At 43.5% G+C, this 71,749-nt stretch overlaps 2 protein-coding genes across 3 annotated transcripts; both read right to left on the bottom strand.

Moving 5' to 3' along the window:
* Window positions 1–18,102: 18,102 nt before the first annotated feature.
* Window positions 18,103–23,949, bottom strand: LEPROT (leptin receptor overlapping transcript). Of its 2 annotated transcripts, XM_059821759.1 has the most exons (5): window positions 23,903–23,949; window positions 23,605–23,680; window positions 22,630–22,816; window positions 21,294–21,428; window positions 18,103–20,558 (listed from the first exon to the last, which is right to left on the bottom strand). In XM_059821759.1, the coding sequence occupies exons 1-4, from the start codon at window positions 23,916–23,918 to the stop codon at window positions 21,312–21,314; spliced, it is 396 nt and encodes a 131-aa protein (XP_059677742.1). In that variant the 5' UTR covers window positions 23,919–23,949; the 3' UTR covers window positions 18,103–20,558; window positions 21,294–21,311. The 2 variants fall into 2 exon arrangements, with proteins under 2 accessions (XP_059677742.1, XP_059677741.1); XM_059821758.1 differs by having other exon boundaries at window positions 18,103–21,428.
* A 3,664-nt stretch (window positions 23,950–27,613) lies between these two features.
* On the bottom strand, window positions 27,614–67,091 carry DNAJC6 (DnaJ heat shock protein family (Hsp40) member C6). The gene is made up of 19 exons (XM_059821868.1): window positions 66,887–67,091; window positions 52,391–52,541; window positions 51,422–51,471; window positions 51,167–51,315; window positions 47,020–47,142; window positions 44,268–44,401; window positions 43,330–43,524; window positions 42,777–42,894; window positions 41,068–41,147; window positions 40,693–40,886; window positions 40,510–40,590; window positions 39,180–39,626; window positions 36,687–36,821; window positions 35,255–35,323; window positions 34,394–34,519; window positions 32,621–32,881; window positions 32,101–32,246; window positions 28,784–28,960; window positions 27,614–27,892 (listed from the first exon to the last, which is right to left on the bottom strand). The coding sequence occupies exons 1-19, from the start codon at window positions 67,089–67,091 to the stop codon at window positions 27,791–27,793; spliced, it is 2,943 nt and encodes a 980-aa protein (XP_059677851.1). The 3' UTR covers window positions 27,614–27,790.
* Between the last annotated feature and the right edge of the window lie 4,658 nt (window positions 67,092–71,749).

Here is a 71,749-nt window from a genome sequence, read left to right as displayed (position 1 = left end):
AAACTCCACCAAGTTATTTTCCTCTTGTAGCGAACCATCTGACAGTGACAGGTTAGTGACAACATAACAAGTCTAAACAGAAGTACTTTTCTGAAGTTTTCAGTTCTGAACAACGATGCAGAAATCTGAAGCATACTAACCTTAGCTACTTGGTGCGAACTGAGCGATTATGCATCTGAAAGCTGGAAAAAGTGTTAGAAATTCAGCTTCAGTTCTACCAGGTTCAATTTGTCATTTGTCAGTTGCACAGCTGAGCTCCTTCTGGGTTTTTAGCATGGGTTTCAACATTTTTCTTGGGGTTTTTTTCCCCTTCTAACCCATCCAATTTGATTCATGCCAGGTTAACCAATTTATATTTAAACAGGTGAAAAAGACTTAACTATGGGACTGCTACAGAAAAATCAAATACTGTTATTCTATATAAAAACAAATCACATGTGTGTATGTATCAAAAGTTTTTCTAAATCCTTTAATGACCACCAGAAGTGAAAAATCTGTGAAGTTAATGCAAAGATGGGCTCTGCCTCTAGAAGGGGATATTTTCAGAAAGCAATTCTTTTTTGCTGCTGCAAGAATAAGAATGTTTTGCATTTAATCTCTCTGCACCTTTTTACGAGCATTCACGCCTAACCAGCCAACCAAAAGCTTGCTACTGCATTAAGACCACCAACAAAATTAAACTTTACTTTTTGTGCACCCACAGAAATGTTCTCTGCAATCCGCATCGCAAATTAAAAATAGCAGGAGGAGTGACTAAACATGTCCTGTGCAAAAAATATATTCTTTCCCCTGAAAGATTCATGTTTCCCATGGCTGTATACATATTACAGCCCTGTACTTTGACTGATGCAACAAATTGGCATCAAATACACTAACAAACTAAGCTTTTAGTTGCAGAATCAAAAAAATAGAGTCATCTTATAACCAGAAGAAAGAACGATTCAGTAGACATTAAAACTTACTAGACATACCACTATCAAATACAACCAGGTAATTAAATGTGTGTTCCTTCTTTGCTGGAAACCCCTAGCAGCTGCCTGCTCAAATTTCGTCTCCAGACCGATGCAGGTGTAACTATATTAATTTAATAAATATAATCCAAGATACACACCTTTCTAATTTAGAGCAGGATAATTCCTCCCTATTTTTCAGAAGTCCCCCGTTGATTCATTTGGTTATAGGAGAAAAAGTTAAAGTGTTGCTTTGGACTGGAGAAACAATTGCAGCTCTGGGAGCACACACGTTTACCTTCCAGGACAGAATCATTCATCGTTAGGTGTCTAAACCTCATTGACAGTGATTCACCTTGGAGGCATACACAAATGAATCACATCTGTTAACAGCAGAGATGCTAGCAGCAAAATAGGTATCTTAAAACATTGACTCACTCTCAGACATTTATGCCATCATGAAGAGAAACTTCTGAACAACAGTATAGTATGACTAGATCTTCTCTTTTGTAAAGATCTGTAAAACTTGTACCTTTGTCTCACATGATGGCAGGATAAGACCAGTCTGTCTGTGGATAGCAAACAGCTGAACCGTCCTGTCTGCAAAGCAGTTGTCACAGAGTGCCCTGGTAACATGCTATTAAGATGCCCACTGGGAAAAAGAGAAGTGGGATTCCAAATCTGTGTCTTTATATGGAAGAATAAAATTCCTCCCTCTCTCTGACACACTAGACAAGCACCTAAAAGGGAGTAGATCCTTCTCCTGTGAGAAAAAAATCCAGGTGAAATTACTGACAAAGAGTTAACAAGTTCTGTCTTTGGGGTTAAATTTAATGTTAATGAAAAACCTGCCTCACTGCAGAATTGTATTAACCTTAAGCCTTTTCTCCAAGGAACCTCATGCTTTAGATATTCTACCAATGCTCCCTGTCCCAAAAAGCACGCAGGAAACAACAGAAGGATACCAAGAGACAGATGAAAACTTTAAGAAATGATAAGCTAATACTCAACAAAGCTTTGATTTAGAACTGTTTGGCTGTTAACTATAGTTCCCCTAGCACGAGTAGTCCTGCCGTGGCTGAAGGAGGTTATCAGTGTCCCAAGATGGATGTGGCAGTCCATACTGAATCTAGTAGTGCGTTGCTAAACACCTGATGGAAACACACAGAAGCGAAGAAATCACTGCCAAGCTAATGTAAGAAGTGTTGTCCTCAGGATATTTATGCTCAGCTGCATATTCTAGATGCTCAGCAATGTGTACATTCAAATATTCCATTCCTAATGTATAGAGTAAAAATTTGAGAGACTCAAATATATGTAGATTGTGATATATACGACTATTGCCATCTTAAATGGAAGTCTTTGAGGCAAGAAAATAGTTGCAGAGGATGAAGTAATTCAGTGAGTCATATAGATAGAAATGACACAAAGCTGATAAGTCTCTGAGGATAATAGAGACTTTGAAAATTATTCATGAGAGAAATGTAAAAAGTTTGATTCATATGCGACAAATTGCCCACTTTTGCATCATACTTTTTTCCCCACACATTAATAATTCAAGTCAATAGACACATCAGGTTCCTATATTTTTATGTTTCCTTGTGCTTTTAAGCATCTGTGTTAATTCCACGAACCATCTCAGAGTTTACCAGAAAAGTCTGTCTGAAGCATCTGTACAAACAATACTAAAAATACTTATGAAGAGCAGGCATTTTTGCAGGAAAAACATCTCATCTTCTGGACGCATCAGTGCCAAACCTGTTCACAAATTGGCAAGTAGTGCACAAATTCCTATGGGGAGGTTATCAAGAAAACAGAACCAGGCTTTTCAACGTGGTGCGTGGTCAGAAGACAAGAGGCAACAGGCATAAATTAAAATGAGAGGGTTCAGAAATGATAGAAATAAGAACTTTTTCCCCACGAGGACAGTCAAGCAGTGGAACAGGAAGAGCAGACTCCATCCTTGGAGGTCTTCAAGACCAGAATGGATAAAGGCCTGAGCCACCTGGCCTCATCTCACAGCTGGCTCTGCCTGACCAGAAGGTTGTTTCAGAGAGTTCCTGAGGTCCCTTCTATCCTTAAATACCCAGTGATCCCCTCATCTTGTGGGAGTGGTATCTCATCATGAAGAGAGATTAATGACAACTTAGTCAATATATGCTTTTTAAAAAAAAAAAGGGAAAGCAATTAAAAACAAAAAACTAAATATTTTTCTCCCTTATGAATGCATTCCTCTATCTGTACACATGCAGAGATGCATTCGATGTTCTACGTTATCCTGAAGAAAGGGTTTTCCTAAGGCAGCCAAGCTTACAATGTCTAAGTTGAGTTTGTAGCTGTGATTGCTGCCTGGGACAACAGCCTGAGCACAGCCCAAAAGGCTGGCTCTGGCCACGCGAGCTGGTCTTGTAAGCGCCAGAGAGCAAGTCACTGCGGCTCTGCAAGCTGAGCCTACTGCCTCAAGTGCAGCCCCAGAAGAACAAGTCTGTGGCGGTCCTGGACCTATGCTCTAAGTTTGCACGGCGTCCTGCTGGCCGTATGGACTTGTTAGCCAAGGCCTCCACTACTTGCACCATATTTGTATAGATTCGATTAGTTTAATCATAAGCGAGTTACTGGAACTGGTCTCAGCCCATCGGATATTCATTGGTAATACTGGCAATTCTTCTCATCTTGTTTGTTGATCTCCTCTGGGCAAGTAATTTCCCTTGGAAACATTCATTGCCCATCACAGTGAGTCCTGATCTCTGCTTATCAGCAATATCAAAACAGAGTTTTAACTAACAGCTTGAGAAAGATGACCACTGACAGCAAGCAAAACTTAATCTGCATCTCCATCATAACCCCAGCGGCACTGTTGCACAGTAACATTGATTTTTCTGTGGGCTAGGCTGGATTATGGATACTAACCATACAATTTTTCTCCTTGCCATAGCCAGGAATCTAACCAGACAGCACAGTGCACTGTACCTTGCTCTGTTGCTATGTGGAGGAGCACCTCAGCTTTCTTCCATCCCATCACAAGCTGCGGAAGAGCCTCTCCCTCTCTGTCCTCGCCAGGTGAGTCGCATCTAGATTCTCCAGTTTTCTGTTCGCTACTGCCCTCTCTCCCTGGGTGACAGTCTTACAATGTATTTGAGCCCCCTTCCCTGGCTTCAAGCTAGTTCCTTCCATTTATAAACAGGCTTCGCACCCACTTGCTCCTCCCTCTTGGCTCTCAATCTTTCCGGTCCTTTGTTAGGGCTTTTCCTTCAGCCTCCCTGGGGGGCTCAGATCCTGTTGGCGACCAGTCTAAAAGCTTACCTAGAAGGCTTGTTCCCTTTGCATCTCCTTCCCCAAATCCCATCCTTCCGAGCAGACAGGAACCCTGAAGGACACACCCCACATGTTTAAAGCCTGAAGGGCACCAAAAACCTCTCCGAGAACTTAGAGCTGGCAGATGCAAAGGTTGTATCCCAGCCTCTTTGCAAGAACCTGCTATGCTTGTGATGTTCCCAAATGCTTCTGAGCATGATCTTTTAGGAAACGAGCTCTGTCAAATACAGCACAAGATGGGTTTCCTCCTGGCAATCAACCTTAAACGCATCAATGGTCTAGTGACAAAAGCCTCACTGTCCAACACAAAATACGTAATACCAACAGGTTAAACAGCAAGGACCCACTCTTACTCGTCTTTTAGGCAAACAACTAACATGAGCCTATGCTAGCAAGCACAGGGAAGTTCTCAAAATGGAAAAGATGAGCACAAAAAGCATATAGCCTTGATATTCATAAGACATGATTCTTTATTTATGCAAATTACTTTATAAGCAAAGTGATTTGAGAGCGCAGGGCACACTCAGCTCTGATGGCAGCCCTGGCTGCGGCCAGCACAGGGTCAGGAGGGGCACAGAGTCACACCAGCGGCTAAGACAGAGCAGAAGGAAGGGAGAGAGGAAAACAGAGCGGTACTAAACACACTTGGCTTCTCAAGGGACACCTCTCTCCCGTTCAGCTGAACCACTGGAATAGGAGGGAAGAATATATAGCATTTCATATCATACTCTTAATTCTTTTTATAGTTAGGTAGTTCTAGCTGTTAGAAATAAGATTTCGGGGGAGGCAGAAGGGAATGCTCTACAGAAAATTCAGGGAATACTCTACAGAAAATTCACTAGAAGGAACCTTCATTCCTTTTTAAGCCTTCACACGGCTGCATGAGAGGTCCCAGGGAATTAGTGCTATCACCATTAGTGAAGCCTATTTCCTGAGTGCCAAAATGCAATTTGTCAAGAAGAAAATACCAAGTGCATTCGGGGGCGAAAGTGCAGCAAAAATATAAGTTTGGCAAAAAAAGCGTTCCTTCAACTAGCAGGCTCTGCAGTTTAACTTACATTTTGACAAGTTATATGGGTTTGATATGTCTATTGACTGGGCTTTTAAATAAAAACACTAGTTACTATAGTCACATTTACATCATAGGTTGTACTTATGCTGCCTCTGAGATACAGAAAACCAATCTGCTATGTTAACCTTTGTACTTCACTTCTGCAACATTTTAAATGACAAACCTGTTTTCTAATAAATTGTCTTTTTCTCTCCTTATTTTACTTCTCAGATTATAAATTAAAATACGTTTGATCTAATTTACTTTTAAATGACTAAGCCCTGTGTGGGGGAACACGAAACCTGGTTCCAGGGAGAACAAGGAGAATGTATGTGGAAAGGAAACTGCAGTATGGGGAAATAGGACAAATCTTGCTTTTCTAGCCCTTCTGTAATTTAGTTTCCTCCTGTAGGAGTCATGGTAAAATGACACATGTTCTTACGTGTTGATTTCCCTCCCTGAACTCTTCATCTTACAGCATTTACCCAGAGGTCAGTTTATGGACAGTGTGCAATTTAATACATTTCCAACTTACGGTAGCAGAATGAGATCCTCCATGATTTCTCTGCAAAGATGTGCTTAAACACTTGCTAGGGAAATGTGTTGGGCGGAGGGGAGCGCATCAAAAAAAGAGAATTAAAGAAAAGGCAGCTCGACAGAGTAAAAGATCACTGGTGCTTTAGCCAGGGTTCTCGATACCAGTAAAAACACTTCTCAATCATGCACTCGCCTACCAGGAATTAGCAGCTAGAAAATAAGAGAGCAGAGGATAATGGGAAGAGTGAAGGTAACTTACATAGAGCTATCAGACACCTCTCCAATGGGCTCACTTGCTTTTTCCTTCCATTTTTCTTCCTGATGTATACACGCTTAATTCAGACTGTAGCGAGAATATGCATGAATGCAACTGTAGCTCAGCCAAAACACTGCTGGTCATGTAAAGTTACTCTTTGCTGATGCTATAACCATGGAAAAAAACCACAATTTGCTTTTGGTTCCAAAGAGAAGCATTGTTTAGTCTATTATCCCTGTAATCCCTGCCAGGATGAGAGCACTACTCAACTACATTTCAGTGAAAAGGAAGTAAACACCACTGCTTCTTCCTTAAGGGGGTGGTGGTGGAGATCTATCTCCAGAAGTGCTTTATAAAACCTGGCACCAATCTGAGTTTCTCAAGTGTGTCATCTAGCAGAGAAGATATGAATTCACAGAATATAACTGGCAAGAGAGATAAACGGTGGAGAAAATGAGAAGGTATTTTGAAAAACTTCATGAAAAAAAATCTAGGCTTTTTAACAACTTAGACATTTCTAAACCTGGCAGAAGTTTAGCACATTGCCCAGTGTGTCATTCATGCACTCAATACTACAGAGAAAAAAATACCAAACGAAACGGTCATCTAATCCAAATGGAGGCCACTTGTGGTTTTGGCTATGGAACCAGGATTTTACTTCAAATGTTTACGTATCAGTGATGAGTTTCATCCAACACAAAACACAAACCCCATCTACTTCATGCCCACAATAAATGAAAATGCCACCATTTTTTCATGAAAGCAGGGGAAGTTAGAGAACAGGTACAAGGATCCTCACCCACCTTGTCCCACCATCCCCAAAGGGAAAAAAAATTCCTGAATAAGAGAGAACGTCACATGTGTCTTTCGTAGCTCTTTTCAGATGCAGTCTTCTTCTCTAAAAAAGGAAAGGATCATATGTCCCTTTAGTATAGCTTAAGAGGTGTTTTTACAGAAAGACAAAAAAGGCAGTTCAGAAAAGAAGCAAACCCAACGTTCTTTGACAAATGTAATTGGCGCAGAGATTCTGGACATGCCACTATTTAAGAATACCAGATCTTCAGAGACTGAAACCACCTTCACATCAATGCATGTGAAGACTGAAAGGATCTGCCCATCATTTCATTTTTACATTCTCTCTGTAGTTAGAATCCCTTTGTTAATATTTCCTATACTTTAAGAGTAGCCAGAGCTTTCATAAACTGCTTATCTGACTTTATTCTGCAAAACAGAAGCCACACAACTACACTGGCAATTCCTAACCAGACCAATTCCTAATCCATCAAGACATATTTCATGTCATTAGTCTCATATGACTCCAGCCAGTCCTATCACTCATCTCCTGTCCTTTAAGTGCCTACAAGGCCACAGAGCTCTGCCCACAAGGTCAGCTTTAATTCTGCCTCTTCTCCCACTCCCCACGTTACCTTCTCCCAAGCTGCGCTGTGTATACATCTTCTCTAGCCCGCTAACTGTGACCCCAACTGCTTCAAACTCTGTTTTCTCCAAAATCAATTTCTACTTCTCACATAACACCAGAGTATGAAGGAAGAACACCTCTGTCTAAATTGATATTTAGACAGAACTATATTAAAACAAACAGGGAGGAAGAGATTAACTACAATTTTCAGTGTTCAGATGGACTGTCGCACTGTGGAGTCTTTGAAACTCTAAATTCCTTTAGGTGGAATCCATCTGGTTTATGTGATTTGTACGATATTAAGTCAACACCATGTAAATGCAGTGATTAAACTGTAAACTGCCTGGGGACTCTGAATATACCTACATGACTAGAATACACTATACATGGAAAAGATTTCATCGCCATGCACTTGCAATGGGTGCATTGCTTCTGAGTGTCAGGGTCAAAAGTAAATGGAGATCGTCACACTATTTGTACCGCTGGTACATATGCTGCATGCATTCATGACATCTCAGTAATACCTAGTTCTGATCATAATCACCTCTAGAATATGGTTAAAATCCTAGGAATAGCTGCAGAGCATTTCCAAATGCCAAGATGAATACACTGTATTTTCAGGGCAGGCAGAACTCACCTTCAATGCACCAGCCAGCACAATGTGCTCTGTAGCCCAACATACCGTGTTCCTGTTGTTACATACTACTCTGTTTGCACAGGAATTCGACTTGCTGAAGATACCAGGTATCTTAAAAGCACCATCCCACGTTTGCCGCTCCAGTTTAGCAACAACTGCTCTTTTAAGTGGTTTGTCAAGCAACTATTAATTAACTTCATGGGGCTTTTTGGCAGCAGCCCTTTGCTGAGCTATCTCAGCTTTAGAATCTTCTTCAGTGTGTCATGATTGGATCTGTTTCATAATCAAGCGTCTACTGAGCACATGATTTTTTCTCCTAACTTCTGGAAAATTGTGTAATTTGCCCCAAAGTAACAATGAAACATGCAACAATGAAAAATGTAAAAATCAGATTATTTTACCTAAATATCGAGCGAAGTGCTAGCATACTGTGTCCAGTTTTCAGCTACTAGTTTTTCAATGTTGCTCCAAACCACATCTTTAGACACTAATTTTAGGGGAAGTAAGCATCTACCTTTGAGGATCTGGGTCTCAGTCTCCAAAATCTGGCAGTATCTTAGCCATATTAAGATGCACTGTGATCAAGACCTATTAGAAAGCACATCTTACATGCATCTCAAGAACAGATGTACTGGGTTGCTGAGACATTACGTGCAGCAGTGAAGACATTTTTGTCTCAGTAACTTTTCAGAGCCAGATCTGACAATTTCAGAACATCAGGGAATATTCCAACATAAGTGGCCAATAGAAAAAAGGAGGGGGGAAAAAAAAAAAGTGGGGAATGGGTGGACCCTCTTCTACGCTGAGATGTTGACATTCTGCATGACTTATTTTCTAGACAAATAACGGGTGAGGAGGAAGGCACAGCATGGGAAAACTGCATGAGAAAAAAAATACAAGGGTCTAGAAAGAGTGTGTGGTGGGAAGACAAGGAAAAATGGGCTAGGAAGGGCCAGATACGGGAAGAAGCAAGAACCACAAGCAGATGGACTCTGCTGGGGCGGAAATGGTGTGTACAGATAGCCCTGGCGCAGAGGAGGTGTGACGGAAGGGAAGATCATGGGATTCTGATATGAGGGAAAGGGTCAACAGGGAGACAGAGCCCCAACAAAAGGAGAGGGGGGTGTGAAGTCCCTGTGAAGGGGCTCATGCTACCAGCAGGAACCATCTACCCACTGCCAGCAGGAAGGGTGCTACACCCTCGTACTTAGGGGCTGGTGAAAACTCCTCTGACTGTGACACTGGATTTTGACAATTTTGCCCTCTTGGCAGCAAAAATGGGAGCAGTAAGGCGTGGGCACCAAGCCAACAAGCACTGACATGGACAGCTGTTTCCCATTGTAGCAACCCTGGGTTTCAGTGCCACGTGGACTAGGCTCAGAGCACGCTGACGCATGGAGGGAGGCTTGTGGGGAGGGAGGCGGTCTGTATGGCATGTTTCATTCCCACATGAACTCCACATGGGAAATGTTCCCTCAGACAGTATTACCTCCCTCTGCCAAGTGCTCTTGCTTCTGCACCAGGAGGTAAAGGCTAAACCACTGCTAATGCTGGAAGAGACGACGAAGAATGGGCAGGGAAGAAGTCAGCCCTATCATCCTGGTTTCTCTTGGGAAGGACCCACGCAAACACCAGCGAACCTAGAAATCAGGATCACAAGGAGCAGACATGAATCTCAGTCCTTCCACACACAGACAAAAATGCTGTGCTGTATGCAGGCCAGAGCTGTCCATGCAAGACTTGATTAGAGCAGAAGAGAAGATTCAGCTACAGAACCTACTCTAGTCTTTCACTTGCATCCCATGCCTTGCATCCTGTTTAAAATGTCAGTCCTTTGTTTTGCACATTTAGAGGTACTCTGCATCTCCAAACATCAAGATTCTCCCTTATTGATTAGGTATTTTAGCCAAAAGGTCTCCACTTGAAGTGTGTCAAACACAAATCTAATTTGATTATTCAGTTCAAACAGGTTTTCCCTTCAGAAAGGTCATGTTTAATGCAGTATTATGCCATCACGCATCTGACTGCAGGACATCTGAATGGCTGCTCATACCATGGCACCCACGGATCACCCCAGCTACGCATCGGCTGCCTTTCCCTCCACCTGCCATTTTTCATTCCCACCACTCCGGTTTCTTTGTACGTAGGTTAAAGAGCGATAAAATTGACTATCGAACATGATTAATAAAACTAACTTCAAAAGGATTCATTTTGGGTAGGAAGTTTTGATGTTTCAATGGGAACAAGAGAGCCTACATCCTGTTCCCACACTCAGTCTCCAAATAAAACCACAGTAATAACGAATGGCCTATTACCGCAATTTAAAAGTTTTCAGAAGGCCAGGGAAATGCTATCAAGTTAACATGATTACTAAAAGCGCTACAGGAAAACACGTATTGACTGATCCTCATAACGAGTTTACCTACAGACTTCCTCATTACCTGCACATTACAGAAGAGATTTAGTGAAGAGAATACAATTAGCTTCAGTAACTTATAATACCTTACGCCATAACTGAGAAGAGTTGTGTACAATAAAAATGGGCACTTAAATGTCAGACAAACAGATGGAAGAATGATGGTTTTACCCTTTGATTTACTTAGAAAAAGCTTTTTACAAAGAATCAGAAAGTTCAGGTTCTGTTTGTAAATTGTCCACAAAAATCGACTTTATGTTTATTTCTGTCTATCGGTGTAATTATTCTTGTCACCAAAAACAAGGAGCATGCATAGATAGCAGTGCTGTCATTAACTATGACTTCCATCACTTGTCAGAAGCATTCACTGTACAGACAGAAGATGAAGGTAAAATTAAGTTAATTGGGCCTTTTTTCATACCAAATCAAAAAGGTATAGATTTTAAAAATACCTCACAGCCCGCAAAGTTTGAGAAACCATTTTTGAACAAACTTCACACAGTGAAACACGGTAAATCATAAACACTGCCAGAGCATATACTTTCAAGCGTTATAAAGTACACATTAGGGTTTTTAATAAAAATTCTTCCATTCTGTACACAGCTTAGGGCATGAGTAAGAGTTTGTTTAAAACAGAACATTAAAAAACATCCAAATATGCTAAATTGAGCTAGTGAACAAGTTTCTCTTTTATAACTTTTTTAAAAATTAACAAAGCCTTTAAGATTTAGCACAAGGAATTTACTGTATATCTAACCACTAAAAAGGCGGGTAAGACTTACAGCCCAATTACAATCCTCTGTGACTTTAAAAAAAAAAAAATCAGAAATATCACCACTGCATCTTAAAAAAAACCTGTAAACTTTAAGCTGCCTGTAGTTATCAGTGTAGCATCACAGCTACTGACGGTCTCACATGGAGTTGTACCATGAGGAACCGCTACCTTTTCATTTGCACTGCACTCCGTCACATTTTGCCTCCTCAAAAACCACCAGACACAACATTAATCTACTTCAGCTGCACTCTTTCTCTTAAGTTTAATCAAAAGACTTCCACTGAAATTGGATTGGACTATGGAGGTACCAAAGTACGTACCACTCACTGAGGGAACGGAAATATTCAGGCTTAACCTGAAACCCAGTAATTTCAACAGGAGCTGAATCAAGCTCTGAGAAGAGCAGGATTCGCTTCTTTATTCATGCTGAAATCCTCTCACTAGTTAATGATCAATCTACCACCACTGTTTAGTCCAATTCAAGCCCCAGATAACTCACTGACTTGCAAGAGAAAAGTTCTTCCATAAGATTTTTTTGTCTCTCAGGTGACTTGCTGCAGGAAAACAGATTTTTCTTTTTAATGTACACGCTATGATTTTATTTTCAGTCAGACACTTTGTTCCCTGTTCAAATCTGAGTTCTGACATAGTGAAAGAGTGGACTCTTTCCTCATCCTGGAGTCATTATGCATAATAGTCTATGTTTTAGAAATAAATTATACGTATGAAAGTCTACATGGGAGTATATGAATATATATGTATGTACTTATACATTTAACAGGAATTGTACCATGATATGTCCCAGCTGTGTCTGTGCAAATATACCTTTACGTGCTGCTAGAAAAGCACGAGTCCTGACCTACTGTAGGACTTTGGTTATCAGACATTCTGTGGCAAACTCAGTACTCGAATCCCAGAGGTGGAAGTGTTGTTGGAAATATGTAAAACTGTTCCTGCCAGGATCTCATACAGAATTCACTGAAACCACCAGGAGGCTTTCCGCTGATTTTTAGGGGATTTGGGGTTAAGCTTTTAAGTGAAGATAAATGGTGAGCTTTTAACAAATACAATTTTTCTCTACACGGGGGCAAATCAGGGATATAATCTAGACACTTCTGCTGTGCCGGATGTACTGGAGTAAGGTTAATGAAATGCATCCTGGTACAGTGATTACTGGCCTTATCTAGTAATGCTGGATTTATATCATGTATTAATGCATGATGCTCAAAAAGCACATTCTTTAAGAGCATGTGGTAATTTCTCTGAAAACAAGGACTCGATCTCAAGGCCACCCATACATCTGGTCTGCTCATAGAATCATTTAGGTTGGAAAGGACCTTTAAGGTCATCAAGTCCAACCATGAACCTAACCCTGCTAAGTCCACCACTAAACCATGTCCCCAAGTGCCTCATCCGCATGTCTTTTAAATACCTCCAGGGATGGGGACTCAGCCACCTCCCTGGGCAGCCTCTTCCAGTGTCTGACACATCTTAGTCTTACCACATCTAAAAAGAGGCTCTGGATAATCCTCATTACATCCCAAGGGACCTTCTGGGAAATGAACTTTGTCCTTCTACCCAAGCCCTCTGGTTCATTAATGTATTTGACAGAAAAGTGGCTACAACAACAAGAGTTAGCATTCAGCATCTCAACACAAACTGTTGTGCAGCTCTCAAATTCAAGGCCAAGCATCCACCTTGGATAAACAAGATGTTTTAAAAGTTAGCCATTGTTGTGGTTACGAAATGCAAACTCAAGTTTTTTCTTAAACAAGGTTGTGTTAAAAAAAAAAAGATAATTGCTTTTTTTATATGTGTGTTGCTATAGCAAGTTATACAACAAATGCTGGCTTTAATAGCAAAGATACCAGAAGACAAATGAGGGAAAACAGGGCAAGGACACGCAAGACAATTGCACTCAAGAGGAAGAACTATAATTGCCCAAGCTGTTTCTCTCTGGTTAAAGAAACTGTCATCTCAGAATGGTTTCTTGGTGTATCTGAGAAAGTCAGTCCTTACAGAAGAGCACCGAGTATTTTTAGCCTCTTTCTGTTAAACACAATTTTTAAGTAATTAGGAACTGGAAGTCAGAGCCATCAATTCACATCCAGAACCAATTAGTATTTTATGACTTAGTTCTTTCTAAATTGCCATTTGCCTGCCCCTATAGTTAATATAATCCACAAATCAGTGTTTGTTAAGTTGTTTTGAATGTGTGACTTGCTTTCTGCTCAGCTTCTTGTGGCACCCGGAGTTGACAACAGCTCAGTCCCATCAGGGCAGGGAAGCGAGGACTGGTTGACATTACTGACTGTGGGAGTTTAAAATTCACTCTCTTATTCTGGAGAACCAGGAACTGCCAGGAATTGGGGGAGGGTTGCTTTGGGTTGGTTTTGCTTGGCTGGTTTTTAATGGAACTGTAGCTAAAGGCACACGTGGAGCAGGGAGGGGATCCCCTAGGCCCTGCTGTAGGCGAGGCTTAGGTAAGGGAGCGGAGGGTCTTCTGAGCAACCCCAAGAGTTAGGCTGAGGGCTGGAGTCAGGATAGGGCTGCAGCTCAACACCTATTTGGAGCTGGGACCTTCTGGGCTTTCCTTGCAGGGCTGGGCCCTGGGGGAAAAGGACTAAAGGAAGATGAGAACAGACTAACGATGGGGTACAACCACTGTAAAAGAGAAGGGGAACAAAAAGACACCTGCATCAGTCTTTAGGTGTCTAAAGGGATTTGAATAATCTGAATCCTGAGGATATTTGCTGAATCCTAATTAACTTTGCACATTGCTCACCTATAAGACTACCAGAAAAATACCGTGCATCTTCGAAGTGTTTCTAATGGGTATCTGTCTGGCTATTAAAAGATCCTTGTAAACTAATATATTTTCTGCTGTAGATTTTAATTAAACAGCAAAATATTTGTTGAGAATGCAATCTTCTTTGAAGGAATGAATAGAAGAGATAGCATGCTCTGGACTGCCTAAGGTATATTATTTTGTATTACCTGATTCAAAAGGTAAAGTTTACTTTATGTATGCATGAGAAATAGTCTGCAGTTCTTAATATTTTAAAATGAAACTAAAAGCAGAGTTCTCTTTCAAGACTTACTATATGGGAAATTGTTTTATCATAATGGAGTTGTTTAAAACATCCTAATGTCTCACTGCAATCATTAGCATTTATTTAGTTAGTAAAAAAACCAATACCAAAGAAAGATTGGCCATGCAGGGTGACACTGAGCCATGTCATTAGAAACAAGGACAAGCTGTTAAATCCTCACCCGGAGCAAAGTGCCCTCTGTTGAAATACAGGCATATGGATTTTTGTAGCCAACATCATCCCCATATCCTGTGTAGCGCAGCCAGAAGAAACAGACTCTCAGAGACGATGGAGAGCCTATTCCACAGAAGTGACTCATGAGCATGCTCACAGATTGCCCTCAGCCATGAAGGGTTTCAGCATCTAACGGGATTAGGGCTCTTTCATCTCTCTTTCCCCACCCCATTGACCCCCAACAGCAAATTCCCACCAGCTTCAAACCAGGAGAACTTGATCAGTAGCCAGTAAGTTACAACTACTGCGGCTTTTGTTTCTATGTTGCATAAAGGCACTTTTTTTTTTTTTGCCCCCCCCCTTTTTTTTTTTTTTTTTTTTTTTAAGATGGAAGACTGGTAACAAAGGCTCCTATTGTATTGTGAAATACCACTCTTAGGCGGGAATTAAATGAATAACAAAATCACAAGCCCAGATCACACAGTCACAACAAAGGGTAAGCAAAACATACAAATGTCACGATCAATCCTCTTATTCCAAGCATATGCTTTGTAAAGCACGATAAATACCATTTAACTTCTCCCCAAATCCTCAAGCAAACAAAAACATCCAAGCAGCATCTGTCATTTATTCCTATTGACCAAGAAAATGCAAGAACCTTAGCCAGTATACTGGAAAATGAAGCTCAAAGCAGGTGATAAAACCAAAATTCCCAGACATGGATAGCCTCAGCTGACGTCCTGGACCTACCAGGAGACATCAACATCCCCTTTTGCCCTGAGCTCTGTTTGAGCCTCAGCACTCTATTCTCCATTTAAGGGTTTCAGATGAACTATATACAAATTGAATATGATTTTGGGGTGAGTTTTTGTGTGTGCATGTTTTGTTTTTTTCTTTTTAAACTCCACAAAAGTGAGCAGTTAATTTATAAGCATTCCCCGGGAAAACACTCAATTAAAAATACAATATAGCACAGGCAACTTCCACCACTGAATGCCAGTTCAGCTGCTAGGAAGCAAACAGCTAACAAAGAAAATATCAGGGTTTCAGATCACAACACCTGGGAGGACTGCTGTAACCACATACTTGAAATTCTTCATCTTAATAGGCAGCAATGTTACAAGCATGTTTCACAGGAAGAAGTCTTCCCTATATGCAAAGACTCCGAAGAAAGGCTGTATTAGGTGCAATTTTGCACAATTATGCTCATTATACATAAATTACTTTAATAAACAAAGCCATAGGTTTAGTCTCACTTTGAAAACAATCTTCCTCCTATCATCTAAGGATTTTCTGGGGGGAAATAGTATGTTTTTTTAATCCCTGTGCTCTCCCCAGCAGTATTTGTCTCAGACAGCCATAAGGACCTCCAAGTGTTGACAGGCAGCAGAAAGAAAGCCACCTGCACAGGCAGACAAGGGATGATCACCCTCACGGGACAGGAAGCAGGGAACAATCAGCCAGTCCATTAGAGAGAAGCAGTATCCACAATATTTATTAAAATCTAGAACTAGTCCATGGGAAGTAGTAATTCCAAAAAAGTACGTGAAGTACCTCCAGCTGAAGTGCTCGTCATGAGGCATAAACAACAGGAAGCAATTTTTGAAAATAACCCAGAGACACAGCTGAAATAAGCCTCAACATAAAGAGTAAAAGCAAACCAATAAAACAAGAGATAAATATAGGAACAGGCCATTGGAGAAAATGTTTCTTTAAGAGTGTCCAGCTGATCTTTAAAATTTAATCACAATTCAGCAGTCAATGCTTCTTTACATGTTTTATCAAGAGACACTTCCCTGTAAAGCCCTCTAAGTACATACTGGTCATGTATTTGCAGGGGCCACTTAAACAAATCAATTAGTCATTAGTACCTGGTGTGCATCCAGCTTAACTAAATAGTCTTTTCATCCATTACTATAGATCAGAAACAATCCCTGCAGAGTAAATGATGCAGTATCTTAAAAGTCATGCTGTGTTAACAATTGAGATCAGGGTTATAGAGATCATTTTAGAGCTTTACATAATTTTCAGTTTAACAATAAAAATCTACATTGTGGCTTACTAGGACAAGTTTGTTTGGTTAACTCCCGGGTATTCATGAGCTTACATTCATTTGTGGGATTAAAGTCTGTTTGAAGTTTTTAGAAAGTTACCCAAGGTCACAACTAGTTAAGAAGGTTACCAGCTTTCTTAAAGCAGTGAACAGACTACAAAACCAGTGCAAGACTGTGACCAGCACCCCCTGCTCCTGACCCCTTATGCATATTTTATGTTTTTCCTCCAGTTAAGTATAAGTTGACAGGGAACGGCTCTGTTAACTACAAAAACAAGCAGCTACAAGAACAAGGGTGGGAGGGATAGGAAATAAATGTTATACCATACAGATAATACTAGCAAATCCAGAACCAGGTTAAATAAGGGAGGTCAGGAACCAAGCCTAGAGCCTGAAGTTACTCTATACGCAAAGCATGAGTTGGGCTAGACAGTACAGAACAGCAATCCCAAACATTCATTGTGCAAAACAGGGCAAAGCCAGCAGCTAACTGATTCAAAGCACAAACATACTCACCTTCTCCAAAGCTTAGTTGCTCAAGTCATTGCTGTCAACAGAAAGCATCAGGTGTTCAGAACACAGATGCTAATGCCTTCTCCCGATAGTGTGTGCTTTCACAAATTGATTAGAATAACTGAGCAGGCTTCATTTTCACAAGCACTAATGGGATCAAAATCACCCACTTAATATATTCACCAACTTAGCTACAGGAGTACTGACCTAGAAAAGAGAGTGAGCTTTGATGCCTTCTGCATCCCTGGTTCCATCAGTGCTGACAGAGCAGATGTGTCTTTCTCTAGACTCTTTTGAAGCAAGGAAAATGGAAGAGGTCAAGTATTATCTTACATACCGTCTCTTTTTGAATGCCTTTAAAAAGCTCATGGATTTACCATGTACATAAGAGGTAAGTGATGATAGTTTACCGGCATATTTGAATACAACCTCTACAATAATGCATTGACATAACAGTAATTCCACCTACTGGAATTAGATCACGGCTTCTGAAATTTGTTCCCCTGTGTTTTGATCTCATCAGCCCTGCTGAGCTTCCTGATGATCAAGAAGCCGAGTACCAGAAGCCTCTGCAGAGCCAAGAACCACAAGCACTTACTATACATCTCCAGAAAAAGATGTGAAGGAGCTCTGGGACAAAGAACACCTGGCAAAATAGTCCCCAAGGCTCCCAATACTGAGAATCCACTTGAAGACCCCATTTTACTACAAAGCAATTAAGAAATATCAACACCAGTGCAAGAGACACTTGAATTGCTCATTAACCTCCTACTGTGGCCATGCGTGACAGCTACAATACCATTATGAAGGCACCACTGGGTATGTTGTTTCTCTTATCTTTCCTCTCACACAAGTGTCTTAAATTTCAAGAGGTAACAACAGACTGACAAAAACTTAAGCATCAGATATATTTATTAGACAATTCAAAAATTCAGTTTTATTAGACAGTTCAAAAAGAAAAGTAGAATATGTTTTAATTTCCATGTTTTAATACTTCATCCTCTCAAGAACCTGGCAATCACAGAAAATAAAAATAGTGTTTACAAAAGTTACCAAAGCTGCACTGCATTCCGAATTACAGAAAACATGATTAGTTGACAAGGAAGCCTTACAAAATGCAGTAACAGATTTTTCACCTGATTATGAAACAGTGATATTGCCATGTATATGCATTCACAAAAATCAGCATAGTATCGAAATTAAGGCACTTTGGATACATAGTATTGACTTCCATATAGGAAAACAATTTCAGAGAAACCACAGTAAATTGCTACTGGTAGATAGTGACAGTTTGCCCAATACTGGCCATCAAAGCACCAGGTTTGTGTGAATGAGTGAAGCTCTTGATTAAAAAAGCATTGAGTTTATTCTTTTTTTTTTTTTTACTCTATTTGATACCAAAGACTCGTTCAAGCAAATTTACTTTTAAAGAGGTCAAGGAAGATTTCCATGATTTAAACATTGTTAAACACAATTTTTAAAGTTAAATGTTTTAAAAGTCCATGGTAAAAATTGCATGAAGTTCACATTAAGGATTAGTGCATGTAGCTGCTCCAAAAGAACAAAAAAGCGCATTGACTTTCTCCTTTCAACATTTACCTGTCGTTTCATGAGGTCCCACCAACCACAGTAATATCAAAGGAAATACAGTACAACAGAATAATTTGTCAAAGAAGCAACCTCTCTTCAAGTCTGTACTTTCTACTCCTCCTTTTTGTTTTAGATTGTCAAATGTTTACTGCCTGTATCCCAATCTGCCACAAGCACACGATTTACTGATAGATCTAGAACAGATTCCACAAATAATGATTCTCTAATTTAAAGAAAAATTTATCTCAGCTGGTTTTCACACCACTGTCTTGAAAGCAAAAATTCATCAGTAATGGAGTAGTTTTATAGACTGCTATTGCAGCCTTCGGTACCTAAATTCTAAGGAGTAAAAATACTCAAGAACCTAACCCTGCAAGCACATGAGTACTTTAACAGGAGTTAAACAGAATTGTTAGCAATGACTTCAGGCATTTACAGGATCAGGCACTTAAATCGTGTATTATTGTTGCTGGTTTACTTCATCAATTTGAATGAAAAATGCCATGGTATAGGAAGAAAAAGCAACTTCTTCAAAAATCAAAGCAGGACTTATACATGAAAACTATGATTACTCTGAACAACCTGGCTCATAATTAGAGCAAGTAATTTCCCCAGTAGTACTTTACAAATCAGTAGGGTCCAATAGATTTCACCTAAAGTCAGGAAGAAGACACTGTAAGAGAACTTGTTTCTGCACAGCTTCTTTACAAGTGTGTTCCTGCTATGTCTTTGATTAAGCATTAAGATCCAGAAAAAACTGTCATTTAATGTTAATTCTTCTCTTACAAGAATGACAGCCTAGACACACTGCAGTATAAAATACAGCTACTCAGCATTCTTCAGCACTGAACTGTTCACCTCACACATATCTTAAGTTTAAAATTTAAAAACTTGTAATTAACCTTCCTGAATCATGATATTCCATTCGTACTTCAGTGATACTGCATCACTTGGACCACAGAATGATTTCTGTACCCTGCTTCTAGGGGACTGAGCATGAACAAAAGAGCCAGTATCGGAGCAATCATGTAACATTCGTTAAGTTTTGAACCTTTGCTCTGCACAGCAATCCACAGGACACCATTCTGCAGTACATGAGTATTGATAGAGTTTGGAGAGCAGCATAAGTAGCTCCAAACAACTTATGGGGCAAAAAGCACTGTGTTGGTGAAACTGACGCATCTTGTAGGGTAGATTCTATTACTGAGAACAGTCAGCTATGAACTAACTCACACAACTATAAAATAATCATTTGCAATCTGCTAGTCTGAAGAACTTGCAATAGTAAAACATGGCCTGTGCAGCAATTCAGCTTCTTACTTCACAGAGCAGAAACATCTTTATGTCCATGTTTCTATGAAAGAATAAACTAAGGCGTCTCTTCCTTTACCCCTTTGCAGATTTCTGAAATGTCTTCTAGAGTTAGGGTTGTATCAGAATGCGTTTTTACAAAACTACATGCCTCCACAATTTGTAGGATTCAGCAAGTCAAAACAGTAATAAAGTTTACTTTTGTAAGTGTGATTATGTGAACGCTTACTAGGATAATGCCATTTAAAAATATAGTGTTTTAATATAACAATCTCTTCTTACAGACAAAAAAAACCAGTAGTTGAATAAGTATGTTTTAAAAGCAATGAGAACTGAGGAGATAACAAGTCCTACCCAGCAGAACACTCACTTCTTGGCAATTCAGGCATTTCACACATAAGAATACCGAGTTGTATATACTACATTGTGATTCTAAGTGTCCTCAGCGTAGTTTCTTCTTTTGTGAACCTTCACAAGAGAAGTAACGTCAGCTCTAAGCATTAAAGAGGCATTAAAGTATATTACTCCCAAAAATATATCCACAGTTGTTAAACTGAATAGGGACAAAGCCTGAGTATCTTGGTGGGGGGAATTATTTTTTAAATGAACGCCATAAGTGGAAGGAAGGTTTTTTAACCAGGGTTATTTTCTTTTTCTTTCATTAGGTAGTAAAAGACTTAGCATAACCTATGTTTGTTTTTATGTTATCAAGAAAAAAAACTAAAATTACAAATTCTCGAATGAAAAGCAAGTACTCAATTCATCCCTAATGAAAGCAGAAAGAACAATACCAAATAGGATAATCTTTATATTGGCCTATTTTAATTACATGGTTAAAAAAAAACCAACAGGCATGCTGACCAATATAACATGTATCAACGATACTACTGTGATTAAAACAAAAGTTAATGCAAATGCAGTGGAAAAAAAATGAGTAGAACAGCTTATGTTTTGTAAACTTATTTGGGGACAAATTTGCAACAGTGATTCCAGCTTTTACTGAATACATTAAGACAACGGTCACAAGGGCCTTTTCCCTTTGGCTGAAATGCATTTTAAAAAAGCATGTTATGATCAGATAACGTAAAACTACATGCATATGCACATACATACATCTCAGCGTGCACACACACATATGTTATAATATATACACATATACACATACAGAGTATACATATGGTGATATATGCCGTAAAGTATTACCAGCATCAGAGCGATGTCCTACCACTGTTCCCAGCTAAAGTCATCTCCTCTACCAAACACAAGAAAAAAGCCTAAAATAGTAAGGAAAATGACTGCATTGCCAGCCAGCACCAGACCACAGGCTCCCCATTTGATCTGAAATGCAAGGAAATGAAACAATCAAAGCAGTTCTTATAAGATAGGTTCAGGCCAATTATTTATATGCATTAGATAAACTAAATTAAATACTACAGAACGGTGCTAAAAGCATAAAGAAAAAAGACAAAATAAATATTTCAATTTATGTGACTAATTATTCAATTAGGAACCACTCATATTACTAATACAACACTTCAACAGACAGGCTAATCACGCTATGTTTTAGAACAAAATAATTACCTTGCCATACAAGTCATAGAAAAATCTGGTGAAACCAGTGCTTCCCTTTAATTGCTATGCAACAAAATAAAAGATTGCCTTTCAAATAAATGCCAGTAACAAGGAGGGAAAACAGTACGTGGTCTTATAGCTTTCTTTAACGATCTGCCCAACAAAGTTTACTCAAATAAGCGACATTTAAGAAATATCGCTATGAATTAGAGTTCCCCCTCGTGGTCACTTCTGGTTCTGCCTACTGTCAGGTCCACAACTTAAAACCAAAAATGCAGCGTCAGCGAAATTGTGCATTACAAATAAATTAAAACTAAGCACACAAGTTTTAAGCAAAACCAAAAGGCTGAAGGGGAAAACCAACGCAACACATAAAAACGTCATTGGGTGATTTGGGAGACAGGACGAAAGAGTTCTTCGCCTCGCAAAACAAACGTGACAAAATCTCACCACTGAAGAGCAGTTCAGAAAGCAAAGAGAAAAGAAGCTAGCAGAATTTCCTCAGACTTTGAGGGGACAAAGCATGAGCTTGGGAAACGCTTTGAAAACCAGAAGGGCAGCTCTGGAAGTTTGGCCTTTTATCTTTTAACTGATAATGCACTCCAGTCACCAAGTTTTCAGCATCCTAAATGGAGAAAGCAGACATTCTCAGATAAAAATAAGGACGGTGGCGCAAGAAGCGGTGGAAAAGTTGATGAGACAGAGAGGCAGGAGATGTAGAAGGAGACAATATCTTGTACTGGACCAAAACAAACCAAAGCTAAAAACTTTTCAGTCATGCAAGTCCTTTGTTCAGGTCAAAAAGCAGCACTGACAGACAAGATTTCAGCAGAGTGATTATTTTCATCAGAATTTAGCAACAGCACAATAATGAAATTAAAGACAGGATTTACAAGCGGCAACAGTGCACTTAAGATTATACTCAGTAACTGGTGTCTTACAATAAAAATTAGGAAGCAGAACTTACCGCTTCAACCCGCGCAAGGATTATAGGAAATCCAAAGGCAGAAACAACAATTCCAGTTGTGAAGAAATATGCCAATTCCCTGCAGGCACTGCTGGCTGCGTCACTGTCATCACTTACTCTTTTTGCAATGAAGTGGGGAATGGGGCAGATGAAGTAAAATATTAAGACAAACAGAGGCCAGTATACACTGCGGAGGAAGGAAAAAGAAAATACACAATCAGTTTAGATAGATGCTTCAATAAAAAGTATCTTCTCTTTAGAAAAAGTAATTGCAAGAGCTGTAATCCTGCTTTATGGTTTGAAAACTGGATTATGTGATTTAACTACAAGTTTTCACCCAAACCCACCTTGTTGTCCCTACATACTGGCACAAGCGCTCATACAGCAGGATCCACTCTCTCACACACCCAAGCCTTGATTTATTTAAATTCGCCTCACCGCGCTGATTCAACCCACACCACCACCCCACAAAAGTGACAGCCACCACACAGGGAACAGGAAAGGCAAGCAAGCGGAACGGGAACCAAGAGCTTTCCCAAATTAGAAAGATCCTGGAGTATAAACAAGCTGCCTGTGAAGGCACACCCTTGCACGCTTTGTGAGCACTCTCCTTAGCTTCACCTGGATTTTTAAGTGTCATAGATATTCCGGTTGGAGTCTTGCAGTAGGACGGTTATTTAAAGAAAGAGGGAAGTAAGGGAAAGAATCGTGCGAGCTTAAAAATGACTGGTTAGCAAGATGGCACCGCTTCTCCTGAGAAAGCATAAAGCTGTTTTCAGTCATTTTTTAACAGAAATGCAACTACTGGCTAAGGGGATGGTATTTAACCACAACAAACTGCCATGTGCCAAGAGCCAGAACGCAGGTGACTGTTAGAAGATAACCAGAGCCAAACAGCTCAATTAAATGAGATTAACACCTCAATTAACAGATATAAAGAGGGGAAAGTTTTGGAAACGAAGCCGGCCCGCTCACCCGTAGTACTCCAGGGCGCAGCCCAGCATGAGGAACGTCAGCCCGATGGCTCCGCTGAAGGAAAGCGCCACGAGAGCTGCAACGGCACAAGGCAGGCGGTGAGGCGGGAGCTGCCTCACCCGTTACCGGCTACCCCGCCCGCCCCCGCGCTGAGGCGACGCCTGGGAAGCGGAAGCGCAACCCGGTCGCTCTGCTCCCTCAGAGGGACAGACCCCGGCCCGCGGGCGGGCAGCGGCTCGGAGCTGCCGTCCGGCAGCTCCGAGCCGCTGCCCGCCCGCGGGCCGGGAGCACCCGGTACCTTTGATGCCCGCCATGTTGGGGGCTCTGAACGACGCCGAGCTGAGGTGGCGGCGGGCGACTTCCGCCTACCGGCCGCTTTACCCCGCCCCTTTTGCACCACGTGAGCGGCCGCCTTAAAGGGCCGGCGTCAAGCTGTGAGGCGATTGGCGAGCTGCCCCGCCCTTCAGGCTGGCCCGCGAGCCACCCGTCGCCATGGTTACGGGGCGGTGTTTCGCTGCCTCCAGTCAGGCCTTGGGGCGGGTGTTTAACATATACACACACAAACATGCATAGTTTTTTAATATACGGTGTATATGTGTGTAAATAGATGTGCATGGGCACGATTTAAATACATAAATACAGTTTTAAAGAGCCCCCACCCATCAGTCACCGCCATTTTGCAGGCTACTGCTGAAAACCTCAGTTTTCACCCCAAAAACTGGGCCCAGGCGCCTGCTCGTCTCATACGGTGCCCTCTCAGGACCCGCATCGCATCCACCCTTCTGCTAACACGCACCGAGAAGGGCACATTTTCCTTACAGCAGTATTTTTCAAGCCTTAGATTTTTGGGACCCCATTTTGGGCCCAAGAACAGACTTTCTGAGGGGGATTTTGCACCTCCCCAGGGAGGTTTTCTTTAGCGATCTCCCCTCTCTGCCTCTCAGCTCGTCTTCTTGTTTCATCACTTTTCTGATACAGATTTTTTTTCCCCAATTGTATATTAATTTTAAATACTTTAGAGCCAAGAAGACTGCCTCATTAAAACAGCAGGCTGAAGTAGCTAAATGCTTCAAGGGAAATTTTTGTTAAGTGCTACGTTGGCTGACGTGCTTGGCCGTGGGTCTCTGACGCGCAGCAGCGTAAGAATAGGAAGTGACAAATTGTTTCCAAAATGTCTTAATTGAGGAAAACCACCTGGATTGCCAACCTGTGAATTACCGCACGGCATTAGCGATCACTTCAGGAGGCAATATTGATACCGGCCGAGGCACACCACCGGTACGGTGTGAGCTGGTGTACGATGTTAACCTTGTGCTCTGGTCACAATTTGTGAGCAGCAGCCGAGCTCAGCTTTTCTGGGCTTATTTCGAGGCATGCGAATAGAAGATGATACGGAGACCCTTTCACCGTACCATCCCATACTGTAAATCCTTCAGCTGTCATCAACAAGCAAAAAAACCCTCGGAGTTTTAATACAGGCTTACATCTTGGTACCGCTGCTGCTAATGTCAACAGCTTTGTCTTACAATAAGTATATATATACACACATACACGTGACTTAACTTGTCTAAGCAATCAAAAAGTAGAAGCAAGTTAAGTTACCACCTTCTGTTTCAGCTGGGTTGAAGGGTTTTTCTCTTAAGCATGAAAGGTTGCATCTTTTCCCATTGCAAATGTTGTCTAAATTAAGCCCTTACTGTTCTTATAATCTGCTCGCAGTAATTGGAACTGGCTTCTTCATGTAGCTTGTTTGCTCTTGAGGAAATGAAAGCTCTAGGGAAAAAAAATTATTTGTCTCTAGAGCAAGTAATTTTTGGTTACCACACAGGTCCCACCCAACCCTGTGCTAGAGCAGCAGAGGTATTAGTCATACATGTAAGACAAATGGAAACGTCTTTTGCCTACACTAACAGACATGGATCCGTTGTTGTTCATGCAGCATTTGCAGAGAAATTGCTCTGAACTGTGTTTAAAGGAAGAAGGTAGAGGTTTTTCCCCCCACAAGCACAAAAGATACCTGAATATGTTAATTTGAGCTTTTTAATGTATATACAAATGTTTTAGACCAGTCACAATTTCATTGAGTATATACTGTATTTACAAAAATTACAATAATTTAGTCAAACAGTAAACCTGAACATGGATAACCTCTGTCACTACCAGATATGACAAGAAAGAAATTTTTTTTTTTTTAGTTAACTATTTTGATATACATACATCCTAATACTTTCATGCATCCATAAAAACATCAGGGATGGAAGTAATCAAAGCTTAAGTGGGGTAGGGTTTCTTTTGGTAGATAAAGTTTAATGATGGATTTGTATTTTGTGAACATATGAGTGTCCAGAGTTATGTGCCATGACAAACTCGATACAAAGCTAATGCAGTTTTCATTATTAAAAAAGTACATTATAGTAATGAGATCCTTTTTATTATATAGGCATAGGTCACAATATCTACAAATGTGGATGAGAAACAATAAACCAACAAATCACAGGAACATGATTCACATTCCAGTTATCTCTTTAAATAAGACAAGCACATACTGGATCAAAACATTAATAAATAACATCCAGTTTGTTACTATTATCTTAAGGTCTTTTATATAAAAGCAGACCTATGTGTTGGTTTCACATTTTCAATTAACGGTAGTAAATAATGGACCAATACAACAAAAGGATGACTTTTATACAGAAAGCAATGTACTTTGACACACTGTCTTTGCAGTAAAGTTTTGCCACTTGAAAATGTAAGTGCAACAACAAGTGGATTGTCTTTAAAAACCACCAGCTTTAAAGACTCGCATTGGATGGCAACCTGTTCCTTAAGCAGTAAATACAAATTATTTCCTGCCCATCTTATGAATGTACCGGCCCATTCAAAGCTCAAATACAGATACAACATGTTGGTAAATAAACTGCTAGCTTTAGTTATTCTCTAAAAGGAGAACACCAGAATTTGGGGTGAAGAGCGTAACTTGTTTAATCAGGAAAGATGCTTCGGCTTTAGCATCAGAGATATTTCCTTGTGATATTATTGCTTTGGTCCAATATAAACTTTTAAAATAACCAATTTGCACTGTATTTACCTCAAAAATCAGACCTGGTCCACAGATGTCTACATGACGGCTTGTACACCATGGTCTGAAAAGTGAAGTTGCAACAGGTTGCATTCTGCCAAGAGCCTTTGCCAAGTGCTCTGGAACTGATAAAGGCATAGAGGTGATAGAAGTGGGCTGGAAAAAGTCTTCTGAAGCCTCAGGAGGGGAAATGTTACCTATAGACTGGGAAGTTTCTAAAACTTTGCAGCAGAGTTTTAGTTGGTTGATATTTCTTTTGTTTGATGGCTTCAAGCTATTGATGAGAACTTCATGGGAAATGCAGTACATGCTCATTCCTCACTTTTACAAATGTGGATTCACCCTTCCCCCCAATTCCCTATTCCCCCAGAACTGCTGTTTAACAAACCAACAAGGTGCTGTTTAACATTAATTACTTGTTGTTTGCTTTAAAAGACACTTGCCTCATAATGCTGAGGAATTTTTTCTGTGCATTTCACTGCTGGACTGTGAGATGAAGTACAGTATTAATGCGTAAAGCAGCAGTCAGCTGCCACGCTGATCTAACCCAGGATTCAGCTTTGTCTCTATTCAGGCATACTATACTACATGAGCAATTAAGCAGCAAATGGTGACTGTTAGAAGTGTGCCTAAACCACATCTGAGCACTTAAATTTGATAACATTTGACCCAAACCTAGAAAGAGAGCACATCGAAGTTAGGGCTTCGCCACCAGTTATCGAACTCAACTGAAGTGTTGCCATATCACATATCACAAAAGAAGTAGGAAATTCACCAGCTACACTGTGGCAGAGACAGAACAATTCCACCTTTTCCCAGAACGTGTTCTCTCTCGCCTGACTTGAATCCAAAGAAAAATAGAAAAGTTACAAGAAACTGTAACCCCGTGGCTCTCATATGGCAAGCCAGGTGGCTAGAGTTCCTCTGACCTCAGGATTCTTGATACAACTATAAGGAAACCTTTCTCTTGTTCTTCATGATAAGTATTAGGCTCCTAGTTTTCTGAAACTTCTGAATTTCCAGCCAGAGTTTGGTTGATCTGTGACATTTGTGACAGGAGACTATATAAGCACTAGCACAGGTCTGTAGTGGAGACTGAGAAAGTACCTAATACAAGGGTTTTTGTCCTTGGTTTTCAAATTCTGACCAGGCATCATTTAGCTCCATAAATATCATCTTTGCATATTGTTCATATGGCTGCCCAGTAGCCTGGAATAAAAACAGAAAGAGGGATATCACATCTACCAAATCAGACTACAAAACTTTGACATTTGACAGCTAGATTCTCAAGCAGTTGTTGCTCACTTTCCACTAATGATCTTCCCTTATTCTTTGACAAGAATAAGCTATTGCTGAGGGCTGCTTGCCTTGTTTACAGCTTAACAATTTCTTGACTCTTCTGCTCCTCAGGGCTGATAACCCCCCAAGTGTGATAAAGCATTGCAGTCCCAAGGGCAAAAAAATTTAACCTAGGCTCTGCAAGAGGCATTTTAGCTGCACTGAAGGGAAAGAGCTGCCACCTGACACGGTTCCTTGATAAAAGCAGTATTCCTGCAAGCCTCTGGGCAGCCCACATCTTCTCAAGCCTTGCCCGCTGCCCTGAAACTCTCAGGGCCTCCATTTCCTTAAAAGCAGAAGCCTCATCCTCACCATAGGGTTTCCCAGTTGATGTCACTGCACTCTGGTTGGCAAGTGTAAGCAGCAAGACCACAAGCCACAAGTTGGATAATCAGATAACCCGATTCTTCCATTTTAAAAGTTTGGTTTTAAGACCCCTGTCCTTTCATATGTCTTTATCACACCCTCGTCTCCTTTAGCAGGCACAATATTCTGTTCACTGCCAGTATGGCTTAGAGTCAAAGTGAGGGTGACGGAAGCTGAAGATCTGAATCTCTGTTGCTCGGAGCAGCACGTACCAAGCACAGTCTTGGGGCTGGGAGTGGTTAGAGTTCTCACCTTTCAGGAACTGGCAAAAATCTTGAACTACTACTTCTTTCTACAAAGCCGTTTGCACCAATAAATTAAGCAATCACATTCGACACTTTATAATTAAGAGAACAATGACAAATTCTGAACAATGTGAAATTAGGAAAACCTTACCTTGTCAGGATGAACAACAAGCACTGCCCGCCGGTAGACCTTCTTCACTTGCTCTGGCGTGACAAGATCTGCCATACTAACAGGTTTCCACTTGGTCTCCCCTGCCCATAAGACTGTATGCATTGTGGACAGCAAGGCTCTTATATTTCTTTCCTTTCCTTCAATCCATTCCAGGACCTGGAGAGAAGAATGTGAGTCTCAATTTATGCCTTACGTTAGATATTCCAGTAGGAAAAAGTTTCTTCATTTGAGTAGCAATGACTCCAAGGAGTATCTTACATTTCTTTCCAAGCTTTAGAAAACCTTTGGAAGATATTTGTCAGTCTCTATCATTAAGTTTCACATCACTGCTTGAAAGTTAAGACACACCTTCAGCAACATCCCTGCTAAAAATACTGAGTTGGTAGCACTTATGAACAGTCATTAGATGGAATAGTCAAAAGATAAATTAAATGTTTAACTGTGTGGCTCTTTAGCAAGCTTAATTGCACACTTAAAGTAAGCTTGACTAGAACTCTGCTGTGGATGTGTATCTTTAGAAGATGTAACTCTAGACATGTACAAAAGACTCGTGTTGAAGGTTGACTTCAATACAAATCTTTTTAAGCTCTAAGTCAGAAGCCTCAATTCTCTCCATGTGCCTATTTGCTACCTGCAATCTAGCAGTCCAATAAAGCATTAGGTAGTCCGCCTTCCTAGATGATGTAGTCCCCCTTAGTGGTTGCCACCTTAGCCTACGGCTGGGGAAGGGGAGGAGGAAAGGGAAGCAAACATGAAAACCAAAGTGTAAATAGATTTAACAGTTCCAGGCTGAACTGACTCAATGAAATAAAATGCATCCGAGCAAAGGGAATTGTATCGGGCAGAATCAGCTGGGTGCGTCAGTGATTCAGCAGCTTGCTGGGGGGGCAAATGTTGCACACATTAGATAGTACCACATGAATCGCTGAAGTTGTATAGCTTATAAATTGGGAAAACTACTGGCCACTTGACGGCCTGACAGCTCTCCGGCTTGGTTACAAGTGGTGGACGTTCGTGTTCAGCATGGTTGCTGGCACGCGCTTTCCAAAGGTTAAAACCTTTCCACAAGGTTAAAAAAAATAATAATTTGTTAAAAAATTTGTTCATTCTGGTTTCTGGGAGTTTGCTTAGCTTTTGCTTGGGCTTTTCCGCTCAGTTCTGTATCCTTCTGTAATTATCATTTGTGGCTTCATATTTTGAATGTAGAGCGGGACAGACTGAATTTCCTTCCCTTCATAATAGATCTGTAGTTTGGCAATTTATTGAAGAGAGATGAGAGAATTCCAAAGCAGGCGAGATTAATGAGACAGAGGATTAGTTCAATTAGCTGTGCCTGCTAAGCAGGGCTGGAGTGATGTGGAAGACTAGCAGCCCTGACAGTAGCACTGAGCAAGCCACTGTTTGCCACTGTCTGTTTTAGAACAGAAATGTTACCTTGGAGTAACTATTCCAAAGGATGTTTACATCTCCAGGGAAGGCACAAGAATTTATTATAGGAACAAACAGCAGGAAGTTCTCACTTTCTGCCCCAAGGCAATCTCGTCATGGGGAGAACATCCCTCATTTCACCAAAACCTGGGTTTGGCAGAAGAGCTGGCAGAGATGGTCAACTGCTCTTTTATCTGGTTTATTTGTAAGAAGCTATTTCAGAACCGAGTTCTTACAAACTTACCAATTTTTCTAACTGGTATCTCTCATTCTGATGAGATAGTGGAGATTCTTCCAGATATTCCCCCACAGCTGCAGTTTATGACTTTTTGTCTTCCTGGACACACTAGCTCATTGCTGTCTGGCATGCGAATGGGAAGCTGTACTGGGTTTGTGTGGCCAGGTTTTGGTGGGGGGGGGCTACAGAGGTGGCTTCTGTGAGAAGCTGCTAGAAGCTTCCCCTGTGTCTGATAGAGCCAATGCCAGCCGACTTCAAGACGGATCCGCCACTGGCCAAGGCCGAGCCCATCAGCAACGGTGGGAGCGCCTCTGGGATAACATATTTAAGAAGTGGGAAAAACCACTGTGCAACAGCAGCCAGAAGAGAGGAGTGAGAATATGTGAGAGAAGCAACTCTGCAGACACCAAGGTCGGTGAAGAAAGAGGGGGAGGAGGTGCTCCAGGCGCCAGAGCAGAGATTCCCCTGCAGCCCCTGGTGAAGACCATGGTGAGGCAGGCTGTGCCCCTGCAGCCCGTGGAGGTCCACGGTGGAGCAGATATCCATCTGCAGCCCGTGGAGGACCCCATGCCGGAGCAGATATCCACCTGCAGCCCATGGAGGACCCCATGCTGGTGCAGGTGGATGCCCAAAGGAAGCTGTGACTCCAAGGGAAGCTCGTGCTGGAGCAGGTTCCTGGCAGGACCTGTGGACCCGTGGAGAGAGGAGCCCACGCTGGACAGTTTTGCTGGCAGGACTTGTGACCCTGTGGGGGATCCGCACTGGAGCGTTCTGTTCCTGAAGGACTGCACCCCATGGAAGGGACCCACGCCAGAGCAGTTCGTGAAGAACTGCAGCCTGTGGGAAGGACTCACGTTGGAGAAGTTTGTGGAGGACTGTCTCCCATGGGAGGGACCCCACGCTGGAGCAGGGCAAGAATATGAGGAGTCCTCCCCCTGAGGAGGAAGGAGCCGCAGAAACAACGTGTGATGAACTGACCGCAACCCCCATTCCCCGTCCCCCTGTGCCACTGAGGGGGGAGGAGGTAGAGAATTCGGGAGTAAAAAAGAGGAAGAAGGGAGGGGTCGGGCAAAGGTGTTTTAAGATTTAGGTTTTATTTTCTCATTATCCTACTCTGATTTTGGTTGGTAATAAATTAAACTAATTTCCCCAAGCCAAGTCTGTTTTGCCTTTGACGGTAATTGCTGAGTGATCTCCCTGTCATGACCTCGACCCACGAGCCTTTCATCATATTTTCTCTCCCCTGTCCAGCTGAGGAGGGAGAGTGATAGAGCGGCTTTGGTGGGCATCTGGCATCCAGCCAGGGTCAACCCACCACAGGAGCACAGCAGTTCATGATGCTATCAAGTTTACATGCCTACTTTATGGAAAGCAAGCATAAGAGATAGCACGTGGTCCTTGGGATCCAGCAATGCTGTGGAGGCCGTGCACTAAAGTACGTGCTAAAACAGGAGGGTAGCTATGGCACCAAACAGTTTGAAAGATTTGCTCAGCTGCCTCACGCGCAGGATGGCTGGTGGCTTATTGCCCCCTCCACCTTTCAGGGGCAGTATTTCAAGCAGCCTCCAGCACGATGAGGATGAAAGACACGTTGAATGATTGTAAGAGCATAAACAAGAATATTGCTTACTTTTAGTTTTTCAGGGTCCATCTCCTTAGCCATTTCTTCTTTTCTCATCTCAGCTATTGTTTTGGGGCCCTTCTTGTCCTTGTGAGCATTAAAACCTTGACCAGATAATAGATCTTCGAAATCTGCAGACACTTTTGGTTTTGAATCTTGAAAAACAAAAAGATTTGAAGTTGTTATCACAATACAGGTTTATTTAAACACTGCTTTTCTACCCAAGCCACCCCACACACTTACCACTATAACAATCTCCCAGTGCTAACGAGTGTGCAAGTTCTCACAAAAGAGGTATAGGCTAATGTTACTTTTGAATTATTATTGTTGAAGCCCATTGGGAATACAGGATTTCCTAAATATTAGCAGGCTTTAGAGTCTAGGACAGGACAACTAACCTTGAACTTTATATATCATCCAATGATCAGCATGACTGACTTGCTTAGACCCTAACCTGTTACGGTGTTTGAGCATTAAAGCAATATTAGAAGGAGCCAACCTTTCGGATGCTGAACTCTGAAAAGCTTACCAACATTAGCTGGTCCTTTTCCACGTTCGTTTTGTGCGCCCGGCATTGCTGAGAAACTCACGTTGTAATTGGGCTTGTTCTGGGGAGAGGCATGAGGCATGCTTGGCTGGGCTTTGGGTTGCGCCTGCTGCCAGCCATAGCCGGCTCCTTGCTGCCAACCGCTGCCGCCCATGGGCTGGGGAGAGGGTTTCTGCGGCGAGGGGGGGAATCCTCCGCCCATGCCTGTCGGCGTGGTCGGTTTACTGGCAAACGAAGGGCCACCTGCGGAGTACAGGGAAAGGAGCCACGGTGGGCATTAGCAAACAGGATACTGACTTGCCTTCCGAAAAGGGAACCTGAACAAAATCCCCCAGGCAGCTGGCTTCTATTTTCAGCTCTGCCACAAACTTATTTTTGCAACATCAACCAAAGCCTTTCAACTTTCCTGTCACAGCTCTGTAAGCTGCTTAAAAGACAGCACCTGCCTTTGAAGACTGAGTAGGAGTAGTGTCTTGTTGGGGAAACACGGGGAAAGTTAGGTGCAGCTAACTGGGAACCACAGCTGCTGTGTGTTATGGTGGCAACATCAAGTTGATGTAAGTTGAAATAATGCTGATATAATACTACCCCCCAGAGTTGTGTGTTTCAGCACCTTATTACTTTAGGGGATGCTCCTCTGGCATTGTTTCTGGTGGGAGGAACACAGTGTTAATGTTTTATTATTTGAGACTAACATCCACACTCTACTTTGAGCTCTGAAACGTGTCATGGAAACTGGATGAAGTGCTTTTGGCTTAATAATGAACAACAAAAACGTGGTTAAATATCCTGTGGGTGACAAGACATTTGTTTTTAAACTCCATAACTTTGCTACAGAATACATGTTTTAAAAGCACCTCAATGGCTCTGACATGGGTCTTGGCATACTTTTTGTTTTGCTCCTGCAGAGCAGCAAGTGATCCAGCAGAGGGAACTGGGAAAGCTGATTCCAGAACCATGCTGGTACTGACGCAAAGGAGGAAACAAACATCAGATAAAACCACAATGGCTTGCAAAGAGCTGAGGGCAGTGACAAAGGGAAGAAAAATCTATTTACCAGAGTCAGAGAAGCTGACATGCTGGGTTTTAAGGAAAACTTAAATAATTTGTCACAACTGCCTTTTTAACACTGGGGTCAAGGGTTTGCTGATTGTTTTCTGTGATAAAACACGGAGAAAATCCTTGTCTAAGCAGTCAAGCAAACAGTCCTTTGTGGCCAGGTGCAAATGAAAATGGGTTCAGACTCCACCTTTAGACAGTACTGTAAATTAGAGGCAGATTAGCGAGGTTCCACAGGTTTCCTCACAAAGGACAAAAATGACTCAAGTCTAGAAGGAAACAATTCCTCAAGGATCCCGGAAGCTTTGAAGAGCCAAAGGCTGCTCGCAGGCATTGCTCCAAGGTCTGTAGAAACAGTTCTCCAGTCGGAGTTAAACACAGCATCCTTAGCCAGGGACTGTTTAGACTTACGAGATAGGGGTCACACTTTGCAATCTACATAGCCTGCCGAGGTCCCAACAAGTTGTTAGCAGTGTTTTTTGATGGAGGATCAGTAAAAGCACAGATTTGTGAGAACTTACAGAGAATCAGGCCGAAGGGAAAGCTTGAAAGTAGCACTGGCATGCAGGTAAGCTGAGAGAACCCATAGAGCTCTTTGTCACATACCAGGCTGTTCATCCTATTTGTCTAAAACAGAGCTGGTATTTTTTTTTTAATCTTTTTTTTTTTAAAATAAGGGATGCAAACCTGCTAAACTTGCTCCAAGAGTCCCCAGATCAGCAAATGGATCCAGTGTTTGGGGTTTAGGCTGATGAGTGGGAGTGCTATGGAGGGATCCTGTAGGACTGGTGGCAGCTGACTTACTTCCCACACCTAGGCCACCTTAAAGGGGGGGAAGGAAAAAAAAAGAGAAGAGAAAAAGTAACTCAGTTTTTATCTCTATTTCACATGAGTGCAGCTCTTACCCAGTGCTCAGTCACATGATGTTAGAAGACTGCTGTTAAAATTAAGTGTACTATTGTCAGGTTCCTAAGCAGTCTCAACTCAGTGTGGGCCCAGACTAGTTGCCAACCCACTCACAGTTAGGCTCAGCAACAAAAATGTTCCCTAGACTGTCTGCGGTGACAGAGTAATTATGACAAATTGATATATTTTAAGAACTAGAAGCCATCAGGAAGCAACTTTTGGTAGGACATACATACTCTCTCAAGATTAGAAAGAATCATGCTATTGTTTAGCGGCATCCCAGGAACACATAGCACGCCCCAGGTCCTTCTCTCAGCTCCACACTGGAATGGAACACAACTATATACATCCTCACTGAGCATCTGTCTCACTGCAGGCCCTGGTTTCTTGAGGAAGGAAACCCAGATTTTTGAACAAAAAGAGTTTGCTAGTCTCTAGCCAGATCCTCAGTTGGATGACTGGGAGACCAGGACAACAGGCAGCGTACCTGCTGCCACTGAGATGAGGCTGACTAAAATCCTGATTGAAGTTTTGTTGGGAAACAGGGAACCTGTTCTCTGCAATCACTGGTAGCATCTTCCATCTGCATCTCCTCTCTCAGGGCTCCTTAAGGGTTTTTTGTTAAGTGTCCTCAATTTTTATGATACATACCTGGTTTGTTGGGCCAGTCCCAACCACCGGAAACATCTGGTTGTATGGAAACTGTTGGTGTGCTAGAAGCTAAGCAGAATGATTACATATAAATATCTCAAACTAATAGAGCAAAACCAAGATAATCCAGAGTCTAGGAAGAGTAGGGGGCAAGCAGCAGGAGAGACAGTATTGTGTCCACCTGCCATTTGCTAAATTGAAATGAACTTCTCCCCCACGATGGGTATTACAAATGTAACGTTCATTTCTGATCTCATACTTACACAGAGGTAAGTGGGGAAGGACACAGATTTACAGTGTTCATTTTGTGGTGGCTTTGGTCAGAGGCTTTATATATTTATTTATAAAAGCCTTACCAGCAGAATAACACATGGGGTTTAGTGTTTCTGAATACCTCTCAACCCAAGGAAATATTCTACATGCAAAGGGCAAGGATGGAGAAAACAAATACAGCGAAACAGCCCACACTGATGTAAACCAGAAAGAACACACACAGTCCTTCCTTTAACCCTGTATCAGACAAAGCCTGCACATCTATGCAGCTCACCTTGCCAGCAGTTCATTATCTGTAGACACTAGCGCTGTAATTTAATACCTCATCATGCTGGGATACAATTTAAATTCCTCTCATTAGTGCAGCCAGCTCCAAGTGTGACCCAACCATTTTATTTGCAGAGTTAATATCCAATACCCAAGTTTGGCAAAGGAAGGATGCAAGCAGTGCCAGCAGCACACTAGTTCCCTCCTTTGTCATTTTGGCTTTCCAGCGAGACTGTTGCACCCAAGGGACGTGTGTTAGATGATTGGACACAAACGAATTTGTAGCTGAATGTGTTTCAGAGAAGGTTACAACATTAGATTTTGGCACAGGGGGAGAAGGGGACAACTAAGGGACATTTCAAACAACGTAAGAGAAGAAAAAGAGTCCAATAAAGAAAAAAAATACCTTCTCTTCAACTAAGAGTCAAATTCAACTGTGAATTTGGCCAGGGTTACTATCAGATCTAAAGAAAGCAGACGCCTGTAACTAAAATCACCAAAGGACGTGTGCTTTTTCTAGCAGGCTTAATATGCCATGCTCTATTTAGCTCAATTAATGGTAGTTTGGTTCAAACGAGACCTCATAACCACAGGAATATGCAGGCAGACATTCTTCATGGTCTTTTTTTTCATATATACAGATAGCTTATTAATTAAGTATAAGACTTGAGCCAAACAGGTCTCATCCTACCACACTTCAAACTCTGAATATGCTTTAAGTCTAGACACAAAAAGCTCTTTCCTGTTTAGTGGGGTTTCTGTGGTTTAGAGTCATTTTATGGTAAGCATCAGCTGGTCCTTAATAGCTCCATCGCTATTTAAAAGCAGCATGTCATGTGTACTTAAATACACTAGAAGAGCCTCACTTTCTTACCCATGTGAAAGGGATCGCTGTGCACAGTTGGTGAAGGACTTCTTGTTGCTTGAAGGAAAGGATCACCAGGGACAGTTGATGAACCAAGAAAGGAACCCAGGAGGTCTGGACCAGTTTGCTTAGGGCTACTTCCAAATGGATCAAAGGCAGTGGCTGTAAAAACATATTTGAGAAAACTAAATCATTAGCTTGTGCAATGAGCATGCTTCAGGGAAAAGACACTGGTGTGGGGAGAAGAAAACCTAATACCTGCAGATACCAAATAGGAGACAGCATGCAACTGCGAGAGAGAAACTGGAAAATATCAGTACCCCAGCCAAATGCTAGGGGACATAGAAAGCCACAGGACTTGGTCGTGGTAACACATTTGTTGATCTCATCTGTCTTTTCCAAAGAGAGGGGCTGAATTTAGGAGCAGTTGAAGTGAGTATTTAGATACTTAAGCACTTCAGATGAAGTTTCAAATTGCACATACTGCCAATACATAAATGGATGGTGAGGGACAGCCCAGAGCTTGGAGTTAGCACCCTGGCACAATTCCTGCTTCCTCTCAAGAGCTGAACACAGTCCAAGATGATTTTAGGCTGTCAAAGGTTATACATGTCGAGGGTAAAAGGACCGTCTTTTAGAAAGAGCTTTAGAAAATAACTGGTATCTTTTCTATATAGCATCACTTGTTATAAAAATCCAGTTCATTCTCAAACTCCATTTTTGATCAATTTGCTTAGCCTACTGTCTTTCATGTAAAAAAATCCAACAAACCCAACCAACAAAAGAAACCCCTATGAAGGCACACAAATTCTTACTTGCCAACAATTTTAAGGTAAAGAGCATCTTGAACAGAGATGCTATATATACTACTGTAAGGAAGATACAATCCTGAGACACTATGCATTGTGTTAGTGATGCTACTCATTACTTATGTTACTCCTTGTTTAGGATACTCAATAAATTACTATTCTTCACTTATCTCGCAAGCTTTTATTCTTGCTTTCCTGGCTTGGGACAAGTTAGCTGTGCAATACCTTTCCTCTCCCTTTCAAGCACCAATCTGGCCTCTGCAAAGCAACATCATGCAACTCTTGTTGTTACGCTGCTCGACAGCAACATCCAGAATTCTTTTCCTGATACTGTTGCTGTACCTCTGCCTTGTGAGGTGCGTGTCTGCACAGCCTTCCAATGCCTGGGCGAGAGCTCTCAGACCGAGTGTACAACAGCCACAGCAAGATGAACCTTCTCCATATACAGGCAGTCCAATTTCTTCCACTGAAACTTGTATTCTTCTTCCCTCTCCTGTGTCCAGTCCTCAGTCTCCTCTTCCCTCCCTTTGCAAGTCTCGGAACAAGGAGATTATAACTGCTCCTGTCCCTTTCATTTCAAAAAACACCATAGACAAATCTGGTGTTTGGGCATACTAGTAGACAAACCTCCAGAAACCCACAGTTTTTTTATTCTAGCTGAGAAAGGAGGACTCAAGAAGCATCTTCAGAAATTGGCTGCATGGCCGTCCTGTGGTAGGTGCTACCGGTGTCAGCCCCAGCATTGCCCAAGTCTGCGCCTCCTTAACGAAAAAATACCATTTCTGTACAAGAAAGTTGGCAGGTGTTGCAAATGCTTTAAGTTATTAATTGCTGAGAAAAAGTTAAGCAAGCACACTGTGCTCTTTGAATCGGGTACATCTTGACAACATCAGCTCCTAAACCGTAATATAAAGAATCAGGTCAAACCAAACACGGGGAGGCTGTGCACATCGAGTGCTATCGGCTATCACATCGAGTCACTTGTTTGCATTTTGCTTTTGGCAAAATTGACCATCTATTCCAGAGGCGCCGAGTGAACCTGAGCAACTTGGATTGGGCTCTTTACCTGTTCACTTACGAATTACTTTCACTTGCTCTCCTCCATTCACATAACCAAGAGATCCCTCTTTCTAATATCTATTCAGCCACTCCTTCTGCCAGACTGATCTCAGTCTGTCTTTGAAGAAACAAAAGATCTTCTTGTATTCCCTATCTTGTCTGCAGAAAGATCAGAAATAGCAGAACTGTGGAGCCATATTTCATAATCCAGGATCAGTATCATAGCTCCAAACCCCCTGAAGTTAAAAGACAAATTAAATTCAAACTGCTATGGGTCTACCCAAAACCTAAGAGTCTTTTTTTAAATGAACACATGCTCTCCTCACACGCATTACTGGACGCATAGTACGAGCAAAACTGATAATCTCCAGTGGCTGTCAACGTAAAGAGCCAGCCAAACACTTGGGTGAGCTCCAGTAGAGACTTTAGGGAACAAACTAGATAATATGGTTCATGTTCTTGACTGTGAAGATGCACCAACTCCTGTCTCAGAGTAGATGAGCTGGTTGGCCTCTTGGGATCCCTTGCAACTCTTAATTTTCATTAAACGAGTATACCCAAGAGGAATCCAACAGCCCAGAGCAGATCACCCAGGTGGGACTCTCAAAGCACGTGCTCCATCAAGTCACGCACTAAGCATAGCCACTATTACCTTCTCCTACCCTTGGGGACGGGGATGGGGATGCCGAAGCTGCGGAACGCCGAGGAGTTGACTGCACAGATCCAGGTCCCCCCACATGAAAGACCTCCTCAGCAGCGGGCTGTCCACTTTGACTCTGGGAACTTGGCCCACCAACCCCAAACAAATCATTCAGCAAGTCTGAGTTAGAGGGGGCAGCAGTGGGCTGCGAGGGAAAACTCTTGCTCATAGGGCTACCGTCCAGGCCCAGCAGGTCCACGTCTTCAGGCGGAGGTGGTGCCGGAGGCTCTTGCTGCTTTTTGCTGTGTTTTGGTGTCCCGTGAGGCTTGTCACCGCTGGCATTACTGTGCTGACTGGAAAGGGACAAGAGTTCGTCATCTGACTGTTCGCTTTCCTCATGCACCAACGCTGCTCGATCCTCTGAGGTGGGGTGAGAGCTACTTTTGTCAGATTTCTGATCTAAATGATGATTAAAAATAAAATTAGGTAGCTGTTAGTTTTGTCATCACAAAGGTCCCATAAAAATCAGCTTACATGCAGAACAAAAGGCTACTGAGAAAACCATAGCAGCATTTTGCTGGATTTTTTAAAATCCAGCGTCCTTTGCAATAAGCGTCCTTTGCAAAGATTAACTTAAAGTCTTTGCTGGTCTGTATTGTAAGGAACCAGCTTTATTGACCAGGAAACACAGACAGAGGTTAACTGACTCTCCTCAAGCCTGAAGAGCCAGCGAGTGTAAGGCCTACAGATGCAAACTGAACAAGTTTCTGCGTCAGGGCCAAGCATCCAGGATGATCTCCAGCCATGCCTCAAAATCCAGGCAAAACAAGGCTCATCATTGAAAACGAGTAGGGATGTAAACCACCCTCCTAGCTGTGCCCACACGGACTTCTTATGCTGGGCTCCTACCTAGCATGGTGCTGATGCCAGAGGAGGAACACTGCATTCGGCAGCACCATGAGGTTTTCAAGGTGTCCGGCGCTATTAAATGGCCTCTCAGGCAAAGACTCTCAGTGCTGTGTTCTTATAGCACTGTATATAAAGTGCAACATTAGGAAAAAACAGCTTAAATTTGATTTTAGCATCAAGGAAGCCTAGGGCAAAGCTTTACACTAGAACAACATCAATAATTGGCATCTACGGCACAAGCAGGCAATGTTTGAAGAGGACGTAGGAAATTAATTCCTACTCAGTTGCAACATAAGGGTGTGACCAGCAATACACTGTGATCTAATGGGAAAGACATGTTACAATCAGATCCTTCAGCCTGACTCGGGAGCGGGGGGGGAAGTTGTTTAGCTTGTTCGAAGCAGATTTTACTTTGAAGACCAAGTCTGCATACCTTGCCAGCTGAGAGATGAGAAGAATGCACTCTGTCCAACATTTCTTATGTTATCCTGGGGTGAATCAGTGGGACCTTTACCTGCAGCACAGAGCACCAAAAAAATAAATCAAATCAAGCAAAACAAAGGTCAGCATGCAGGTAAACATATAAATTAAGTGAGCAAACCTGCGCAGCTCTCACCTGCCAAAGCAAGAGTGTCCTGATGCTCCTGATGAGAGGAGAAGAGAATGGTTGGGTTGATGTCTTTTGTCGTGAAGTTCTCCCATGGGGGAGTTAATTCCGTTTGTCTATCGGTAGATTGTATTTCTATCTCCAGTATAACATGAAAGAGCTGAGGATATTTGTCTGGAGAGTCACAGGCATCCAGTTCAGGCCTAAATGGGGACAAGAGTCATTTAGGTAAAAAGGAAAGGATATTTCTGCAAAGCTATATAAAGTCTTTCAAAATATGCAAGCAATACAGAATTTTCTCATTTCATTTGTGAATATTCTCCTTCAGCCTTCATAAGGCTATTATGCTTCAGGTTTGATTAATGTTCAGCTTAAAATACTCACTTGGTGAATTTTAGTGTGGTTGTTCCCAGGGCTATGAATCCAGTATGAAATTGAATTTGGAATATTTGTGTGTTGGTCATCTGAAAAAACACAGAGCACCAAACTGAACAAGTACTTAAATTCATTAAATGAAAATATTTGTTGATAGCACATGCAGACAGTTAGTTAAGTCTACCATACTACCAGTTACTATATAGACTAATTATAACTCCTATATAAGCTAATTCATTCTGCTTGTTCTACAGAAAGCAGAGCTTTTCCTTCTCAAACCCAAATATTTCCATCAGCCTTAAATTCTGCTGCTGCTGCCTCCACACAGCAGAGTGCCTTCACAGCGGTCAGGAATATGTCTTCATCCCCTGCTCATCTTCATTTCTGGGATCTACTTGACATTTTAGCTCTTAAATGAAACCGATATCTGTTTCCACTGAATATACTGACTGGAGCAACAGGTTTGTACCCCAGGAAAATAAAACACCATTTCACTCGCAACAGAGGCTTCAGTAAAGTGTCATCTATACAGAAAACAGCACCAGTAACAAATTAAGAAGAGAAAAACATTCATTGGTCACTCTGCAACTTGAATACTAAGGTTGCGAATGTATCATCAGGAAAATTATCAAGATCTCAGATTAAAGTATCAGTGGATAAAGTGACTGTTGGAGAACGCAGCCACCACACCCTGCTAGTTGCGGGAGTCCGGGAGCTCTTCTGCCTGACCAGCCATGCAGCACCTGTCTACGGGCAGCAAATGAGGTGGTACTCAAAGCAGGTGGGACAAAATTTGGTTCTTCCCTCACTTTTTGTGCTTTAAGTCACTGCAATTTAAACAGGTTATTTCACCGAGTGAGCTAATCAACCCTCGTCACTACAAAGGTTAATGGAGCAACTTAGTGTATGACAACTACTAATTCAGTTTTTGCAGATCCAAGTTTTGTAGGCCGAACAGACTGCCTTTCCAAATTCCTCTTCCGCAATTACAAGAGCCAGAGACAGCATTTTAAAGTCACTCTCAAAGCCTAGAATAGCACGGACCTATACGTAGTTTCACTGTCAGCACTGCTCCTGTGTTATGGGACGGAGACATCAGGGTGTGCTCACTCTAGCAGCCCTCTATTCTCTCTCCCCAGTTTCCACTGTCTCCCATTTCTTTGATTTGCTAGTATTAAGAGGCTTTTTGACTATGAAGAGGGTGGCTGGCTGACCAGCCTGTGCCTTAAACAGTCTTTCCTATCCCCATGAGTGACCAATCCACCCAAATTGCCTTTTTGCCCTAACAACCAAAAAAGGTGAAGGCTGCTCTAGAGTAAGCAAAACCGACACCATGCAGGAGCAATGGCTCAGTAAATCATTCTAATTTGAGCAGAAAATCTTCCATCGTCTTAGAGCGCGTAGGTGGTAGAGGCTTTGGTTGTGGTTTGCCCTGAGCTGGTTACTGATGGACGGTTTCTGTCTTCTGCATCAGCTGGAAGGATTCTACACCTTATCAGTAGACACCATATCCATAAAGTGATACCAGAGGCATCATGGACTTCTCCATATGCAGTTCTTTGTTTTCACTTGGCACTGCTCAAATTTGTCTTATGTCTACTGTTGAGTAAGGAAACTTTCATCACAAGTGCCATGTGCATTCTTAGACCCCATATTTAGCCACCTCTTGGTTAGCAACATTGCCTCTATCATGCAAGAGAAGTTAAACAAACTCCTACTTTTGCTTGAAGGCGTCCCCCAATGGTTGATCTCATATGGTAGACAGAAACAACAACATCTCCATGGACAGTGGCTCCCAGTGGAATTAGGACTTTCCCTTCCTGCACCCGGTATTCTCTTTGAGAAGAGAAAGAAGAGAAGAAAAGAGAAAGAAAAGAGAAGGAAATCCACAATTAAGCTCCCTTCCACAATGCCATTACCACCCATCAACAATGCCAACATAAAAGCTATCATCTCGTTCAGGCCAAGCAAACAGAAGGTGCATTCAGCGCTCTGCTTAATGTTAGGTTTAGTTGAAACACAAACGCTTCACAGGGGAAACCAACACAGCACTGAAGTATCTCTCTGAAGGTCTCCCACCGCGTGACAACTTCAGACTCACTCTGGCAGCTTATTCCAACACTAGGCACCAACCTTCAATTAATAAATGCACTCCATCATTTATCAGGCAGTCTGGCAATGACTGCAGCACAGATAGTAGCCACATTACAGCAAAACAAAAGCCTCCCTGCCTTAAGCTGCTAAGGATGGTAGGAGATCACAGCAACTCACTTCATTCTTTCATACTCCTGGGACGTGGTAAGGATTCTGGTTTCTCCGCTGAGAATGTCGCAGAAGGGCCGGCACCCATTTCGTTGCTTGTTGAAACAGGGGACTGGACTGAGGGTGACTGATTTGATCGTAAGTGGTTTGCAGTGAGGAATGACAGGCTTGTCTGCTATTAGATCACAAATGTATCCTATGTATCTGCAGACAGAGAAAGCCATTACTGAAATCTCTCCTCTAAGTGACTAATTTTCATTCTGAACTTGAAGTCTACCTTGAAATCCAGTGAAAGTGCGATTCTTTCACAGTTCCAGGACCAGAGTTTCCATGTACTCCAGCATCCTCGCAGCTGGAACAAAATCTACGCTTCAATTTCAGTTTAATTATAAGAACTGGAGCTCGAGAGGAAGGAAGTTGGCCTTTAGCTCGGAGCTGAAGATCATTTCTCCTCACCTTTTAGGAGAGAAGGTGCTGAGCAATGGTTTTTCTGGTTTACCGGTAGAAGTTTGCCTTCTGTTTTACGTGCACGTAGCAGATTAATTACTTTGTTAGTCATGTACTGAAGGATCATTACTATTACATACATAACACTACATCTTTTGTTTGCTCTGACAGGCAGTTTTTCCCCTGCTTAATGGACATTGTAAAAAAGACATTTTCACAGTGTAAACTCCTATAAGGATGAAGCTGACATAGGGAGAGGGATTCACCCAGGCCCTGTTAACTACAGGTTTGTCAGCTCTCCTGAAGCAGCGAGCAAAGCTGTTGTAGTATTTCATTTTATTCCTCCATTACTGTTATACCAAGGAAAAAGGAAGTGGCCTTAAACATCAGTTAAGACCTGTCAAAGCTAAGCGCCGTGGCTAATACACGAGTACTGCTTGGGCAGTTTTTAGAGTGAGGAATATAGCGTGCTCGCATAGCATTTAGCCAGTATACCCTACCTCCTGTGAGATGGCCACAGTACAATTCCAGGTCTCTTTGTGTTCAGCAACTGCATAGCAGGGCCTGGATTAGAGAAGAGGTGACAGAAACAGAACATCGCACTGACCAGAACGGCTGAGGCTGCACGGCCATCCTGTTAAGGAAAGGGGCGGGGGGAGAAAAATGTGTAAGTATCAGAGACGGCCTTTAAATTTCAGCAGAACACTCTACTTTTCCTTAAATCACATAAAATAGTTTCTCCAGAGAGACTAGGATTAAGACTGGATGATGATGATGAATTTCCAGTGCTGTGTCATTTGTTTAATACCTAGGACTTCAGTGAGCGGCACTGGCCTGGATCAAAGCTAAGATAATATCCAGTAAGCAGCCAAAACTGAGGATGGTTTAGACTTGTTTTGAAAGCCCAGAAGTACATTCTGCCTACAAATATCGGTGTTTCATGGCTGCTCCCAACCTGTAATATTACAATTATTTCAAACTTAGGCCTGGAACTGCCCACAGGGATCAGAGTACACCCGTCCCACAGCTGCAGGCAGTCGCCTGATAGAAATTTAACCTAGAAGAGTTCACAAACAATAAAAAAAAAAAAAATCCAGCCTAAGGCTTCCTCACCCAAACAGCTCCAGAGCCTTCAACCTACGGATTGTTCCTGAACAAGTCTACTTTTTATTTAGGGTGATAATGAAGGGAAGTGGGTTTACTGAGGCAGACTGATAAAAAAAGACCAGAAATACAGAAAACGCAGGAGAGACTCAAAGTACCCCCAGCACCCTGGGTCCCTGCTATACCCAGAAATACATGAGGTGATGAGCCATACAGACCATACCCCAGCTCTGGTGAGCCAAACAAAAAGAAAAAGCCCTTCCACCAAGCTTCCACCAAAATCCAAGTCTGATGCCTGCTTCCTTTTGGATGCACATTCATGGTGCAGCAATGGCTACCAGAGCCTGCTCAGTAAGTGACAGAAGACCCAGAAGTCAAGGTTCATTTACAAGGACGGAGTGGGCAGCCTGCTGCCCCATCAGGCAGGCAGTCACCCTCCAAGTCTGAAACACAAGTGAAAAGTTATACAGGCTCCTTGAAATTACTTACTTCAGGCACCTTTTAGGCACACCAGCCATCCTGCAGGATTTGCCGTACCAGAGCTGACCCAGACCCCAGTAACCTGCTGAGCCTGAGCACGTGCTCAAGGTTAACAGGCTATTTGCTCTTTTAAGGTTTAGCCCCTGCCAGTTGCTCTGAAAAGATCTCTCAGGTTCATAAAACTAAGTGGGCTTCTGCAGACTCCTTAGAAAGTGTTAAAAAGGACTCCCTGAGCTTTACAGCACTATTCTGATATTCATTGCTCAAAGGACAGTAAAAGAATTTGATTCTTGAGCTAGATTTCCAGGACTGGAGGCATCAAGTGCGTCTTCATCTCTATTTGAATGGAATTTATACCCCGTAGCCGCTGGCTGTGCTACGCAAGGCAGGAACACTAGACTCGTATATAAGGTCTATGCAGTTTGGGATCAGTCATTTGCCCTGTTCCTTCCAGTTCATGCTGATCAGGGCTGACAACCTCCTGGATTTAATTTAGGCTCCAGGAGCAAACCAGAACTCTTCTTTTGGGCATTACCATCAGTATTAAAGGTTGTATGGGATAAATGACAAGTTAGTCATACAGAATCACACCACTCTCACGCATCCTATCTACACATTGCTCAGAACTGAATAGCCCTGACGGGGGATTTAGCAACCCTTTCAGCTGTGGTGGACAAAGAGGAGCAGAAGGCAACCGGACTTCTTCAGCCAGGCCTGACAAGTAGTGACCGCAAGAGACTTTAACAACCTCAGTTTCACAGTTCGACAGAATTCCCAACTATGTGTTTTCTCCCCAGCAATCATCAGTAACCTTCAGTCTAGAGGCTGCATTTTGTCCTGCGACTACTTACAATAAAATGCAAAGCCATAACAGGCTGACAATCCTTACGGTCAGTTCTCGGGTGAAGTTCTAACCTTTTTGCTACTTGTCACCTCTGGTAGTTCACTGCTAGAACAATTGTGACCTCTCTAGCTTTGCATTCTTGCTTCTCGTTCAGTGTTAGGGCTTCCAGATTAGCTATGTAGCTGCACATGGAAGATGACGTCCCTTTCTATGGGGGTCCATTTTCACAGAATCACAGAATCACTAAGGTTGGAAAAGACCTGTCAGATCACCAAGTCCAACCACCAACCCAACCCCACCATGCCCACTAAACCATGCCCCGCAGTGCCACGTCCACACGTTCCTTGAACACCTCCAGGGAGGGTGACTCCACCACCTCCCTGGGCAGCCTCTTCCAATGCTTCACCGCTCTCTCAGGAAAGACATTTCTCCTAATATCCAGCCTGAACCTCCCCTGGCGCAACTGGAGGCCATCTCCTCTTGTCCTGTCACTTGTCACCTGGGAGAAGAGACCAGCACCCACCTCCCCACAACCCCCTTTCAGGGAGTTGCAGAGAGCGATGAGGTCTCCCCTCAGCCTCCTCTCCTCCAGACTGAACAACCCCAGCTCCCTCAGCCGCTCCTCATCAGACTTGTGCTCCAGACCCCTCACCAGCTCCGTCACCCTTCTCTGGACACGCTCCAGCACCTCAGTGTCATTCTTGTAGTGAGGGGCCCAAAACTAGAATTGTCACCATCCTTGTACACAGATTCTAGACACACAAACTGCAATACAACTTATGACTCACAGGTCTAAAAACGTGGTTACTTTTTGGTGTGCTTACCATGCAGTGGATGACACACACGTTTTTGGGGTTCTGCTGTAGCCAGTTGTGCATGTTCTTACAGACAGCGTAGAGGTTGTGCAGACTGGGCGCTTGTCGCACTGGCCAGCTACATTCAGATACCTGCAGGAATCGCACAGTGAACAAAAGGCAGCTTCATAAGAGCGGTAAGCAATGCATGCTTTTACAAATGCTTTCTGCCAAGAAACGTACTTCTCTTTTACAACCTAGAGTTATGTACTTGAAACCTACTCCAACTCTTCTCATGCATAATTCTGCTCCATGACTTTCATGAATTATAAGGAGACAAACGAAAAAGAATTCTCAGTTAAATAACATAATATTGATGTATTTTCACTGACTATACATTTTAAAAAATTTACATTCCAAGTCAGATTCTCTGGAGTGGCCTTTCATAACACTCCAGTCTCACAGCAGCACATTGATTTCTGCTATGTCTAAAGCCTTCGTACAACTCGTCCCTAAAAACTATGGCTCTGATTTTCAAAGGACACTGAGCATCTGTTGTTCTCAGTCATTTTGTGTCATAGGATTTTCAAGCCCTATTTGACAGGTATTAGACTGATGAAAGGGAAAGTTCTGTTAAAAAAAAAAATCATATCTGAACGAGTATAGTTAAGATATGAGCCAGAAAAATTAATGACTTCTTAGAGCTGAAAAACCACAAATCCTAAAGTAAGCCTAGTTACTATTCATCGATGTACTAGTTCTGAGTCATAACACTTATCTCAAGAACAGTCCTTGCAGTCTCAAACAGCACATCAAATAGCCTTCTACAGACATCTCCGCTTCATCTGGTTTTAATTGAAATATCTTTTTTATAAAGGCATTTCTGGCCAGAAGAAATTTAAAGGAGAAACGTCATGAGGCTTGTCCTCAGACAAAGAATTGGTTCTCTCTCTCAGCTGACATTTGGATCCTGCTTAATGAGAACCAGGGGCAGGAAGGAGATGGTTTGCCCAGATGGTCTTAAATAGCCGTATGATTTCCATACCTGACCGTTTCATCTCTCAGAGGAAGGAAGTGCTCCAGGTTTTATAAAACTTGTATTTAAGGTTCTCTGTTACATACACCTGCACAACATCTTACAGCAGAAACAGGAATCCCAACTCAAACCAGAGAACCGTCAGGCTGTGTTTTGTCTCAAGCAACGGCTCCGATGACACCCAGAGGATACAGGGCCAGAGCAAGCAGGCAGCCCTGCCTAACCCCCCGCATCCGTCCCGCTGCCAGCCTTCCTGAGCTTAGCACTTGGGAGATTTGTGTCTCATCTGATATCTAATTAGATATTTGTCTATTCGCATTTTAGACTCATGAAAGTTTTTGGTCTCCACAATATCCTGAAATTCAGCTGTGCACTTGGCGAGCAAGTGCAGGTTCGCATTGCAGAAGCTACCCAACAAGTCAATCCATGCTCAAGCTTTGGAAAGCAGTGAATGACCATTCCCTATTTATCCTCTCTACAGCACTATACTCATCCCCCATCTTCTCCTGTCTCTCTAGTTTATTTCATTCCTTCTGTTGTATATGCTTGATTTTTCCCTTGTCTATTCCTTTTCTGTGCATTTTCAGGAAGGGCCGAGGGGGCACAAAACACCCAAAGGTTCACTATCAGTCACCCCCAGCGCAGGAACAGCCCGCGTTAGCTTTCTGTTCCACGGACCTGACAGCGTATGCGCTGCTGCAGTTATGGGACCATTGTAAAAGCTGAATTACAGAGTGATAGTAAACATTTATTCAATTCTTTAATAGAGCCAGAGCACTGATGCCATAAGTGACATATATTATTTTATATTATCAATTATTTTATATCAAGCAAAAGTCTTCTCCTCCCAGCCCCAACTACTTTTGCAGCAGGCTTCTGGAGGCACAAGATCCGCTTGCAGTTAGACCACTAAAACACGATTCAGATTCCGAGTGGCTGTTAAAATTAATATGACCAGTGACCCTTTCACTGACAATTTTATGAACAGACCTCATGACAGCACACTGCCAAGCATCTGGAAATCCGTTATCAGTTATCAAGTAAATAACATACATTTCCCAACAGTCCATAATTATACATTTACTTTGCCTATAATTACACATCTGCCTGCTGGTTTGCAATTAGGAAGTTAAATACGCACTATGTAACATTTCATTTATTTCAAACATAACCTCACCACCACTCATCAAAGACAACCTTACAGAAAAGTAACAGGAATTCTTCTAGAGCTTTGGAAATAAGCAGCCAGTGCTTGTTTTACTTGAGCAGCAGGGCAGCAACAGCCAAGAATGTGACCCATCAGGGACTTGGAAGTTTGGTTTTGCTGTTTACCGCTATATTTGAGTTATATGTTTTCAAACTGCTCCTGCTTCCTCGAGCAGCCGTGAACTCTCCTCTCCTGCCGGGGCGACGAGGCAGGGAGGAGAACGGAGCACAACCAGATTTGAGCAGTGGGTTTTAGTGTTCGTAGTCCCCTCTTCTCCTCAATAGGCTGGGCACTTGGGGCTTCGCGCCCCGCACAGCCACGTCAGGGCAGGAAAATGACCCAGCAGGACATTAACTGTCATCTCCTTCCTGTGCCACTATGCAGGAAAGTTCTCTACTTTTTTTTTTTAAAGAAAAGAGTTTTAAATAAGATTGAAGTGAAAGCCTTTTGAACTCCTAAGAAGTGTGTGTCTCAGAACTTCAGCTCATCTGGCATCCTCATCCAATGCAGAAAATACTCTTAATGTGATTTCACCTCCTTGATAGCCCATTAGTATTTTTTTCCAATATATACGAAGTTCAACCTTATAATTTTAATCGTTTCATGTTTCATCTGATCTCACATATTCTGTTCTGCACATTTCATTTTCCTGAAAAACACTTGAGTCAGTGTTTCCTAGCCCATAACCTGAAAGTACAATATTTCAAGAAAAGACGCATCATTTTCTTCCTGTGTGTGTCAAAGCAATAGCTTAACAAATCACCTAGTCATGCTTCGAGAACAATGCACGAAGTCATCTGTCAAGCCGTTGGATAGGGTAGGAGATAAAACACAGCGGATGGAGGAGTTACGGCCAGGTCAAGCAATATACCAACAGATGTTTAATGTTGGGCTTTGAAAAGTAGATCTGCCTTTCTCCTCCCACCAACAGCAACAGTGATGCACCAGAACCAAGTGAGACTGAAGATTCAGAGCCCTTGATATCTTTTAATTAGTCTTTCCCATTCATTTACTTATATTTGAAGTCACGGCTGGTTACTGATTGCTGCTGAGAAATGTGCTTCAAGCGTGAGTGAGTGATTTCTGGTGATCAGAGAAATTGCTGAAGATAGATTCAGCTGTACCGCAAAGTAAAATGAAATGAGACTTTTGCAGTAGGACATTCGCTTACCCGGACTGAAGGTTAAGCCCGACAACTGCTGTTGCCTTTTTTGTTGAAGGCAACAAAAACTAAGACATTGAAAAAAAAAAAAAATCATCACTCCCTTGTGGGAGAGGGAAAGAACAGGAAGTTTTCTGAAAGATTAGATCTAATCTTGCATTTCAACAGCAGTATTTCATAGAGATTTCCTCTAAAAGCCATTAATGAACCAGAGCCTTGCAATGCTCCCGTATGCTGTTCTGGTTTTAGAGAAGGAAACTGGGGCAGAGAGTGGAGGTGGGTTTTTAAAGTCATACACTAGTGGAAGAGCCAAAATGCCCCTTAGATCCAGTTTCCAGTCCTGTGCCTTGCCTGCTAAGGGCTGCTGCTTGATTAAAGCACAACTGAAGGATTGTTCAACATGAAAATAATCTACCGTCTTTTATTGGTAGTTTCTTTCAAAGCGCTTTCGTTTTACACCTTATTTCTCTGCAGCAGCTTCTAACAGCTATGTAGGAGTCAAGAGCAGCACAGGCTCAACTTAGTGCAATGCCGCCTACTCTCACAGGCTCCTAACACGAGCACTACACCCTGAACTTTCCAGCTCTTTAATCCCTGAGGTTCTAGGCATCAGCTAAAACCCAGAAACGACCCCAGCAGCTTAGAAACATCCATAATTCCTTGTCCATCTTCTCACATCCTGCCATGCTCAGGATAGAGAAACAGGACCTAGTGCCCCTTTTCCCAAGAAGTTTCCCCCCCTGCTCTTCTTAACCTCTCGGAAGACACTCACCCGGTTGTGAAACTTGGCACTGCGATAATACTTGGGTGACAAGTTGAAGACTGTGTAGTGGTCAGGATGCCTGGAATCCAAAAACGTCCGTACATCTTCAATGTGGTTCCTGAATCCCAGCTCAACGCCTTCAGCCGGAAAAGACATCACTAGGAACGTAAGAAGAAGCCAGGTTGAGCGTGCACTGTAATGTGTTTATGGACTTCTGGACCCTGGGATACTACAAGTTTTATTTATCCAATAAGCAGTACTTACCTATGATTCTTGAGGTAATGTATGAAATATCTAGCTCTCCCTTGGTGTAACTAAAAAGACAAAGTAGGAGACAGACATTATGCACATGTTTACAGAAGACAGCCCATTACGGGAACCAGGAGAAGTGTTTTCCCGCAAAGATCTGCTTTTGACACAAGGAAAGAATGATCTTAAAACTGATTCTTTGGACTTTATCATTATGTTTTAAGAAGAGGGTACAAATAGCTTCCTGCAGAGAGTGACCCCACCTTCCCTTCTACATACGCAATTAACTGGATGCAGAACCTCCCAAAAAAGGTCCCTTTTCCCTTTTGTCATTAATTTTCAGTGCCAGTTTTCAGGAGAAGTCTCTAGTAGCCTGACACTTTGCAGATCCCTCAAAGCCTCTGAGCTCTTGCCTGCATTAAGTTTCTTTAATTTGTTGTAGCCTCCTAGCCCTCAGAGGCAGGTAGAGTGCCAAGCACATGGGACAACCCCAGCAGAGGTAACCAAAGCAAAGTCACCTCAGCTCTTTCTTCAACTCAGAAGGTGGCTTTAGGGAAGGGAGGGTAGCAAAGGGAACAGTTACATCAGCAAGTAGAGCATCCTTGCATAGCAAAAGGAGGGCATACAACATGAGCCAATTTTCAGTGACAAAATATTCAAGTGGCAGCTGAGCAGAAGGACCCCACAGGGGTCAGTGAAGGAATCGGAGACCAAGTGCTCCACTGTCACTGATGGGGCCTTTTCCAGATTTCAGGATGCTGATGCTTATTACTATGAAGCTTAGATTTTTTACTTTGGTTTTCCTGCTTCCTTGAGGCCACATACTGATTATGAGACAGAACCAAAGAAGTCACTTGTGTTTTTCACCGCCTTCCTTCGTTAGGTTAGCTGGAAGTTGTGCTATGTTAGTTAAGACGGCAGCTGAGGCCGGCACTTTGCAGCTAGTGATTTTACCTGCGTTAGGTAGCTTCAGCTGTACTGTACCTGGCAACAGATTGCATGACCTTTGAAGATGTATCTTTCAGTGTATCCTTCAGGTTATCCTTCAAATTGCTGAAGAGTCTCCCTGCTCCTCCTTTCACCATATCTAGCAAGCCTCCCCCATAGCTGGACTCCATGTCTGGTGATGAGGCACCTTCAAGTACAACAAAACCAAAGCCAGCATCACTTATTTGGAACAAATCCACAGACCCAACAAACCCACTGCTCTATTCAGACCGAACATATTCACGTGCGCTGCTGCATGTCAAGCATAGGGCAAAAGCAGATTTCCTTATTAAAGTCATGATTTTCCAGAGATGAGAGAGCACATTCTTGCCAACTGGGCTCAGAAACCATCAGCGACTCTCAGCGTTGTACATAGGTTGACTGTTGAGTATCAGCACAGTACGGACAAGCACCATACAAGCTCCCTCACCTCTCAACACAACCCAAAGCAAGACCAGCTCTTCAGCGTGCAGCTAATTTGCTGATCATAACCAAGACCAAATCAACAACCACCTCCACAGGGGTAAGAAAAAGGCAGTAGTATGAACGACAGCTCTTCAGCGTAACTGTCCCAGCTGCCAGTTTGACTGCAGCTGGGCAACTGCAGGTTGTCTTAGGGCTACCCATTTCTATGGATATGAGAGAAATCATCAGAGTGATTTTAAGTCACTTAAGAGTCCAGTTAGATTTGTTTGAGCGGAAGAAGATAAAAGTTTGAGTTTTGGGGAGAAAAGAAGAAAGTTTGGGAATTAAACTTTCCAGCTGAGAATGAGAACCTTTTTGGATATTTGTATGTTTGCAGCCTTAGTACAGGACTCAGCAAATTGCTAAGGCTAAAGCAGAGCCGGGCTGACCTCCTCGGTAAGCTTTTCTTTCACAGCTTGAAATGTCACAAAGCTGCAAAGTCAACAGAAGACTAACATAGAGCAAGAGCCATTTCAGGTGTTATTTTGGTGGACTGTGATATGGCCTTACACCTCAAGTGTTTACATTTTGCAATTATAATAGAATAACTTTTCCACTGTCTTAACCAAGACCTGATTTGTTGCAGCCTTCCTTATTACAGCAGCGCTGCATTAATAGCGTCAGTCATTCTCAGAGAAGTATAATACATTAGATGTAGACTCGAGTAAATATGCGTTTGTGTTATTGCAGAATTGAGTTGTTAGACACAAACCAAGTAAAATGATATTTTAACTGCTTATTATTAGCTCTAAATTAAGCTCTTGGCTATTAAAATTGCTTTCTGTTCACTAGGCTTCAACTGTTTGGATCTTAGCAAACTTTAACTACATTTCTGTAATTAGACATTTCTCACCTCATTATGTCAGATTAGTCAGAAGACCTAGATCCTCTAGCACAGCAAATTAAGCAACAAGCAACCTATGTAAATGCATGCCACACTCTCAGGTAGTCTCATAATCGAGATGGCATCTGCTAAGCATTGCCTCTCCCAGAGCCCCTGGAAAGTCTGAGAACATTTGTCCTGCTGTAGAGCCACGGGACAGCTGCTTTGTCAAATGAACATGCTGGTCATTATTAATTACTCCAGCACCCAGGAATGGGGAAGATTCATCATGGTTAAGGCAGGCTGGTGGCATTGCCAGTGCTCATTATATATTTTACAAAGAGACCTTACAGCTATCACTTCTCTGGTTCTATAGCATGTCCATGAGTGGCGTTAGATGCATGCTACTGAAATATTGCTCACATAATCATCATTACCAGAAGAAATATTCTACAGACTTTCAGACTATTAAAAAACATGAAAAAACCCTCCATTAAAAAAGGCCCTACTGATTTACTCTGCAGATTACCAAACCCATTTAAATGGCATTCACTCTTTCAAACCTGGAGTGAGCTATCAATAAACATAATATACATCTTTAAACTGGAGACTCCATTGGTAAAGTGATGCTATTTATTCCCCTATGCACAGAGGCTGCTTAATGCACTCTGATGTGGTCATGATCCACATGCACATGATCCATGTGCTAGACCAGTAAAATTAGGGGCTGTATCTTCTCTGCATTGTGCTTGTAAAAAGATGGATAATACTCTGCCAGCTTCAGAACAGAAGATGCCTTCTCAAGGCACAGGAATATTTCTTTTGCCAAACCACTTGCAAGCATCTACTTCAAGTATGATAAAAAAAAAAAAAAAGAAGGGGGGGGGGAGTGGCCTGTTGGCTTCCAAGCAGAGAATCAGTGTTTGATCTCTCTTCAAAATCTTTGCTTTCATATTACTCTGTGCTAGGAAAGAAGGAGGAGGGAATGTTCAAAAGGTACTTTCAGTTCTGCAGGTCAACTTTTAAAAGAAAGGAAGGCAGAAAAGTGGTCACTTGGAAGAGGGCAAGGAGGCAAAGGGATCAGAGGACCCATGATACTGGACAAATTTTTATGGTTGGAAATGCTGTAGGAGAGCAACAGAAAGGCCTCAAGAGCACAGAAAGCCTAGAATCTTTAGAAATCAACCCAAAGGAAAAGAAGAGAGAGAGAGAGAGAGAGAGGAGAAGAAACAGGGAGAGAATGAGAATTTCACTATATTTCTAAAAGAAGCAGCAGCAATTAAGAGTTTACTATGTACACTAAACCAGAGAAACAGAAAGGATGTCTAATGAAGAAATGCAAGCTGGGGCTACTTAACCAAGAGCACAAAACTAGTGTTTAAGATTTAACACGAGGCAAGTATTACTTAGCTATTGTGAGGCTACTGAGGAAGCTTACAACGTAGCAGCACTTGGTATGATACCAGGTGCAGTAATTTGCTCGGGTGTCTTTTAGTCACTGGATGAGAGCAGCATCCTCGGTGCTGACAAAGAGTCCTTCTCAGTTACTAGGAGTGATACGGTCTTCACAAACTGTTTGTAGAAGAACAAAATAAATACATTCAAAGGCTCCTCTGCTAGGCAGCATCTCCTACAAAGCATAAAGATGTATGAAGGAGCAGAAAGGGTTAATGCATTAACACACAAACCCAACATTATATACAGAAACCCACCAGAACAGCCAAAAAAAATTCGATTAAAAAAAGGCAGCCTGCCCCTGCATTTTTGCTGAATAAAACATTTCTGTGCTAAGTCCCTTTTGTAAATGGAGACCTTCAGAGCTACTGCAGACCTTTCCAAAGGATGGCTGCGGTTCCCTGGGCCACGTGCAACAGCCGCTGGAACAGGGCACCAGGACAGGGAGGGCTGAGCCCCACATCCCACACGTCTCCTGTGGAAATCAGCCACTTGGCCAGGCATCACCTACTGCTGCCATTGCACGTCCCTGAACCATGCTGAGTGACAGCCGTCTTCATAGGTTTGCTCTGCTTGACCATAAAAGTCCTGAGAAAAGAGCAGCTGGGTTTTCCCTCAAGCACAGTGGCCAGCCTGCAGAAGACTATGACCTATTCGGAGGTAGAAGGACCAAGGACACCCGCCGAGTCTGAAGGGATGAGCCCGTCAATGCTCCCTCTTGGAGCCCGGCAGGAAGGAGGTTCAGGTTTCACCATGCAGATAAGGTGATCACCACTAGCTTGCTTGGGATATTGAGTTAGCAGCGTAATGGCATTTCCCTGCTCAGAAAGATCTTCCTACCAGAGTCAGGTGGTAAATTCAGAAGAGAGAAATAATTCTCTCCCTTGACAAGAAGGCAAAAGGCACATTTTTGTGCCCGAGGCACATGACACCCCGTCCATCCCCTGCATCCCACCAAGAACTGCATCCCATGCACACATTTGCTTATGCTGCAGCCAAAGCCAAAATTAATGCTCACAGACCCCACACAAGCTCCAAAAGCATCTTCTGCTATGGCAGAAACGGGAGCTCGCAAGCTCATCTGCATAGAAATAGTGTGCTGCAAGCGAGAAATGCAAGAGCCTTCCACGTGGCTCGGATCCCAGTTTTCGGCATGTTACACATAACAGTTCAAGTAACATTGACCATGGGGTGGAGTTGATGTCTAGAAGTCTCGTTATGGAGAATTAGTCTCTATGTATATGAGATGCGTCTTGTTCCTTACACAGCAAGAACTCTTTATTAACCCTGTTACTGGATATTCCCTGAAAGGCTTTGTGCGCTTCAGGGACACACTTCTGACCTGTATTTGTAGCACAGGTTTCAGAGGGATCGCTTGCTCACTGCGGCCTTTTCATTTCCTAATAAAAGAACTTGTAATGTAGCGGTTTTACTGCTGGGAGTGCCCTGCAAAGCGTGCCCAAGATGCATAGGATGGCTCTTCTCGAATAGCTCTGTTAGGCGATGGCAACGATGATCATCTCATTGAAGTGCTTCAAGTCAATGGAGCAGCATGAAAAAGAGACAACTTTATCCATTCGGTTGACAAGGTGAAGTCTGTGTTTGTTCTGGCTGAAGGTACTTGCTCTGAGCTAATGCCTGTTCCAAGAAGAGACGATCCTGCGTTCAGAATAAACCTCCATCAGTCACCAAATAAAGCAACAACCTGCTGCTTCTCCTTACAAAACCTAAATATGTCATACAGTAGCGTTCCTATCACAGTCCTTTCTCATCAGCAGCCAAAGGGTGGGATTTCTGCAGCTCCAGACAGATTACAACTGAAGGAGTCTCTGCTGACAGCACCAGCCTTGTGCTGTACAGGATGGAAGCTGGAGAGCGTAGAAATCTTAATTAAAGCACTTAAGCTCTCTCCTTGCTCTCTAGCTAATTTTACAAAGTATCAGGAGAAGGATGTGCAGTGCAGGAGGAGAAGTTCTCCTCCCAAGGCAGAGAGGCTGCCGAGACAGCACAGCAAATGCTGCGTCCCTATAGACATGTCCCACAGCCTTGGAGGAGAACGCTGTGACCACCAAGTTCGGAAGGATGCAGTCCTGTACGGGAACGGCCAAGCACGGCTCCGCTGCCTCCTGTCCCACTGTGACCTGCCCACCAAAGGCACAGGCGTTACGCTAGAGTGATGGGAAGTGCTTTAGCCGGACAGCTTTGGGTGTTGGGAGCTTAGGGAGAGACTAATACTCATCGATACTGTCCAGAGACCCACTGTCATCTGTCTCCCCTCAGGAAAGCAAAACCAAAGCGTATATATTAGCCAAACTAGGAAACTCATCTTCTGCGTATGGACAGAGAAAGAAACGTGCTGTATCCGGAAGGGAAATACCTCCCACCCCCCGGACCCCCACGAAGGACCACTCGCCTCAACTCCTCTTGCTGCACTCCCACAAGCAGCGTTTGTGCCTAGTGCCAAAAGCAAAGACTCCTGAACCAGTCCTGTTTTAAAGGCCGGGTTTTGGGGCCAGAAATGGGTGACCGAAGCGGGTGTGACCCTGTGTGATGGGGGCACCAGCCACCATCACCTGCAGCCGGAGGTTTCTCAGGGGACCGTGGAGGGGCCAGCAGCAGAGGCTACGGCACCACCACCAGCTGATGGAGATGCTCACTGGTTGGAAGAAGCAAGAAATGCCCGATTTGGAAGCTTTCCCTGCAAGATCTGCGCATTGTGGTCCTCGTCTGCCTGGGGGGCCCCTGAGCACCGCCCCCCCCGAGGCAACCCACAAACCCTACAAACCACAGGGCATGAATTCCAGCTCTCCAGAGAGTTAAGGGGGAAATGAGCTGACATTTAAAAGGCATTTAAGACTGTGTCAGTCTGAATATTTATGCTGATGAAGCAATACTTCGCTTGAGAGCGGAGAGGTGAAAGCAAGACGTCTAGAAATTGAAGGTCGGCAGTGAAGTACTGCGTTTCATAGGTCACTTAGCAAGAGTAAACAGACCCTTTTTACCTGTAAAGGGCAGACAAAAAGCAGACATGAAACCATAGGAAAGGAAGCAGGTTTACCTCAGTCTGCCCAGACCATACGTAACAATATCTTCAACGTCAAATTATTTTTTTTTTGGCTCAGAGAGCTACTGCCTGTGCTTTCTTTAGAGACGGAGCGAGGAAAGAGCTAAACCTTCCCTGTTCCTCACCACGGTTCTCCTCTAGAAAAGCATGAAAGCCTTCATCTCCTGCCCTCCCAAAAAAAGAGGTTAGTTTGGGAGTATTAAATGCTCCTCTGTATTCGCTTTCTATGGTACCGCGAGAGCCTGACACTGCAATGAGAAAAAACTTGTTAGCTGCTGCGTACATGTCCCAAATTCCACGTTTCTGTAAATTTTCAGCTGTTCGCCACAGCCTTCTCCCTCCCCACAAAGTACTTCTGGGCTGGGGGGGTTGTTTGCTTGCCTTCCCCCCCCAGACTATTACCAGGGCACTGCATAAAAGGGGAGCGAGGGGTGCGATGGAGGCTGCCCGGGCAGAAAGGGCCCTTTTAAACGTCCCTGAACTGAAAGAAGTTGAACCGCTGTTGTTGTGGCTTCAGCCACAAAGCCCGAATTGTTTTTAAGGAACACTCAGCGAAAAGTGATATTATTTGTGCTGCTGCCTCCCCCCAGCAGCCCCGCCAGCCAGCGGAGGAGCAGCCCCAGCTCACGTTCCTCCCACACGCAGCTCTCCCAGCGAAGCCTGTGCAATGCGGGACGCGATTTCACACCGGCGTTAAGGGATATAAAGCCAGGCTGCCGTGGCCCCATCGTCGTATTTACGGGCTTCCCCTCGGCGTTGCACGGGAGCCCACGCAGCGTGCGGAGGGGAGGAGGAGCAGCCCTGGTGCAGGCACCCCTGCCGCAACATTATTAGAGCATCGTCATATAGGTACATCACGTATGGAGGGGTATATGCATGCAAAAAACGGAAAGCCAGACAAAACCAAGATGGGCAGAGCAGAGTCCCCATATCCCTGGGTATCCTCAGCATCCCCAGCTCCTGCCGTTCCCCACACTGAGTCTCTTCCACGCTCAGCACTTTGTCTTTCAGGGGATTGCAAATCAATTTGCAGATGTTACCGGAAGAGTTTAAACTCCCGTTTCAAGGGGGAGGGTGGCAGGTATTTCTAAATGAAAATCTCTGGGCAGGTGGCTCCTTTGCATCCAGTGATAATCGATAGCGTGTAGATCCGAGTGCTTCCTTTGTCAACTACGTTTTAAGAGCACAAGCTCAGTGCCCTGAAGCCCAACCCTCCCTAACAATTCCTTCCAGCACATGGCTCTCTTCTGGACAGCTGTGCTTTATCACATTTAAGCAAGGACTCTAAAACCTCTATGCTATTATATGCACTTACATCCTCTCTCAGATCAGACGTAGCCCAAGTGTCATAATTACATCAACTTTTTAATAGGTACTGAGTGGTGGTTTGCAAAGGGGCTGGGGAGAAATCAGCAGCGACAGTAGCAACTAAAACAGTGATAAAGGGGCATTCACAGGGAAGGAGAGTGCTTCTACCTGCAGAAATTACTTGGGAAGTTCCTCAGAGTCACACAGACCCTGAAGACTGAATTTTTTTCCTTTTTTTTCCTACCACTCTCATCCATCCCCTCCTCCACTGCTGCCCCAGATTCCTGGTAGAGTTAGATTCCCTACAAGGCTGATCACAGATCTCTTAAAGCGTTATTCTGTAAAAATAAACAGCAAAACACATGCAGAGTAGAACTGCTGGACGACAGCAGCAGAACAGGCTCCTACCATTTGATAACGCCATCGCTCAAACCCCCAAACCCAGGATTCACTTGTCCTGATGCTTTAAAACACGTAGTGGAGGCATGCGGGTGGAAGGCTGCTTTAGCAAGTGTAATCCCCAAGAAAAGAGGTTAAAGCCCATGGGAATGACTTCAGCGTGGCCAAAGGGAAGTTTGAGATCAGGCTATAAAGATGTTTGGACTCTCTAAGGGCACAGGGAAGCCGGAGATGCACTATGAGCCAAGGAGCCTAATGCGAGATGAGGGCTCATCAGATCACAAATCACACGAGGTTATAAAGCAGTATTATCCCTCATCCCAAAACCCACGCAGTTTGGCTGTTTTGCAATAAGCGTATTAACGACGAGACTGCTCAAGACAAAGGAGGGAAAGCTGGTTTCACCGGAGGCGAGTGTCCCCCAGAACACAGCCAGCACCAACACGGGGCTAAAGGAAGAATATTTCTTTCCTACAGAGGCAGTTAGCCTAAGACACAGACAGAGGCAGTAATACAAACTGCGACTGTATAAGCAATACTAGGCAAGGTTGGGAGAGGATGGGCTACAGGAGTTAAGCACAGAAAGAGCTTCCAGCTTTCAGGAGGCAAGGACAGGCAGCGCAGGCAGCTGCCAAAGCCACTGCTCCCCCATCAATATCTGCCCCTTCCATCGTAAGGACTGGCTCAGTGCACAGAGGATTCAGCACAGACCCATCTTGCGGTGCAGACATCCCAAGCATTAAGACAACTTCAATAATTTATTCAAGTGAGGGAGTAGTTGGGGGGTTTTTTTATTGTTGTTTGGGGGTTTTTGTTTGTTTCTTTGGGGTTCTTTTTACTGCAACTTTCCCGCAACTAGCTGGTGCTCTACCTATCCACGCCTTTTGCCTGGAATAGATAGAAACTGCCTCAAAACTCAAAGTTGCATTACTACTTGCCCAAGACCTTCTTGGCAGCTTTACCTTTAACAGAAGGGTCACCCAGTGTTGTTCTGCCCTTCTCACTCCCCAAAGCTCTGAGGATCCTTTTCAGATGAAGTTAGGCTGGGAAGATAAAGCCATTATAAGCTTACAATGGGCTCATATAGTGTAGACATTGGGAGGAAGGAGAGAAGATGGGAGGAACGGAGAAGTTCCTAAAGGAGATGATTGGGATAGGAATAGATTCGGGGTCATGCCTTAAGGAATTGCTGGCCCAGGGGGATTTCTGTGCATTTCTGCTGCTGTTGGGCAACACACATCCAGGCAGGCAGCGCTGCCTCCCTCCTCGGATACTGCTGCGACTACAGGAAAAGCTGTATTCCCCTTCTCACAAGAACTCACGGTCCCTTTCTGTGTCTCAGTTTTCCCTGTGTGGGCTGGGACAGGGGCCCTGACCTCCCCTGGGAAGCATCTGGAGCCGCCGGCAGGATGTTGAACGCTGTAGGGTAGAGAAGCTCAAGAGCTTCTTTTTGTGCTTTTCAGCAATAAAATGCTAGAACTAATATTGTATGAGCCCAAAACTTTTATTTTAAAGCTTCATTTGAGACTGCCTAAATGTAAACTTCATGGAAATTTGAAGAATTAAGATATTTCTGCTTTTGCTTGAGAAATAGTAACTAAAGAATGCTGCTTGCACCATCAACCAAGCAATATGGAAGATTTCCATGAAGAGGGGGTTTTGTTTCCTTTTTTAGTCATGTTGGGGGGGGGGGGGGGGGGAATCACCCCCCAGTACTGTGCCAAATTTGTTTCATTTGTTATATATTTTCCCTTATGAAGCTCGTACTACAGTGAACAAAATGCATGTGAGGCCGGAATACTGAACTACTAGCACAAACCATGAAATTGGTCTTTAAAGTTGATTGACATTCTCTCTGCTTCTCCTCCCTGTCAAAACAACAAAAAAAGAAAAGCACTACTGCCAACACCAAACCATTCAAGTGTCCAAAAAACACCAACCAAACAAAAGAGTTATTAAACCGAACCTCCCTGTTTGAAAATGCAGCTAGAAGAGAATACAAGACGACATTGTCAGCGCCGGTCTTTGTCCCTGTGCCAGTGACATGGAGATGTCTCTCTTCTGACTCAGTGGAAAGGAATCACCAGAGTACAAGAGATTATGTTTGCAAGTGTAAAACAGTTCAAGAAATCTCAAATTCAACACTTGCAATTTATTTAAAATGCTTTTCTTCTGCAGTTACTCTGCCTGAGGAAGCACGTAGTGCAAGCATGCCTATCCCGAGTGTTTATAAGGTACCTAATCTACAAAATAGCTTTTAAACACCACAGAAGAGCATAGAAAGAGGTTTTTTTCCCTTTTGTTACACATATCCTTGCTGTTACTTTTATACCTTATTTCCTAGAACCTCGTCTTCTTTCAGTGCTCGGCCAGCTGCTAAGAAAGCATTATTGAATGCCACAACAAAAACCTAAATAAATTACTACTTCGCTGCCTGCTCCTCATCTTGTGAGCACTTCCAGCAACTTAAAAATAAAGAGACAAAAGGAGTACTACATAGATGCTCTTCTTGGAATTTGTTTTTTGAACTCGCAATGCTTTGTGTCCAACCAGCTTCAGCTCAAGCCTCCCTTTATCTCCCCTTCCCTCCATCCTCAAACTTCCAACCTAAGTCCAGCACACTTTCTGGAGGAGCTGGCAGTTAGCAGTAATGTATAGGTCCCACTAGAGTTATGCGCTATGATCACGTTACTATATGGCATCTAGGATATTCCATAGGAGTTGTTTAAAACATTACATCAGGAGCTGAACACTCAGCAATTAAGGGCACGTACTAAAGTTGCAGAAAGCTTTAATGCCCACTCAAGGCGTCGCAGAACTTAATAACCCTGTATGAACAGACCACACTGTGAGATTTAAATCTGAGATTTCAACCACACACGGACCAATATTTCAGTCTGAATGGTGTCAGTCTGGCAAAGTTTAAAGCAGCCACAGACAAGGTCATCACACAAGCATCATCAGATACCAGCAGTAACCGATACAGCCGCTCTACCTGAAATAAAGTTTCTGCTCTTGGCTCCTTTGAGCTAAACCCAAGCCTAACAGGGAGGCACTCGACATTACTGTGGGCAGGAGTTTCCATTTACGCTGCTTGTGAGCACACAGCTACCCCAAGCTATACTTTGAGCAACTTCAGTTGTCACTACTTTAGCTAAACAGCTCACGTTAGCTTTAGTGGGCATGGTGGTGTTGGGTTGATGGTTGGACTTGATGATCTTACAGGTCTTTTCCAACCGTAGTGATTCTGTGATTCCTCTGCGTGGCATGGGTGATGGCGGCAGAAGAATTTTCAACGATCTGAACCAAGAAGCATTTAGCAGTCCCAGAGCCTTTGAAAAAAAATCTTATTTTCCCAGGCTCAGCCACTGGACACAGACTGGCCAGACCCTCCATCCCAGTGCTGGCACCCCCAGCACTCCAGCACAGGGGCACGGTAGGGTCAAAGGGGCCCTCGGGAGCCCCTCTGTACCAGCTCCCTTTCCAGCCACGGTCAGATCCTGCCTTCCAAAAGCAACCCCCTCCGACGCACGCAGTGCTCTTTGTTCCTGGCTTTTTTTTCTGTTTTCTTTTGACACTAAGCAATACCAATCCCAAAAAAAAAAATATATTAAGCCAATAATCGTAAGTACTCAGAAGTTACAGCATAGCTGTAACTGCTGATTATTTTTATTACAAGAAGAAATTTATGAGATTGCAAGCCCACATTAAGAGATGATACTTTAAGATCTAAGACTTTGAATTAGTTTTTTAAAAAATTAATAGAAAAACCCAACAGGGGCCCACTTTCTCAACTCATGTGAGTCAGTGTCATTGCACCAATAACAAATACAGCCACGCTAGCTAAAGCGATGGCCGATTTGCCCCAGAATTGCCAGCACTTCGCCTTTAGCACATATCCTCACCCATCTAACTTCTATAATTGCTTAATATTAATCTCCACACACACCTTCCAGAGGGCAAAGGCCATTTTCCTATGCCCAGAGTGTGCTGCCCTGATGCGGGTGAAACACGATACGCAGGGAGAGAAGAGGAAGGTTTGATTCTCCAACCATTTAACTTCATGGCAGATGCTACGTAAGCGCACCCAGAGACGGTCGGCTCAAGCGCAGCGATAACCCTTGCCAGCCAGGCAAACCAAGGCACTGCGCTCGCAGCCTGCTGCACCGAGTGCCCCAGATTGCCTGGTGACACCGAGTTGCACCTCAGGACTGTTTCACTCCTCAACTGCAAACAGCCATTTCGATAACTCGGGTAGCAGCCGTTCTGCCACTCACGAAACCATTATTTAAAACCAGGAAAAAAGAAAAAAGAAAAACTGAAGTGTAAGGGAGATCGGGATGGGGGAAGTACGTAACGAGCTCTGATTTGGCACCTCAAGGATTTCACCTTCAGGGTCTGCCACCTAATTACGCAGAAGAGAGGCTCCCCCACCCCACCAAACCCCAGCAGAACACCTCCCTTGCACTCTAACATGTCACCAATTTATCTCACCCTTCTCCTTCCCGAGGAATTCAGGTCTATTCCCAAGTGAAATATGCTCTACCACTGCCCATCGTGGGAATTTAGACTTTAGCATCACTGGTGGGGAGTCTTAAGTATTTATAATATCAATATATTTTCTATTTAAAAAAAAACAAGACACAGAAGGTGGGTGGTGGTTTTTTCCTTGCTCCTATTGAGCCAAAACTGCAGCCACCTTATTTTTCTGTCTTTCTCTTACGCTGCTCCCTAATTCTGCGCCAGCCCCCATAACTATCCATCTCCACACTGCATTAAAGATAAATCATGTCCCACAATTCATGAGCAGCCTCAATTACCAAATCACTAGGAATGACCAGCACACCTGAGGGGTGGATATGGTTCTCTAAGCTTTTAGAATTTCGTACTTGGCAAAGAAAAACGTCTTTGCAATGAACTGATAAAAATCAGGCATTTATCAGCATAAAGCATTCAAATGAACAAGACAGATACAAGCATGGACTTCAGGTTTAGAACAGAGCATCACGCTCCATGCAGCTTTTTTTTAATTTCATGTGAAGATTTAGAAACACTCACCAAAAAGCCCTTATTAAATAGATAAGGTATTAAAAAAAAATACTATAAACTCAGTTCAAGGACCGTATTAAAGACTGAGGTTTGTTGCTGCTCAAGTGTCAGGTGTGTTGCTTACAGTAAAATTTAGGCAGCGAGAGCACCGAAGTGAACTAAAGGAAGCAAACTCTGGTGAACACAGCTCTCTTAACCATTAGCCTCCAAATCCCAGGGACGGCCCTTGAGCAAGCCCATGTGTTTAAGGGGAGAACATACTAGAAACTGATAGAGGGCATTAATACAATGAATGCTCTGGGATGTCTTCACAGTAGCTGAATTGTTGAAATGGCTGAATATTGCACAAACCCTCTAAATAAATGTATCATCTAGATATCCGTGAGCACTTCTTTGTTTGCTCGACAGGGAACAAACTGGCTCGAAGAAACCGAATGGAACAATTGCAACAACACGCAAATAATACACCAAGCTGACGCTAGACAAAAGCCATGACTTGACCCGAGCTGCGGCACGCTCTCGCACCTGGCTGGATGCGAACGCCACCTTCCACAGCACTAATGCCTTTGGTTCTTCAAGTCCTAGGAAACTCATTCAGATAATTGCTTTAATGATAGATATTAAGCTAACTGCAATATCTAACCATCTCAGCAGATGCCAACGTAAGAATCCAGGTAACTGTAACACAGCAGCCTCCTGTGAGTAAGAATCTACTGACACATACTACAATTACAAGCAACTGTAGCAGAGAGATCATAGCAGCAAATTCAAATATATTTCTAAAGTCCAGGAGTAAAAAAAAGTTAAAAAAGAAAGCCAACGCCCAAAAGAACTCTTGAAAGCAAATTGAAACGGCAAGAGGGAAGAGGAAAACATGACTCTCATTATATCAGAGAAAATGTGAAAAAAATTCAAAGTAAGACCACCCACCCAAGCCCAGCCATAGGTCATTAGAGGTTTTTCTCCCCACCCAAGCCCAGCCATAGGTCATTAGAGGTTTTTCTCCCCACCCAAGCCCAGCCGTAGGTCATTAGGGGTTTTTTTCCCCTTGAAAGGGGGTTACCGCATTAAAACAAAGGTGATGTATTTTAAGTACTTGCTGAGTGCCTTGGGCCCACCCCTTTCTTTCATGGAACAGTATAGGTATTGCTGCAAGATCCCCCCGCTATAATGGGTGGACATCAGATTTGGTCCCCCTCAACTGAACAGGGTATTTCCCTGCACAAGTTTGAGCTTTAGAAGTTCTCTGTGAAGGCTGTAGATGTTCATTGCGATTGGCACATCTAACCAACCAGAACCAGAGCCACTTTGTTTTGAGAGATCGCTTAAAAGCCACCAGATGAGTACTCTCGATTACTGGTGATCCAGTGATCCAGGCAAATCTGAACCTGTGATTTAGAGGTGAAGAGCTCTCTATCCCATTACCAATCATAAAGACCATCTGGTCCCTGACTCCCTGATTAAAAAAATGGTGCATGCAGCGCATCACCTATCAGAATTAATCCAACTCAGTTTGATGAGTGCTTTTTAGAGGAGGAGGAAAAAAAAAAAGTAATGATGAATCTGGGAAATAAGTCAGTTGGGGAAAGATCCCAAACCACTCCAACCATTTTAGCTTCAGAACAACCTTTTCCTCTTCGGGGCTGAAAACAGGAGCCGACCGTGAGGACTTATTAGCCGCTGATTTCTGCGGCGCTACCCGCCCGGCTCCCCCAGCCTCGAGTGGATTTCCTTCATCCCCCCGCCCTCCCCACCGCCCGCGCTTGGACAAAGGGCCGCTATTGTCCCCGGCTATACAGGCTCCCCATCCCCACGCAGCGACAACAACTCCACCCTTGGGCAGCAGACCCCCCACGGTAGACACACCCCCCCCCCCATACCCCCACGCGCGTCGCGGGGACCCCCGTGGAGGCCGCGGGGCCGCCCCTACCTGAGCTGTCCATGGTGCTGCCGCCCTCGGCGCGGTGCTGCGGCGGCGGCGGCGGCTGCTGCTGCTGCCGCGCCGGGCTCCGGCCGCCCGCCGCCGCGCTGGCCCCGGGCTTGCCCCCGCCGCCGTCAGCGCTGCTGTCCACCAGCTGCAAAGATTCATAGCCGTCACTGCCGGGCTTTTTCCGGTAGCTCCCGAGCAGGCTCATGGGCGAGCCGGGCGGAGAACCTCCTCTGACGCCGCGGGCAGGAGGGGAAGGCAAGAGCTCCGGCCGCCCCGAGGGGAGGGGAAGGGCGGGACGGGACAGGGCGGCCGTCCCCCCCCTCCACTTCCCTCCCCTCCCGCCTACCCGGTGCCGCCCTCTCCCGCCCCTCCGGGGCCCGGAAGCAATCGCGGAGGCCGCAGCCCAACCGGCCGGGTTGGCTGGATCTCAGGGCCCCGGTAAAAGCATCTTCAAATTAATTAGGTGGCGAGGTGCTGGAAACGCTGCCGCGGAGCGGCTTCGGAGGGGGAGGGTGTCTTCCCCCCCCCCCGTCCCCCCGCGTCAGCTGCTGCGAGCGATTAGTTAGCAAAAAGTGCTGGATCTACACCATTTCCTTCTCCGGGGCTATTATTCATGCCTTCTGGCAAACGCATCCCTCTCCCAAAAGAGCTCTTTCAGCTCGGAGGGTTAGGCTGTACAGCTGGCCTGAAGAGGTTCTCAAAATAGCGATCGACATTAAGATCTTTCTATCACGCCCGTGAAAGGTGCATTCCTTGGGAACGGGCCAAGGTCACCGAGTTATGGGCTGACACAGCCAATTCTGCAGTCTGAAGGAGGAGGGGTGGCACAGCAGTTCTGCACTGAGCCTCCAAAAACCTAAAGGGCATCTCTGGTTCAGCGTAACAACGCATCTGTCTGCGGGCAAGTATCCGGGGGGGTCCCGATCCACAGCGCTGTGTCACGGCAGGCACCGTGGGATGCGTCAGCATCCCAAGGCCCTGCTTCTGCTGGCTTAAAAGCAGTGGCACCCAGCTGAAGAAGCGCTACCGCCGACTGCTCAGCCATTTGTGTTGTTAGGTCTCACCGATCTGTTTTTAGCTCTTCACATGTAAACAGACTTCAGACCAACACAAAGCGTGTCCTTGAACAACTGATGAGCCATACCTCACTCGATGCGTTTTGCAGCCACAGCTAGCAGATCATAATTTCATTTGACATGGAGCAGAGGAACTGAGGGATGCTCCAAAGGAAATGACCACTATTAAACTCTTCTAAATGGATTTCTTTTTAATCTAAGGAAAAACAAAGGCAAAAAGAAGCCACAGCATCCAGACGCAAGTAGGCCTTCAATCTCTTACAGAAAGGACACAAAGTACTCTGCTTAGAAAAATAGTGTGGGTTTGCTTCTAAAGCAATAACATCAATAAGCACTTCTGTAGCAATAACCAGAACTTGAAATATTACGGACACTTGGCTGAAACTTTCCTGCTTAACCCTCCAGGGCAGTGGGCATCTGGTACAGCCACACCGTGTCATGTGCTGTTGTTTATATAACTCCCGCAATTTTGTATTACAGTGCAGACAAGGTACATCTGTGACCCAGAATTTTCTCAGAAAAATCCAAGCAGATTTACAAGCAGCAAACTAAAATGAACTAACCTGACGTAAACAGTTGGCGGTTAGCAGCCATAACAGCTTGAACTCAAGGTTAGAATTGTGTATTTTCTACCCCCTCGTTACTGGGCCCTTAATACATTGGTCTGTACAGAGCAATACACAGATCGCAGTGCTCGCCAGTAGGAATGGGTCCCCCTCCCTCTCGGCACCCACATGCAGCAGCTTAATAAAGAAAAAATAAAAGCGCAGGTATTTTTACTAGGGCTCACGCCTGCTAGTCTCTCCTAGTTAACATAGGATACAACAATCCCTGTGCCCTAGGATAAAAACGGGAAAATTTGGGGGGCCAAGGTGGATTTTCATTTATTTTGCTTGCTCAGCTAATGGCACAAACACAAAAAAACAGGCTCTCGGGTGAAGAGGGTAAGATTTCCATGAGTATTCAAGCATACTCACACTGGAGGCAATTGCAGCCTCTTATAGGGAACAAGCTGGGGAACCTGGCACAACACAACACCCTACACAACCTATCCCCCATCTTAAACTGTCACCTGTGGTCTCTAGCCTGCTGTGCTGCCTTTATCCATCAATTCAAGAAGCTCAGCTTAGACAAAACTTCATATCCTAAAACCAGAAGTCATCTCTCTCACCGGTGAGCAGCAAGGGTGTGTCTGTGTCAGGCGGCAAAGGAAAGCCCTACTGAAAATGTTCTCATGGAAAAATGGTACAAGCCAAGAAGAGAGGTTCACTCCAGCAGGAATTATAGCTCGCCCTTCTCCAAGTACCGGAGCGGGTCCAGAATTTATACTTCCCCAGCCATAGTCTCATTGCTGCTGCCCACTGGAGCCTCACAGTGTGTCTTTGGCTCAATGTTTCATAGAATCATAGAATCATTTAGGTTGAAAAAGACCTTTAAGGTCATCAAGTCCAACCATTAACCTAACCCTGCCAAGTCCACCACTAAACCATGTCCCCAAGTGCCTCACCCACAGGTCTTTTAAATACCTCCAGGGATGGGGACTCCACCACCTCCCTGGGCAGCCTCTTCCAGTGTCTGACAACCCTTTCAGTGAAGAAGGTTTTCCTAATATCCAATCTAAACCTCCCCTGGCACAACTTGAGGCCATTTCCTCTTGTCCTATCACTTGTCACTTGGGAGAAGAGACCAGCAACCACCTCTCTACAACCTCCTTTCAGGCAGTTGTAGAGCTCCTACCCAGCGTTGATGCCGCTGTTGTGTCTGCAGCAGGCAGAGTACAGCCATACTCAGAAAGAAAAAAAAAATAGTGCTTCTCCTTGTTGAATCCATTAGTAATTCCTTTCTTTCCACATCTGTCCCAGAGTTTGGGGGAATCATAGCTTTCTTTCCCTCCAAATAGTCCCAAAGGGGAATCACCACCGTAGCCTGAAGCTCCAGCCTGGAGAAAGAGGGTTCTGCAAAGCATCAGCACAGGCGGGGAATAGGGACAGAGCAGCCTCTCCAGAGGATCGGGGAGCAGAGGAGGGAGGAGGAAACAGACTTCAAAGTCCCATCCCTGCTTGTAATTACCATTGCTCCAAACACAAAGAGATGGGATTAGGGAAGTATGTTGTGTGGGATTCGGTGGAAGCTGCACTCATCCATGCATTTTCCAGCCCTATCAGAAGTTTAACTGAAGAGAACCTATAAAATAATATTCACCTCTCCCCCCATTCTCTCTTTAATTCAGGCTAAGGAAGAGGGCTAATGACAGGCCACGTGATTTCTCTCTTTTGAAGGTCTACAGTATAAAGAATGCTGTATAAAAAAACCCCAAAATCAAATAACATGTTAAATTGCACATGACTTTCAAAAATGAGAGTAAAGAAGAAGGATCTAGGAAAACAGCTACTTCGAAAAATTCCTTAACACCCTTGAAGATTTATTGAGCAGTGGCTAATGGTACTACAGAATAATATAGATGTTTGTATTCTGTTTGAATGGTAAGGCTGGCAGGTGCCATTAAGGCTGTGGGAGATGTTAACGACTTGCTAAGGAGGATTGAATGTTGCTCAAGACTCAAGAGATACAAACTCTCTCCCCATAACTGACCTTGGAAAAGTCAATTGATTTGCCAATCTCTAACTCTCTGTCTGCTTTTCTCTGTCTGGGTTGCAGCCTCTCCTGGGTAAAGTCTCTTTTCGTAGCTGTAATCAAGCACCAACTATACTGAGGTGCAATTTCTTTTTTTCCACCTCTCCTCCAACTAGATGAACAGTCAAGGTGAAATATTATACTCTTAATTCTTCGTGAATGCATTCAAACTGCGGAGTGTTGTGAGAATTACAAATACAGCTTGAAAATTCATTTAGTATCTGGAGCAACACCTTTAAAACTCAATAAACGAAACATTTTTTCCAAAATTACTCCACTGTGAACAATGAACTCTTCCTGCACAAAGTGTTTTTCCTCAAGAAGTCCAAACCCAGGTGTACGTACGTAGCTAAGTATACGGGAAGTGCCAGCTATGCTGTGTGATATGGACTGCTAGCACTGCCTGAAAAAGATGCATGCGTTAAGAAAAATAAGACTTGCTCAATCAGCTTTCATATTTCTCCAGCAGATTTCATATTTCCATTTTCATACTGCTCATACTGCTGCACGGGGCAGCTCCTTCTCTCTGCAGCCCAAGCTATAATAATTCCTGTCCTCTTGCGTGACTCCTCACGCTTACGTGCGCCTCATTCCTTGCAGTGGGACAGCGGGCCATCAAAACTTACTCTAAAGAATTAACATTTTTGCCTTTTCCCTCTTCAACGCACCCAAATCCTAATCAAATAACCTTAATTCGCAGAATCCTGAATTTCGGCTGCCTTCAACATCCCTATAATAGGTACTCTATAAAACAGGCTTAAAAAAAACCAAAACAGAGCAAGCTCTTTAGCTCTGCTTACCTTCCTTGAAACCTTGCAAGGAACACCCGTGGCATTCAGCCACCGTTATGTTCTGGAGAACCCTTTAGCAACCCAGTAACCCCCCCTGTCACACACTGCCACGTTCTCAAGGATTTGAGCTGTGCTATGAGGCATCCTGCCAGCGGAAGGGGCTTAAACACTTCTGTAAATTGAAGCAGTTTGATAAGCTTTTGATGGTCTGAAAAAAACCAACCAGCACCACCTTTTTGAGTTTGTTTAGTACCCAGACCTACAGCACAGCCTTTGCTATACACGCTAGGCAGCACGGTATTGCTTGAGATTTCGACACTTAATCTAGTTAGTCATCAAAAATTTGGTGTGGCAAAGGCATC

This window comes from Gavia stellata, chromosome 10 (genome assembly GCF_030936135.1).
Source record: "Gavia stellata isolate bGavSte3 chromosome 10, bGavSte3.hap2, whole genome shotgun sequence".
Classification (NCBI taxonomy): Eukaryota; Metazoa; Chordata; class Aves; order Gaviiformes; family Gaviidae; genus Gavia; species Gavia stellata.
This window is presented reverse-complemented; position numbering and strand designations above follow the sequence as displayed.

Coding starts and splice junctions, on each gene's coding strand:
- DNAJC6 (XM_059821868.1), bottom strand. CDS start 67,091: ATGAGCCTGCTCGGGAGCTACCGGAAAAAGCCCGGCAGTGACGGCTAT. Junction 47,143..51,166: donor GTGCCAAGTTTCACAACCGG/GTGAGTGTCTTC, acceptor CGATTCCTGCAG/GTATCTGAATGTAGCTGGCC. Junction 32,882..34,393: donor TCTGGGGACTCTTGGAGCAA/GTTTAGCAGGTT, acceptor TGTACTCCGCAG/GTGGCCCTTCGTTTGCCAGT.
- LEPROT (XM_059821758.1), bottom strand. Junction 22,817..23,604: donor TGCGCCCTGGAGTACTACGG/GTGAGCGGGCCG, acceptor CTTCCTCCGCAG/TGTATACTGGCCTCTGTTTG. Junction 21,429..22,629: donor TCCTTGCGCGGGTTGAAGCG/GTAAGTTCTGCT, acceptor CTTGCATTTCAG/ATCAAATGGGGAGCCTGTGG.